This window comes from Macrotis lagotis, chromosome 2 (assembly GCF_037893015.1).
Source record: "Macrotis lagotis isolate mMagLag1 chromosome 2, bilby.v1.9.chrom.fasta, whole genome shotgun sequence".
NCBI lineage: Eukaryota > Metazoa > Chordata > Mammalia > Peramelemorphia > Peramelidae > Macrotis > Macrotis lagotis.
This window is the reverse complement of record NC_133659.1, coordinates 220,956,537-221,028,344: the sequence shown is the minus strand read 5'-3', so window position 1 is coordinate 221,028,344 and position 71,808 is coordinate 220,956,537. Positions and strand designations below refer to the sequence as shown.

At 38.5% G+C, this 71,808-nt stretch overlaps 3 protein-coding genes across 16 annotated transcripts in view; all 3 read right to left on the bottom strand.

Moving 5' to 3' along the window:
* The window catches only part of MCRIP1 (MAPK regulated corepressor interacting protein 1), a 19,152-nt gene extending 175 nt beyond the window's left edge, over positions 1-18,977 (bottom strand). The window contains exons 1-7 of one of the 14 annotated variants that reach the window (XM_074224886.1): positions 18,859-18,904; positions 6,940-7,044; positions 5,804-5,860; positions 2,690-2,790; positions 2,422-2,540; positions 1,143-1,244; positions 1-839 (exon numbers count right to left, since the gene is read on the bottom strand). The exon at positions 1-839 is cut by the window's left edge and continues 175 nt beyond it. In XM_074224886.1, coding sequence (XP_074080987.1) covers positions 775-839; positions 1,143-1,244; positions 2,422-2,540; positions 2,690-2,697 — 294 coding nt within the window. In that variant the 5' untranslated portion in view covers positions 2,698-2,790; positions 5,804-5,860; positions 6,940-7,044; positions 18,859-18,904 and the 3' untranslated portion in view covers positions 1-774. The other 13 variants (XM_074224888.1, XM_074224889.1, XM_074224883.1 and 10 more) reach the window with 13 other exon arrangements.
* Positions 18,978-19,396: 419 nt separating this feature from the next.
* Positions 19,397-20,894, bottom strand: PPP1R27 (protein phosphatase 1 regulatory subunit 27). The gene is made up of 3 exons (XM_074224882.1): positions 20,526-20,894; positions 19,870-20,020; positions 19,397-19,536 (listed from the first exon to the last, which is right to left on the bottom strand). The coding sequence occupies exons 1-3, from the start codon at positions 20,713-20,715 to the stop codon at positions 19,413-19,415; spliced, it is 465 nt and encodes a 154-aa protein (XP_074080983.1). The 5' UTR covers positions 20,716-20,894; the 3' UTR covers positions 19,397-19,412.
* A 22,509-nt stretch (positions 20,895-43,403) lies between these two features.
* P4HB (prolyl 4-hydroxylase subunit beta) lies at positions 43,404-71,439 on the bottom strand. Its single transcript, XM_074224881.1, has 11 exons — positions 71,106-71,439; positions 69,037-69,243; positions 68,337-68,470; positions 68,030-68,167; positions 56,260-56,364; positions 53,672-53,797; positions 52,353-52,553; positions 51,326-51,446; positions 51,039-51,220; positions 50,373-50,459; positions 43,404-44,524 (listed from the first exon to the last, which is right to left on the bottom strand). Exons 1-11 carry the CDS (start codon positions 71,254-71,256, stop codon positions 44,444-44,446), a joined length of 1,533 nt encoding a protein of 510 aa, XP_074080982.1. The 5' UTR covers positions 71,257-71,439; the 3' UTR covers positions 43,404-44,443.
* Between the last annotated feature and the right edge of the window lie 369 nt (positions 71,440-71,808).

The window sequence follows — 71,808 nt, the reverse complement described above, 5'->3', positions numbered from 1 at the left end:
CAGGAAATGGGACTCCTAAGGGAGAGAGACTGCTGGTCTAAGAGAGAGACTTGGCATGGCTGCTTGATAACCCTGTAGGGAATGGGTCTTAGAGAGCTACCCAGGCATGAGGAAGCTGGGACCAATAGGGTTTGAAAAATGAGGAAAGGGCCTTAGTCGGACATCTGGGAAAGGAAGAATGGAAACTTCCCAACTTGCCCAAGACAGAGACAGTAGCAGATGTCTACAGTGGAACCAGCTTGTGGGAGGATGGAGCTACCCCTTCTTCACATCACCTTAGAGAACCAATTTGATCCACCCCCCACTGGTCCCAGATCCTCCCAGATGTCCTCGCTCCTTCCAACTTAACTCAAAAGTATAGGAAGGGACGGGGAGGGCTGCCATGCTCAGCTACCTTGGCATCTAAAAGCCAAAGAGGGAAAGTGAGAGCTCTAGGCTATTTGGAAGGCAGACAGAGCTAGGCAACCCCAGAGACACATAGGTTTAGAGAACAGGAAGAGAGGACTGGGGGGGGGGGGGAATAGGAGCCAAGTCCCCTAAGTCACAGTAACTTAGAACCTCCCTAAAGAAAAAGGAAGGAGGAAAAGGGGAGGGAGGGCCTTGAGTGCCAATCAAGTCCATCCTTTCAGGTACTCAGCCCAACATGAGCATGATTCTTTACTTGCCCTGCCAGGGAGATGGGCCCAAAGGAGAGGGAGAAAAACCAACATAAAATCTGCAACTTTCAATCTTCCAGAGGCCATGGGGAGGAAGGGAGCAACCAGGCCACTGCCCTTAGGACTTCTTGGCATCTTGTGTGTTCCGGCGTTTCAGGTCACTCAAGTCAAAAGGTTTGAAAGCTGTTGGGTGCAGAGGGAGTTGAATGTCAGTTTCTGGAGAAGATCCCTAGTCTAATCCCACCTTCTCTAAGGAAACCTTAGGATCCACTCTATCCCAGTTTTGTATGAAATCAAAATCAGTCTCCAAGCTGCCCCTGTGGGAAGATTCAGTCTGTCTCCTTCAAACAGGTTTCTGAAAGAGGAAGCAAGCACTTCCTCAAGGTACTTCCTTCCTATCCCTGCATCTAAGTGGCCAATGCCTCATGAGTTCAGAAGGGAAGCTAGGAATCAGTAGCCTCCCCAGGTCCTTCCAAGGGCACTCACTCTTCAGGTTGGGATTAGGGACCTTTTCCACATACTCCTCCACCAGGCCACGCTCACTGCCAGACATCTGGTTCCGGAGGTCTCGTTCCACACACTGCCATGCTACATAGGAAGGGAAATAAAGAGTTAGGGACTAAGGTTCAAGATGACTGCTGTATGACTTTGGAGTCCGACTGTCTAAATTTGACACATACTCTCCCATTACAAGTCAGGAAAAGTTCTTTTTGTTGCCTCCTGCCCTTCTTTCTAAAAACCCACCTCCATCCAGGAAGCCCTTTCTGAATGATGAACTAAAATAACAGTGCCCTCTCAATTATTATGTACTTTGTTTTCAGGATATTAATCTGTACTTATTACCATGCTTTATAAGTTGTACTTGTATTTCCTATCTCCCTAACTAAATTTAAGTTATTTGAAGGTAATGGTTATATCACAGAATCACAGAATGTAAGAATAGTGGGGAACTCCAGAGATCACCTAATCCAATCTCTTCATTTTACAGATAAGGAAACTAATACTTAAGAGTGATGAAGTCAATATGACTAATAGGCAAATATGTACATGTATTAACCTATATCAGATTACTTGCTGTCGGGGCGGGGGGGAGAAGGAGCGAGGGAGAAAAATGTGGAACTCAAAATCTTACCAAAACTGAATGTTGAAAACTATCTCTACATTTAATTAGAAAAAAAAAAAAGAATGGTGAAGTGCCTTGTCCAAGGTCACAATAATTTAGTAATGAGAATAACATCCATATAGAGTTTTAAGATTTGCCAAGTGCTTTACAAATATAATTTCATTTTCTCCTCACAATGACCCTGGGGAAGGTAGATGCTATTATTAATTTTATATGAAACAGAGGCAGACAGAGATTAAGTGGTTTACCCAGAGTCACACAGTCATCAAGTATTTGAGGTTAGATGTGATCTTATATCTTCATGATTCCAAACCTGGTATTCTGTCCTCATGTTTCAGTATTAAAGATAGGACAGAGCCTGGTTCATTCTTTAGCATTCTATCACAGCAACTAATTTAAGACTGCTTATGATATAAGAATATATAAGAATTCCTTATTCCATCATAGAATCTAAGGGACTTCAATGTTGAAGGAATCTCTTTGGGGGGGGGCATCAGAAGGAGAGAGAATCTCCTTTGCAGGAGACTGTTCTTTAGAACTAGAAGAGAGCTTTACAAAGTTTAGAGGAGGGCTTACAAAGAAAAGCCAAAAAAGATACAATGACACAAGGGGGGACCCTGAGATAGGGGTCAAATTACTCACCTTCATAAATGAATCGAACATTCTCCTCATGGGCTGGAGTGAAGATCTCACTGCTGTTGCTTGGAGACCTGGGGCTACTATTTCTTTTGCCATTGTAGACAACTCTAGAGACAGGAGAACTGGGGACAAATACCCATATGTGAGTGTCTAGGAAAAGGGAAGGATTTAGGGCCACCTCCCACCAAGGATAAGGAAACTTGTATCCCAGAAAGCCCCTAGAGTCAGGAACTGTGGTCTGTCTCTATGGTGGAAATGACCCAAGTCTTACCTGGTCATAGCTGGGGGTGGCTGGTCCAATCACTCAACTCAAATGCCTGGGTCTCCTTCTTGGCTTCAATATGCTGCTGGGAAGCTCTAGAGGAGCAACTGCTAGGGAAGGAAAACCAAGGGTCAATCAGGCAGCTGCCTGTCTCTAGCAGTAGTCTATGGCAATAAGGTGAGTTGGTGGGATACTGTAGATCTTATTTCCCTTCTTGGCATTTATGACTACATTGTTAGATATGGACAATGTATCAGCAAGCATGGAGTCCTGACCAAGGAGGAGAAAAGCCTGAGTAAAAGATCAGTATTCAGATTCTTTCTGAAACAAGGGATGAATTGTAATTTAGTCTGTAAAGCAATTAAAACAACATGAGGAGAGAAAAAATACCTTAGGAACACATTGCTAAGCAAGGTGAGATATGCTCTCTTCTACCATCCCATCTCCTTTAAGCAAAGGAAACTCAGACACAAACATAGAATCTTGGAATTAGAATGAGAGCGAAAGTCAAACTAATCCAATCCCTAATTGAAACAGTACCCTCTAAAACATACACAGCATGTACCATCAAGTCTTTTGCTAGAAGACCTCTAGTGAAGGAGAATCCACTATCTCCTAAGGCAGATCATTCCATTTCAGACAGCTTTGGTTTATTTTCTTTGTCACTACAAAAAAGAGCTGCTATAAATATTTTTGTACATGTAGGCTTTTTTTACCCTTTTTGTGATCTATTTGGGATACAGACCTAGAAAAAGTATTCCTGGATCAAAGAGAAGCACAATTTTATTGCCCTTTGGGCATAATTCCAAATGCTCTCTAGAAAAGTTGAATCTGTTCACAACTCCAACAATTCATTAGTGTTCCAGTTATCCCATATCCCCTCCAACACTGATCATTTTCCTTTTTAGTCATATAATCTGATGGGTGTGAAGTGGTAGCTTTTATTTATTCATGAGAATTACCTTTTCATATCTTTTGACTATCAATTGGGGAATGAGTTGTATTCTTATAAATTTGCCTCAGTCCTCTATAGATTTTATTTTTTGCAAGGAAATGGGGTTAAGTGACTTGCCCAAGGTCACAACTTTTCCAAGGTAATTATTAGGTGTCTGAGAGATCAGGCCCTCCGGACTCCAGGGATGGTGCTCTATTCACTGCATCACTCCCTTCTAATGAGTCCTTTGTCAAATAACTAGCTGTAAAAATTGTTCCCCAACTTATTGCCTTCTTTTCCTCTTTCCATAGAATTGATAAATTATTCATTGTTCTCCTAATTGGCTTAGGATATCACTTTTTTTGGCTAAATTCTGTATCTATTTAGACTTTATCTGGGTACATGATGTGAGATGTTGGGTTATGTCTACTTTCTGCCATACTATCTTCCAGTTTTCCTAGCAGTTTTTATCAGAGTGAGTTCTTGTCCCAGAGGCTGGAATCTTTGAGTTTATCAAGTAACAGTTACTACAGTCATTTACTATTTTTTCTTTGCACCTAACCTATTCTACTGACCCACCACTCTATTTCTTAACCAGTACCAGTTTCGATGACTGATGCATTATAATATAATTTTAGAATTGATATAGCTTCCTTTGCAATTTTTTCATTAATTCCTTTGAAAGTTTTAGTTTTTTTTAGAAAGTTTTCCCTTACCTAGATCCCTAGAGCATTCCACTAGAGACTTCCTTCCAAGAAAAATAACACTTTTGAGTCTGGCCATTCAACCACCTGAATCTACTTAGTTCTATTTCTCATTTGGCCCAGAGGTGGCAAACACATGGCCTACAACAATCCTGAGCTTGGCACTAACTAGATTAAAATGTAATTAGGGAGGTAGTTATGTGATGCAGTGGATAGAGTACCAGTCCTGAAATCAAGAGGACCTGAGTTCAAATCCAGTCTCAAATGCTTAATTACCCAGCTTTGTGACCTTGTGCAAGTCACTTAACCCCAGTGCTTTGCAAAAACTAAAAAAAAAAAAATTGGAAAATATTTAACAATAAAAATACAATCAAATACAGATAATACTAAGATGTGATTTTCTACATCAGTATGCAGCCCACAGGAATTTTTATGTAGTTTAGTGGTCCCTGTTTCTGAGTTAGATACTAGCAATCTAACCTACTTCCATCTCTTCCATAAGAGCATGACTTTGTCAATACCTTTATCAAAATCTGAACACTCTAATAACGTAACTATGGTAAATGATGAAGCCATGCTGATCATTTTGATTAATGTTTCTTTTTTCTAAATATTCACTATCCCTTTAACATGATCTAAAATTTTGTTGGTAATTAAAGTCAAGCACACTAGTCTATGGGCCACAAACTATTACTTTTCTTTTTTTCTTTATATAGTTAGTTTTATGGTTTTTGCAAGGCAATGGGGTTAAGTGGCTTGCCCAAGGCCACACAGCAAGATAATCATTAAGTGTCTGAGGCCAGATTTGAACTCAGGTATTCCTGACTCCAGGGCTGGTGCTCTATCCACTGCACCACCTAGCTGCCCTATTTTCCTTTTTTTAAAAAATGGAGGGCTACAGCTGCTCTTTTCCAATAACTCTCATTCTCCACAATCTTTCAAAGATCACTGCAAGAGGTCCAGCAATCTTTCTGCTAATTTTTAAAGTAGTTTAAGATTTCATTCATTTGAACCCAAGTACTTGAATTCATCAAGCTGAGTTAGGTGCTTTGTGAATATATCATTTGCATCTCCAACACCCAGAATAACAAGAATATTATTATAACAGAGAATAACAAGGAAGGGAAGCAATAACAAAATTCACACACCCATCACACACATCTGGGATACACCCTCCCCCACCCCCACCCCCACCCCCACCTCTTCTTCAAGGTCAAGATTAGCTAGGCATTTCTTTTTTTGTTTTTTAATGGAATCCATGATCATCTCATATTGCATCTTAAGCATTTAAAAAGAAATAAGCATGAAGGTGATAGCTGCTTATTGTTCCCAATCTATTATACAGGATAAAGAAGCAAAGAAGTTCTTGTGAAAAACTCTATAAGATTCTTCAAATTAAATTGATACCTGCATTAATATTCAGTGACCTTAATAAATTTACAGAACTAAGGAAAGAGTCAAAGGATTCTTGGATAGATTTCTTACCATTACACACTGCTCCCAGCTATCATGAATGTGTTCTTCCAAAAGAGTCAAAATGTTCTAGAAATATTGATCAATAACATCACAAAAGTTTAAATAATGATATTTTAATGAACAAGAAATGATTGGTTAATGATGGGGAAATAATTTCTGAATTTATTGTTTGTATTCTAGGAGCCCATCAATTTGTTATAACAAAGATCAAAACCAATACCAAATTAGAATTAAAAAATAAGAAAATGAAGCATGCTGTTGAAACAACTAACATATAAAATGGGAAATGAATACAAGAGCAGAACTTCACACAGACTAATACCATTTCCTAAGAAAGTTTTACTGATGTCAAACATCAAAAAAGGTGACTGAAATAGTCTAGAAATAATCATATTCAACAAATACTTGCTGTCGTTTTGGCTAGATGTTTCTTTACAATCTACCTTCATGAACTCCCCATTCAGTCATGTTTGTCCTTTACTTTCCAATTCAGAAGAGTTCTCCATGGCAGAGAAAACAGAAGCTAAATAATAGGTGAGCCTCTCTGCCTCCTCCTTTTCATATGGATTAACCCATCCCAATCAAGTATCTTGTCCATTCTTTGATCCTCCAACTCTTTGCCCCTCTGCATTTTTTTTAGGTTGTTTTTTTTTTTTGCAAGGCAATGGGGTTAAGTGGCTTGCCCAAGGCCACACAGCTAGGTAATTATTAAGTGTTTGAGGCCGTATTTGAACTCAAGTACTCCTGATTCCAGGGCTGGTGCTCTATCCACTGCCCACCTAGGCGCCCCTTCCCCCTCAGCTTAACTAAAAAATAAACAAAACAAAAAAACCATCTTTTTATTGCTTTTAGCTTTGCTAACAAATTTCAGCTCACAATGAGCTTTAACATGCCTGACTAAGCTTAAAGGTCCAATAATGTTTCTGACCTCATCCTGTTACTGAGTTTGCTGGCTTGGTGGCTCATAGGAGTAACCCACACTTCTACAAGTGGTTTTATGGATTAAGTGAGCTCAACTCCTAGAAATACTGCCCTGGTGCCATGGGAATTTATTTGATCTGATATGTAGACATCTCCTCAATCCTGGGAGTATAGTTAGCCCCCCAGAATCATTCAAGCCTACTTCCAACCTTCCATTTAAGCACCTTTGGTTCATTATTCCAGAGTTTCTCCAAGAGTCTGTTTTGGGTCCTCGGAAGCAGGTTGACCTGAGTCTCTTTGTCCTTAGAGAAGCAGGCCCCACTGGGCTTCTGTGAGGGTAAAACAGAAGGGTAAAGGGGCAAGTAAGATCACAAAAACCTACTTAGAGCTTGACCTAGTGGGATCCTGTCACTGATCAGTATTTATAGCTATCTTTTGCTCTGGGGATTTCCATAGCCCAAAGGAATGGCTATTTTTAGTTGGAAGTTCTCAAATTAGCTAGACAGAGAAAAGCACTATACTGATCATAGAGGGAAGGCAGAGGAAGGGGTAAACTGAAGAACTGGAAACAAAGTCAGTGACCATCAGTCAGGGAATGACTGAACACATTCTAATAAATGTGACTGAAAATTTATTAACATTATTTTACGGGGCAGCTAGGATAGAACATTGGCCCTGGAGACAGGAGGATTTGAATTCAAATCCGATCTCAGACACTTAATAATTACCTAGCTGTGTGACCTTGAGCAAGTCACTTAACCCCATTGCTTTGCCAAAAAAAAAAAAACCCATTATTTTACAATGGCATACAAGAAGTAATGAAATTAGACTTGTTTTCATGAAAGGGGAAGGTTTATATGGAGTGAAGTAAGCAGAACCAAGAAAACAATATGTACACTGACTATAACAATGGAAATAGAAAGAACCACCAAAAAAATCAAAACTGAATACTGAGTAATAATAATGAATGAACTTGAGCCCTCCTTTGCTGAGAGAGAGAATACATTATAGAAGTGAAACATTACATATATTGTCTTTACGTGGAATATTTTTTCTAAACTGCTTTTTTTTTCATTTTTTTTTAAGAGAACAGTTCTTTGGGTAGGGAAGAGGGAAGGACATATTAGGAAATTCATGAAGGTGATGTAAAACCAAAGGTGTCAATAAAAACTTTAAAAAATACAACTGGGCGGAGCCAAGATGGCAACATGAAGGGATCTTAGGAGTCTTAGGAGCTCTCTGATAAAAACTCATAAACTAAGGACTCTAACTAAACTTTCGAGAGACAGAACCCACAGAGGGACTCAATGAGGCAGTTTTCTTACTCAAGGTAACCTGGAAAAGAGCAGAAAGGCTCTGCTCCCCAGGGTTGGAGGGGTGGCCGCCAGAGGGGTGGCCCTCCAGAGCCAAAGAACTTCAGCTTCCCAGAGGCAGCCCCAGGAGGCAGCCCCAGGGCGCTGGAAGCCGCGGCTCACAGCAGCGGGGGAGTCTCCTGAGCTGCACCCCAGGGAGCACCGGGCACAAAGTGGGGGAACAGCAAGGGACCTCTGCCAGAGAGAGCACGGGAGCCCAGCCCTCAGGGCACACAGCAAGCAATGTGGTCTTTCTGAAGCCCTGATCCAGGAAACATAAGCAGGCAGAGCCGGTAAGCAGGAGCCCCCAGGGCATGAGCCCATTGAGCTGAGGGAGAAGAGTGAAGAAAGAGAGACTGCCCAGCTCTGTCCTCTGCCCCTAGAACAGGACTCTGGGGCTCTGAACACAGATACTGATTGCAGTCTAGGCCCCCCATACAACAGCAGGGCCCCCTCTACCTCAGCCCCGTGGCAGAAGGGGGCGCTTATGGTCATTCACAGACCAGGAGGGAGGACAGAACCTCACACACTGAGACCCTTGTGGGAGTGCCCCAAAAGCTCAGAAACCACCCCAAAACCAGGACCAGGCTGGGAAAATGAGCAAGCAGAGAAATAAGAGGAAGACTATTGAGAAATATTTTGCAAATGAGCCCAAGAAGGATCAAAATACTCAGTCTGAAGATGAGGAAGCACAAGCTCCTGCATCTAAAGACTCCAAGAAAAACAGAAATTGGGCTCAGGCTATGACAGAGCTCAAAAAAGACTCTGAAAATCAAATGAGGGAGTTGGAAGAAAAACTGGGAAAAGAAAGGAGAGAGATGCAGGAAAAACATACAAATGAAGTCAGCAGCTTAGTCAAGGAAATCCAAAAAAATGCTGAAGAAAATAGCATGCTGAAAACCAGCTTAGGTCAAATGGATAAAACAGTTCAAAAAGTTATTGAGGAGAAGAATGCTTTAAAAAGCAAAATTGGCCAGATGGAAAGAGATAAGAAAACTCTCTGAGGAGAACAAATCCTTCAGACAAAGAATAGAATTCAGGGAGATTGATGAATTTACCAGAAATCAGGAATCAATACTTCAAAACCAAAAAAATGAAAAATTAGAAGAAAATGTGAAATATCTCATTGAAAAAACAACTGATATGGAAAACAGACTTAGGAAAAATAATTTGAAAATTATTGGAATACCTGAAAGTCATGATCAGGAAAAGAGCCTTGACATCATTTTCAAAGAATTACTACAGGAAAATTGCCCCGATATTCTAGAAGCAGAGGGCAAAATAGAAATGGAGAGAATCTACCAATCCCCCCCAAGAAAGAGATCCCAAAAAACCAACCCCCAGGAATATTATAGCCAAGTTCCAGAACTCCCAAGTCAAAGAGAAAATATTACAAGCAGCCAGAAGGACACAGTTCAAATATCGTGGAGCTGCAGTCAGGATCACACAGGACTTAGCAGCAACTACATTGGAAGCTCTTAGGGCTTGGAATACAATATACTGGAAGGCAAAAGAGCTTAGAATGCAGCCAAGAATGAATTACCCAGCAAGGCTGAATGTCCTCTTCCAGGGAAAAAGATGGACTTTCAATGAACCAGGGGAATTTCAAAGGTTCCTTTTGGAATGGCCAGAGCTGAACAGGTTTGATCTTCAGATACAGGACTCAGGTGAAGCATGGAGACTGGAGGAGAGGGGGGAAATATGAGGGACTTAATGAGGGTGAACTGCATGTATAGAAAAATGATACTGATAATATTCATATGAACCATCTCAGTTAATAGAGCAGGTAGAGGGAGCTTTTATAGTTGAAGCACAGGAGAAAGCTGAATTTGAAGATAAAATATGGTGTAAAAATGGAGTCAATAGGAAAAAAAGGGAAATGGAATGGGAGAAAGAAAAAGGAGAGGGGAATAGTACAAGATATTTCACATAATAAGATTTTTTTTATTACAATGAGCTATTGCAATGATATGGAAGGGGGAGGCAAGGGGGAATGAGGGAACCTTTGCTCTCATCAGAGATGGCTAGGAGAGGAAACAGCAAATATACTCAATGGGGTATAGACATCTGGAGTAAGAGGGGGGGGAGCAGTGGGAAGGGGTGGGGATGTGAATAAAGGAGGAGAGGATGGACCATGGGGGGGAGAGTGGTCAGGTATAACACATTTTCTTTTTTACTTCTTGCAAGGGGCTGGGATTGGAAGGCCTGCCCGGGACCATAGGGCCAGGTGGATTCTGGGCCTAAGGAGTGGTATGGGGGCTCAGGGCTTCTTGGCCCCAGGACCAGGGATCTGTCTGCTGCGCCACTCAGAGACCCTACAGCAGAGTCAGAGTAAAAGGAGAGAGAAAATATAGTACATGGTAGTGGAGAAATAAGAAAGGAGGGAGTTGTGATCAGCAATGGCAACGTTGGAAAAATATGAAGTAACTTTTGTGATGGACTTATCATAAAGAATGTGATCCACCCAAGACAGAGTTGATGGTGTTGGAACAAAGACTGAAGCACATTTTTTGTTATTATTATTTGGGGGAGGGTGCAGGGCAAGTGGGGCTGAGTGGCCTGCCTGGGGCCACATAGCAGGGTGATTTTTGGGTGTCTGGGGCTGGATTCGAACCAGGTGCTCCTGGCTCAAGGGTCAATGCTCTGCCACCCAGCCACCCCTACTATTATTACTATTTTATTTTGGGTCTTTTTTCTTCTTCTTCTTTTTGGTTTTTGCAGGGCAGTGGGGATCGGGTGGCTTGCATGTTACATGGCTGGGTGATTATTGGGTTTACGAGGCTGGAGATGGACTCAGGTGCTGGTGGCTCCAGGGCTGGTGCTTCATCCATTGCGCCACCTGGCCATACCTACAATTATTACTATTATTTTTTTAATTTTAATTTTTTTTCTCTCCCCTTTACTTTTTCACCCAAGCAAGTCTATCTATGTTCATGGGGGGAGGGGTAGTTTGTTTACTTGTAAACAAGTATATTTTATTAATGTAAAAAAACATTTGTACAAAATGAGAATAAAAAAAGAAATTAAAAAAAAGGGAAAAAAATACAACTGTCAGAATCTATAAGGACAGAATGCAGATGTGGGCTTTCTCTACCCAGGGACCAAAAACTATTGTACAAACATAAACCTAAGAATATGAGAGAAATTAGGAAAGGTCAGAAAGAAATAAAATTTTAATTGAGGCATTAAAAAGAGCAGGGACCAAAAACTCCTTTTACTGAATTTCCTGTATCATTTATAAGAATAAATCATACAATTTAGCATATTTACTTAGGGAACACCATAGATTTGGAAGGGACTGAAAGGTCATCTAGCCCAGTATATGCTGGTCATCTAGTCTAAGTACAAAATCAACAGGTTTTTTAATTGGACATAATCAATGGCAGAGAATTCATTACCTCACTAGCAAATCATTCCACATACAAAAAAATCTTGAATTGGTAGGAAGTTTTTCTTCCGAATACAAAGCTGAAATCTGCCTTTCTGTAACTTGCACCTTGTTAGTATTCTTGTTTTACTTTCTGGAGCCATACAGAATAAATCTAATTTTTCTTCCGCACGACAGCCCATGAATGTTTTGAAACAGTAATCACATTCCAAGTTTTCATTTCTCTAGGTTTAAAATCCTTAGTTCCTTCAAGATAATACAGTTTTGAGTCTTCTCGTTACTTTGCCTATCTCTGATGGAAGTATTCTAGTTTGTCAATGTCCTTCTAAAATACCCATATACTATCTCATGTGTATCCCATTCAAAAATCAAGCTTCTCAAAAGTTCAGAAGGAATAAAAAAAAAAACCAGACAAACAGGGTGGCTTGTATGTGGAGTTTTCTTATATATTTGGAGGGGAAGGCAAGTTGAAATGGAGATTTGTGTTTTCACAGATGATCCTTTTTCTGTTCTATTTAGGGTGTTTTGCTCTTTAATAAATTTTGAATTATTTTTTTTAGAATGACAAGCTGAAAGACCTAATGCTATGTTTTACTTTTCTTTAAGAAAGATTTTATTTATTTTGAGTTTTACAATTTTTCCCCCTATTCTTGCTTCCCTCCCCCCCCACACAAGGCAGTCTGTTAGTCTTTACACTGTTTCCATGCTATTATGTCTTACTTTTAATGTAAATACCCATTTCATCTCCTGGTGTCAAGTATTCAATGAATACTTGGTATTTGTTGACTTGAAGAAGGAGGCCTTTATTTACACTCCTTTCTGGTTTCCTTTAGTGAGTCTCTTAACAAGGCAGCTTTCTAAAGACAAGGATTTTAGACATCCCTTCTAGCATCTCTCCTTAATTCTATTTACTGAGTCCTATCCTTTTTAATACCTAGAGCTGTGATACAATTTCCACAGGTATCTCTTTATCTGAAGCCTCCACACTACAAGAGACCCCCTCTGCAGTCACCATTTTGTGATACTGCTCTATTAAGTCAGGAATTTTTAACCCTTACTTACTGTGCTGGTCTGGTGAAGCATAAAATAAAATACATAAGATTACAAAGGAATTGAAAGGTTAGTGAAAATAAAAATGTAATTTTTTTTTTATCTATTTTACCATTCTGGAAAGTAATCTGGAACCATGCCCAAAGGGCAATCAAACTGTGTATACCCTTTGATCCTACTAGGTCTGTATCCCAAAGAGATCATAAAAAAGGGAAAAGACCCACATGGATAAAAAAAATTTTTAGTAGTACTTTTTGTAATAGCAAAGAAATAGAAATTAAGGGGACTCCCATCAACTAGGGAATGGCTGAACAAGCTCTGGTATATGGGTATTAGAGTACTATTGTTCTGAAGGAAATCCTGAATGGCCTAACTTTCAGAAAGCATAGAAAGACTGATGCTGAGTGAAGTGAGAAGAACCAGAAGAACACTGTACACATTAATAGCAACGATGTGATGATCAATAACTGCTGTGAGCAAGAGGGTTGGAAGGGAAGATGTAGAATTCAAAAGCTTACAAAAGGATAAATATGGACAACTATCTCTGCATCTAACTGGGGGAAAGAAAGTATAAAATAAAATACATAGGATTACAAAGGAATCTAAAGGTTAATGAAAATAAAACTGTAATTTACCTATCCAAATTTATGACCCCTTGAAATCTATCCAGGAATTGCTAGCTAAGAAATTTTGAATTAAACCTTTTCCCTTAACCATTGGTTCCTTTAAAGAGTTCATCCTAGGGCAGCTAGGTGACACAGTGGATAGCACTGGCCCTGGAGTCAGGAGGATATGAGTTCACATCCGACCTCAGACACTTAATTACCTAGCTGTGTGGCCTTGGGCAAGCCACTTAAACCTATTGCCTGGCAAAAAAAAAAAAAACCCCAAACAAAAAAAAACAAAAAAGAGTTCATCCTACCACAGCTGAAGAAACATTTCTATTAAAAAAAAAAATAAGCTAAAGGGGCTGCTAGATGGCACAGTAGATAGAGCACTGGCCCTGGAGTCAAGAGGACCTGAGTTCAAGTCATTTACCTCATGTCCTTGCAAACAACTACAAAAAAAACAAGTTAAAGACTTAAAGGATGAAAGACCTTTCCCAGTCCCAGTGCTTTTCACTATAATTTGACTCTGATTCCAGCTATGGAAGTTTAATCACAACAAGGAATGAATAAGAAGCACTGAAACAATGGTTCTCAACTTTTTAAGTGGATGATGGGTCTAGCCAAGATGGCAGACAAAAGGCAGCAACTTGCCTGAGTACTCTCCTTTAAATAATGTCCCTAAAAAAGCAAAGAAGAAAAAGAGCCCTATAGATAACAAAAATAATTATAACAGTTCTTTTTGTGATAGTAAAGAACCAGAAGCTAAAGGCTGCCCATCAAATAGGGAATGTCTGAACAAATAAATCAATACTATCTGCCAAAGGACAGTTTTGGTGAAACTGGGAAGGTTTGTATGAAGTGATGTGGAAAGCTGAACAAGAAAAATAATTTACATAATACCAACACTACTATAGAAACAAAAAATTTTGCCTTTAGAATCTAATCATTGGGATTATAAACAATGACAGAGGTTGGACACAAGTTGCAGAATGAAACTTAAATTTTTTTTTAACATGGGCAATGCAAGTATTTCACTTCACCTAAGGATTTTATTTTCCTTTTTTTCTGGGGGTGGGTGGAAAAGTAGATTTTTGCTAATTAAAAACAAAAATATAAAAAATAACATTTCTAAAATTTTTTTCTCTTTCCCAAACCAGATCCATTATGGCACCACCTAGTTGCCTAAAGTCAAAGCCATGGAGCCATTCCCCCCCCCCCCTTCTTTGCCCCCTATATCCAGTCTATGAGTTTTCCTTCCACACTGAAGCTCTGACTGAGACTTTTGTAATAGATTCCCAAGTGCCTCTGACTATTGTGTGTCTCAGCCACTCCCTCTATTCAATCTGTACACTACTATCAGAATAATCTTCCTAAAACAAAGCTTTCAATCATGTCCTCTCAGACTATAAAAACTCCTTGAGAGCAGTTTTTCTTATAACATTTTTAAAGACAGAACTAATACTTATGTTTTTAAAGTGAGAACTAATAAAAAAAATTTTTAAATAAAAAATATAGAAGAGGAAACAAGCAGAACAATTTTATTACTGTTATTTAATTTCATAAATATTTTAAAAATAAACTGTAAGGGGCAGCTAGGTGACATAGTGGATAAAGCACCGACCTTGGAGTTAGGAGTACCTGGGTTCAAATCCTGTCTCACACACTTAATAATTACCTAGCTGTGTGGCCTTAGGCAAGCCACTTAACCCCATTTGCCTTGCAAAAACCTAAATAACTAAATAACTAAATAAATAAATAAAAATAAACTGTATACAAGTTTTTTCTTATACCATCCTTATTATCCTTATTCTTCTTAATTCTTTGTATACTGAAATGTTTGATAATTATATTTACAAAAAAAAAGAAAATTTTTAAAAATGAAAGCTAAGGGTGGCTTAGGTGGTCCAGTGGATAGAGCACCAGCCCTGGAGTCAGGAGAACTTGAATTCAAATCTGGCCTCAGACACTTAATAATTACGTGTGTGGCATATATACATATATATTTAAAAGAAGCCTCTGGTTCTAGAAAGATAATTTCCACAGCTTGATCCTTCACTGTACCATTTTATAGCATTCTACAGTCTTCAGACACTGAGACCCACTTACATCAGGGATGACTATGTAGAAACTGAGTAATTTGACTTTCTGTGTCAAAGATGTTACAGCAGTTCAGATATAAAATGAATATATCTAATACTTATCCCCAGGGTTTCAATCCTGAAATCCAGCTGCCTACACATTTCAAACTCAAGATGTTCAAAAATAAACTCACTAACTTCTCTCCTAACCACCATCCTCTTGGTTCAGTTCAAGAACCACTTTAAAATCATTAACAAGTTTATATTCTACAGTCATCCAAGTTCTATGCTGCAGAATCCTCTTTGACTTTTCTCTTTGGTTCACTTCATCATCAAAATGGTCTTATCAGTTCCACCTTTGAAATATATGAATATTGAAATAGTTCTCAAATCTATTTTCATTCCTAGTGCTACCACCCAAGTTTAAGACCACTTAGGCTCTCTGAACCTCAGTTTCCTCATGTGTAAAATAAGAGGGTTGGATTAGATAAGACAGCCTTGAGGTTTTTTCCCCCAACTTTAAATTTATGAATTTGTATGAGAGCTTTCCACCTGGTCTTCTTATTATCCCCTTTCCCAAGAATCCATGACCCTCTGGTCTACTTAACTTTCCCAAAGCACTTGTAATTCTGATTATCACCCCTTGTTCCATAATTTTCAATAGTTGGCCCTGGAGTCAGGAGTACCTGGGTTCAAATCCGGCCTCAGACACTTAATAATTACCTAGCCCTGTGGCCTTGGGCAAGCCACTTAACCCCATTTGCCTTGCAAAAAAACTAAAAAAAAAGTTTTCCACTATGAATACAATCTCCTCTTGGTCTTGTCATCACTTCTCTCCTTCAGTTCCTGTCAAAACCAAATACTCAGAAGTCTCTATTCTCTTTCTGCTCTTGCCTATCTTGGCTCATACTACCCATATCCTAATCCTGGTACCTGAAATGGACTCTTTCCCACCAATCCCTTTCTAATAAAATGCTTCAAGTCCCATTCCCTACAAAAAGCTTGAATGATCTTTCCCTCCTCAAACTTTTCTCAGAACAAAATAAGTATCTCTCTTATACACTAACCCACATTAATATGCATTATACCTATTTGTATATACATTTCATCTCCCTTACTAAACTATAATCATCTTGGGTTCAGGAGCTATGTTTTAGACATTTAGCAAAGTGTCTATACATAATGGAAACTTGGCAATGTTTGTTGAACTGAAGCATTCAAAGAACTTCATATATATATATATATATATATATTTACATATATATATATATGTATTCTCACAAGCTCAAGATCTCCTAAGAAAGAAGTAAATAGGGTATGTTTCAACTTTTTTAGGCAAACAAGTAAAAGTAACTAAGCAATATTTTCAAGATCCCAGAGAGTGAATAAGATCACAACAGGGAGATAAACTTAGATAACTTGAATCATATTCAAAAATGCTTCCTAAGGTTAAAATAAGGATCTTATGCTTTGCAGAAGGAGGAAGAGGGGTACTCCTGAAAGTAGAAGCAATGTTTACTGATTTCCAACAGAATTATTCATACTTTGATTCTCATATTCAGTAAGCAGAATGGAGCAGCAGAATAGTGGAAAGAAGGTCCTAAGAATTGGAGAGACATATATTTGAATCCTTTACCTCTGATACCTTCTAACTATGTGTGACCCAGCAAGTCACTCAATCTCTCCAGGTTTCAGGTTCCTTAATGTAAAATGGTTAATATCTTTGGTACTTACACCTCACAAAGTTGTTATGAGAAACAAATAGTGGATATATCAAGGGACTCAGTAGTATACAAATAGTTCTGAATTCAAATCCTGCCTCAGATAATTACCAACTCTGTGACCCTAGGCAAGTCATTTAACCTCTTACATGCCTCAATTTCTTCATCTGTAAAATGGGAATAACAACAGCACCAACTTCCCAGGGAGGTTATGAGAATCAAATGAGTAAATATCACTTTGCAAGTGATAAAATGCTAACTATTATCATCAAAAGAAGTAATGTATATAAAGTACAATTCTTAAATCATTTACAAATAGACATTCAACTATACAATATAGTTATCATATCATTTGTTTATATGATTAACTATGCTATAGTTATCATATACACATTTATATGATTTAAAGTTTGTAAAATGATATAAACATATGAATACATTCTGTGTCTGAGCCTCTGAACATTCCTGTTTTAAACTAGTCAGACTGAATCCAGGTGATCTTCAGACTTCAAGCAACAATAGGGTTTCTTAACTTTATCAGAAGCTGATACTGATCAGGGGGTCACTTGGATCTCCACAAACTTGTCAATTTCTCAACCTCTGGTTGCTGCTTCCTGCCATCCAGAGAGGGAAGGGGTGACAGTCCAATAGGGTATCTAAAGTACTAAATATTAAAAGTTCCAGTTCCAGCTCTATCACCAACATGGCACTGATAAAAACTCTCACCGGTATGAGGAAGTTTAAAGGGCATACTTGTCAAACTACCTGGGGACCATGGCAACAGAAACCATATAAATCCAAGAACAGATAATGCAGGGTTTGCCCATAGTGTAACCAAAAAAAAAAAAAAGCATCGGACTAGGACTTATTTCTGGGTCCAATTCCATCCCCTATCTATAAGAACTTTCAGTAAAGTCATTTAAATCTTATTTTCATTTGTAAAAAGGATTTGGTTGGGGCGGCTAGAGCCCCGGATTCAGCAGTACCTGAGTTCAAATGCGGCCTCAGACACTTAATAATCACCTAGCTGTGTGGCCATTGCCTTGCAAAAAAACTAAAAAGAAGAGGGATTTGGTGTACATGATTTCTAAGGTCCCTTCTGAGATCAGACTGGTCCCCAAATCATATTTAATTGGTTCCTCCTAGTCCCTCAGTGGATAATACCTGCAGAAGACGAAGTAGAAGCGGGTCTTTTCTGTCTCAAAGGAGTTGAGAAGCCCCTGCTTTCAACAGAAACTCACTCCCAGGTTCAGGGACTATCTGCTATTGCTTTCAAGTTTCAACAACTTTCTACCCCTAAAAGTCCGGCCGGCCTCCCCCATACCCCCAGGTTCTTTGACACTATTCTGAGAAGCCCAGAAGTGGGTTAAGGGCGGAAGGGGGGTACCTCACCCGCAGGGAGGGGCCCGGTCCGCCAGCTCCCTCTTCTACATCACCAAGGGAACGAGGGGACCAGAGATAACCCCGTGAACAGTGCAGGGTCTCTGTACCTGGCGGGGGGGGGGGGGGGGGGGGGGGCGGGGGCGCAAAGGCGGATCCGCTCCTTTCCACACACCTGGCTGCGGTGGGGCGGTCCCGCTCCCACTCCTGCTCCTCCACCTAAATCTCTGGTGTCGCAACATGGCTATCTCGTCCCGGGGTGGGGGTCCCCTCTCCTCCACGGGGGGGGGGGCATACAACATGACCGGCATACGCGCCTAGGTCACGGGGTTGGGAATCCTCCAGTGGGAGAGGGCGGAGCTCACCTCACGCCGGGAGTTCCGGTCGCATCGCGACAGCACAGGGTGGGGGGTGGGGTCGTATCGTGACATAAAGTGGGGGTGGGAAAGACCGGGCGGAGGCGTGGCCCAGGCCGCGTCGGGGGCGGGGCGGTCCCCACAGGTTTCCGGCGCGAGCCCAGTCCCGCCCCCCGGCCCCGGGTCCCCAGCCGCCCCCTGGCGCCTCACCTCGCCCAGTTTCAGACACCGCCACCGCCGCAGCCGCTTCCAGCTGGGAGGCCCGGGCCGGAAGTGACGCGACAGAGGGGCCGCGCAGGCGCAGGGCGCAAGGAGAGCCCCCATGTGATTGCGCGGCCCGGGCGGGCCTCTCTCCAGTAGCCCCCCCCCCCCCCCCCCGTCACCTCGGCCCCCGGGGCCGCCGGCGCGGGGCGTGGCCGCCCGCTGGCCCCGCCCCCTCCGGAGCGCGGCCCGGTCCCGGGGGACCGCGGGAGGGAGGGAGGGAGCCGGGCTGCTCGTCGAGGGGCGCGCGGACGGGGCAAACAGGCAACAGTGCTCCGTGGGAATCACATTTATTGAAAAAGTAAAAATTGTTGAACGGTTTAAAAAAACAAAACACGAAAACATCCAGTAGAAAAGCCAAGCTTCCGGTGGGGCAGGGGCGCGGGCCCCGGGGGGAGCTTCCCAGGCGGCACGCTGCGCGGCGCGCCGCCCCCGGGCCGGGGTCCCCGGGAGGAGGCGGCGGGGAGGCCGGGCAGGGCCGTGCGCGGGGACGCTGGCGCCGCTCAGTTCACCGTGGCCCCCTTGAACAGCTCCACCAGGTCCGTGTAGTCCGGGTCGATGAGATCCGAGGGCAAGTCCCCGTCGTCATTGGCGACGTCCACGTCAGCCCCCAGGGAGATGAGGTATCTGAGGCGGGAGGAGAGCGGTGAGGAGCGGGGCGGCCTGGGCCCGCCGGAGGGAAGGGGCAGGCCCTGGGCCCTCCGACCTCCCTGGCCTCGCCTCCCTTCCAGCCCAAGATCAAGTGTCAGCGACGAGATAAGACGCGTCTCGAGGACTTGCTCCCGCTTATCGGTCCCCCGAAGAGGGCTGGCATCCCGCTCTTTCCCGGGGGCGGGCTGCAGAGCCCGGACTGCGGGGCTTTCATGCGAGAGCCCGCGCCTCCCTCCACCTGGGCTGGGGCGGCACGGGCAGCCGGAGCCGGGCCCCGCACCCCGCACCCCGCACCCCGCGCCCCCGCACCTGGCGATGTCGGGGTAGCCGTCGCTGCAGGCCATGTGCAGCGCGGTCCAGCCGGTCTCGTCGCGCTGGTGGATGTCGGCCCCGTGCTTGACCAGCAGCTTCACACAGTCCAGGTTCCCCGAAAGCACGGCCTCGTGCAGGGCGGCCAGACCTGCGGGGGGACCAGGACGCTCAGGAAGCCGCGGCCCGGCCGGCGGGAGCCAGGGCTGCTTATCCTAGGGGAAACTCGGCCTCCAGAATTAGGAGTGTGACCCTGGCTAAGTCACCTCTCAGGCCGGTCGGATTACCGGACTTCTACAGTCTTTTTGTCTAAATTGGCGCTCCTATGAGCCAGGCTAAGCCTCTAAATCTAATCAGTTCCTCCCTAATCCAAGCCTCAATTTGTTACCTCCTCCTCCTCCTCCTCCTCGGCCCCTTCAGAATCCTCTGAGCACCTGTTATCTGTCACACAGGCACCACTTTGTTTATAACAAATCTAAGGTCTTCCTGTGAAGAGGTAGCTTCAGGTTCCTCACTTCCTTTAGGGTTCTAAAATTCTCTTCTAGGCCATCTTGGGGGTAGGGCAGAAAAAGTCCAAAGCAGCAAAGGGAATCAATCTTGAAACCGTAACTAACTTTTTAAAAGGAGTATTTAGGAGAAGAACCTCTTTTGCTCACCTGAGGGATAGATGGTATCTAGAGAGACTTTTCGAGTCCGGATGAAGCGTCCTACCTGCCGCAGGTCACCCTGTCTGATGTGATCCAAAAACAGGACATCATTGGGAAATCTGACACATCGCTCTGCATGTAGACGCCTCTGATTATAGCGACTGCGATGGGCAGCAGTAGTTGGCACTGAGTAACGCATCCTACCAGGTGTTGGGAGAGAGCAAACTCTCCCCAAGTGTCTCCTTAGAGGATCTGAGGAAATTGGAAGTACAAACTCAGGGGGTTGCAAAGCACAGACAGAGCTTTGGTCTTTAAGAAAAACTCGGACAATACAAGGATAGCAGCGATGATAGCGGCAGCAGTCTCAATAATGTCTTGCTAGCCCTGGACATTTCCGCCTTTTATAGAGCTTTCCAGGCTATATAAAGTGAGCAAGTCATGCTGTTTGCTGTGAGGGACTGTAATTGAGCCACCTCCCTCCCCGTGCTCAAGATCATGTTATAGAGTCTCAGCTTTCAGCCCACCTGTCCCTGCATGCGGCCAAAAGGGTCAACTTCTTTCTGACTACCCACTCCCAGCCCTACAGCTGGACCTAGGCACTTAAAACTAGGCCCAACTGAAATGCAATGAGAATCATGCTAGAGGAATGAGTCTACTGGGAAGACTTGTGATTGCTGACTCAGTCAAGTTAGTCAACTAACAGCTACTCAAGAGCAAACAGGATCCAAAAATAACCATGAAGGATTATTAATACCTTAAAGCCCCAACAATTCAGATTTGATGAGCTGGTTCCTAGGCAGGAGATGATGAAATGAGAGGTACTAGCACCCCATCCACTATTGTCTGACTTCTCTGGCTCCCTTCGAGTCCCAGATAAAATCTCATCTAGAAGAGGAATTCCTGATCCTTTTCATTCTAGTGCCCTCTGTCTTATTGACTGATTTATCTTGTTTATATCTTGTTTATAACTTTATGTTGTCTCCCTCATTAGACTGTGAACTTCTTGAGAGCAGGGACTGATTTTTATGTTTTATTCCTGTCTTTGTATCCCTGCCCTTACTTAGTACAGTGTCTGACCCATAGTAAACTTTTAATATTTAACGACTGTGTCTAGTCCTGGCACTTCCTGCTGCCAGATCCCTCAATTCACTTAAGGAAGAAAAAAAGAGACCTTAAAAAGGACTTGGGTATTCCAGGAGATCTCAGTTCCATCCTGCCCTCTAATGCCAGACCAATCCTCCTAAAACACCTCTGTCTCACCATTTTCCTGTTCAAAAGACTTGAGGGACACTAGGTACAAACTCATCAGAGTAATTTTTAAGGCTCACTCATTCAAGAGCTCAAATCTAACTTTGTTCCCTCATTTCTCACTGCTCTTTGGTGTGAACTTTCTTCTTCAGCCCAGCTGGTATCATCACATGATCACTTGAATAGTCCTAATCTATTACTATCACTACTATTTTCCCTTGCCTAGAATGCCTTCTACTTCTATCTGAAGTAAACCACTTTTTTAAAGTCCAGCTTGAATTCCACCTCAGGCAGCAAAACTTTCCTAGAAAGGCATTCTGAAACTCTGTTGGTGAGGCTGTGAATTGATCCAACCATTCTTGAAAGCATAGTTGTAGTATTTGATTGTGATGGAATACAACTAAGCTATAAAGAAAAACACTGAAAGATTTGATGAAACAATGAAAGGGAAAAAAAAGAAAGGAAAAATGAGCAGAATCAGAACATTCCATATAGTAACAGCAATATTGTTTCAAGAACAACTTTAAACAAAATAAGTCATTTTGACTATTAAAAATACCAAATTAATAATAAAGGACCTATAAAGAAAAATGCTAACTGCATCCAGAGAAAGAATTGATAGAAATATGTATAAAATAATTTTACATATGTGTGTGCATGTTTCTAATGGTGTCCATCTTAGAAGAAAAAATTTACACAATAAATTTATTATATATTTAAAGAGAATAGCAAGTAATGCATAATAGATTTGCTGTTCCATATGCAATCATCTTTTTTTTACTATACTTTGTTATGGAAATGTTTGTATTCCATAAATTAAAAATAGAATAAAATGGATGTGCTTTTGGCTCTCCTGTAACTTGAATAAAGATGTGAATAAAATTAAGAAAAATATTTTCAAAAACAAAAAGCTTAATCAATGTTGGAGGGGTTTTAGGAAGACAGAAGCATTATTGGGAGAGTCATGAATTGATACAGTCATTTTGTAAAGAAATTTGGAATATTGCAATAATAATCACAAAATCGGGGCGGCTAGGTGGCGTAGTAGATAAAGCACCGGCCCTGGAGTCAGGAGTACCTGGGTTCAAATCTGATCTCAGACACTTAATAATTACCTAGCTAGCTGTGTGGCCTTGGGCAAGCCACTTAACCTCATTTGCCTTGCAAGAACCTAAAAAAAAAATAATAATAATCACAAAATGGCTAAAATGTCTAATCATACCCTTTGACCCAGCAATACCAATACTAGGCCTATATCCAGAAGAAATCATAAAAAATGGGAAAAGTCCCACATGTTCCAAAATATTTTTAGCAGCTCTTTTGGAAATTGAAGGGATGCTCATCAATTGGGGAATGCTGAACAAGTTTTGGTATTTGAATGTAATGGAGTACTATTGTTCTATAAGAAGCCATGTCTAGAGAAGCATGCTGAGTGAAGGGAGCAGAACCAAGAGAACATTGTACATATTAATATTGTGAGTTGATCGGTCTCCATGGATGCACTCCTCTCAATTTAGAGAGCTAGGACAACTCTAGCAGACCTGCTATGAGCAATGCTATCCACATACAGAGGAAGAAAACCAAAACAAAATAAAAAAAAAGACCCTACAGAATCTGAATGAACACTCCATTTACTTTTTAAAAATTTATCTTATTTTTTCCTTTCCTAACTCATGTTTTTCTTTCTTTTCCCTTAATCCTAATTCCTCATACAGAAAATGCCTAATCTGTAAACATATTAAATACAAATGTGTATATAAAATATTCACCAAATTGCTATTGAGGGGAAGGGGGGGGTGGTAAGGGCTAGTGGAAGGAGATTATGTAACAAAAATATATGCATATGCATATGGGTGAATGTTGAAAACTTTCATAACATGGAATTTGAGAAATAAAATAATCAATTAAAAAAATAAAATGTCCATATACTCTTTGGCATATACTCCTAAAGAATCCTATAATGCAAACTTTTCTAGCAACTCTTTTTGGGTTAGAAAAGAATTGGAAGCAAGGTAAAACATCAGTTGGGGAATAGTTAAACAAATTGTGAGGTATGAATATAATTATTGCCATATCATAAGAAACTATGAACATGAGAAATTCAAAAAAAGCATGGAAAGACTAATACTGTGTAAATTAGAAGAACCAAGAAATCAATATTTACAGTCACTACAATAATGTAAATGGAAAGAACCAAAAAAAGAAACAACTCTAATTATTAATGACCAAGCTTGGCCCAGAGAAAATTCATCACCCTCTCTTCTGTGCCAAATTGGCAAAGGGTGGACCATGGGTGTGGGGTGTTATATACAGTCAGACACAGTTGAAGATACTTTTACTTTACTGTTTTCTCTCTTTGTTTCAGGGGAGCTCACTGGTTTTGGAAAATAGAGAAAAGGATATAGTAAGAAATGAAGGTAAAGCAATAAAAAATAAGATTTTAAAAAACTTTCCCAGTCACTCAAACCCCCCTCTTCATCTCTCAGTTTTCATATAAGCACCAACTGTCTACAATACTTAATTTGAAATTCATCAAGGACCTTGAATACAAAAAATGTTTGTATGCATGTTGTCTCTCCTAAGGGGGGAAAAAAACTTTAAAAAAATATTTCATATTGTAAAGGATACCTTTTATGGACTCAATAAATACATGAAGAGCCTGGGGTTTTGAAAAAATATGAAATCCCAGAATTACACAAAATGTTCTGAAATGGACCAAAGATCACATCATTTGACCAATTAATTTTTACAGGAAATTTTTACAGAAATTTTTTAGGAAATGAAATATCTTATCCAAAATCAAAGAAATGGGATTCTGACCCAGGTCCCCTAATACTAAATCTAGAGTTCTTCTGTCCTATGTTGCCTCATGCAACCTCTAGCTCCATCAAACTGTAAGAAATAACAGATGAGCAAGTGTGGTGATTAGAACAAATGATTAAACTGTCTCCTTAAGAGAGATGAGATGGAGGAAACACAGTAAAGCAATTTAGCCCTGGTCTTAGTTAAATAAGTTTTTGTTTGTTTGTTTTGCTTTTTTGAGAAACAAAGCTGTAAAAGAAGGTGCCTACAGCAAGGAGAGAGGGTAGTGACAGACTGATTGTCAGTGTATTTGGAGCTGCAGGCAATTTAAGCTTGGCTAATTCCTCAACACTTTCAGGTCTGGCTCAGAGTCAGCTTGGGTTTATTAAGTAACTAATGTGAAAAGTGACAAGCTCTGTTTGCTGTTCTTGATCCCAGTGCCTACTGAGACTGATTTAGTAGAAAGAAAGAGAAGACTAAGAGATAGTCTCTCCTATCTAGGAATAAGGAACTTGCTAGACTGACCTAAAGTAGAAACCCTCTGAAGAGAAAGGAAGACTTTTACTTGTATAACAGATTACACTTTTTCATGAAAAATCAAATCAACAAATACTTGTCTTGTTGAGCTATATAGTAAGGGGATATATATATATATATATACATATACATATGTATATATGTGGTTGAGGTCTTTCAGTCATGACTGACTTTCTGGAGTTTTCCTGGCAAAAATACTGGAGTGGTTTTCCATTTCCTTCTCTAGCTCATTTTATAGATGAGGAACTAAGACAAACAAGGTTAAATAACTTGCCCCCAGGGTCACTCAGCTAGGAAGTATTTGATTTGAACTCACACCCCTCCTGGCATTGGCACCCTATCCATTGAGCGGTTAACAACCTCAAGTCTGTGTGTGTGTGTGTGTGTGTGTGTGTGTGTGTGTTGGGGAGACCATGCATATAGGTATATACATACATATAAGTGTACATGTATGTATATAATCTCTATATACCTATATATCCCCTCCGTGCTCTAGAATTTAGTTTAGATAAATCTAAGAGTTCTTAACTTGGGGGGGGGAATAGGGGGGGGTCTGTGAACTTGTTTTATAAAAATATTTAATAACTGTTTATCATTTTAATTGGTTTCATTTATAATATAATGCTTTTTACTTATTCACTTAAAGACATTTTTTATGCTTTCCTGAATCTTTTGGGTGTTGTTCCCCCCCTTAAAATGTAAGTTTCCTGAGGACAAGTACAGTTTGTCTTATTAATTGTATCCCCAGAGCTCAGCCCAGTACCCATATAAGTAGGTGCTTAATAAATGTTTGTTGGATTGAATTGGATTGAATTATTCTAAGAAAAAATTCATAGGCTTTCCTGGATTGCCAGTGGAGTCCATAACAAAGATTAATAAGATCCCCTCCTCTAAAGTCTTTAAGTCACAGAGACAGTGCCTAGCCACTTGCACTCAGAGAGTTTTTTCACCTGGAAGTTCTCTACACTGATTAAATAACAGCTCCAGTTCTTCTGCCTACTTTATGCTTTGCATTTGGACATGCTGGCTCTTCAGATAGTATGAATACATCTTAAGAGCAGATTTTTTTTTTCTTTTTGCCTTAGAATCCCCAACTCCTAGTACCTAGTAATCTATCAATAAATAATTGTTAAACCTGAAAGCCAGGTATGTTACATTTCACTCTTGACCCAAAGTTCTCTGATATCTTTTCAGGAGTTGAGAAGTTTCTAGACTTTGTGCCACTGGCTCATTTCCCATCAATTATATTCCTACAATTTTTTGGGGGGGGGGTCCCTTCCACCCCAGTTCCACTTAACAGTCAGATTAGCTTTTTCCAGAAGGAATATTTACTCCAATGTTTAGCAAGAACAATTACACAGACTTCCCAACACCTGAGGAGCACCAGTTCCTTACACTCCCTCTGATTATGGAGAGAAGGTTCACAGTTTAACAAAGTTCCTATTTAACAGAATCTTACGAAGTTCCAAAGCCCCCTAAGCTTGAGTTCTAGTTAATGACTTCTAGGGCTTCCCTGCTGGTCTGGTAGGAAAAAAAGAAACAAGCATGGTGGTGCCAGACATCATGCTAAACTTTCCAAATATCTTATCTGACCCGCACCATAACTGTGGGAGGTAGGTTTTACAGTTGAGAAAACAGGCAATGAGGGCAAAGTGACTTGCCAAGGATCACACAGCTAATAAGTATCTGGGGCTGAATTTGATCTCAGCTCTTCCTGATTCCAGGTCCAGCATTTTATCCTCTACACTCTGATGCTTGAACAGCTTCTGCCCTGGAACCCTGTCTCCCAAGATTAGCAGAGCTAGAACTAAGCCTAGAACTGAAAAGGACAATTGAAATAAACTAAATCCTCAAACCCATTTCTTGGGGTCCTGGGACCTAAAAGAGATTGAGGGAATGTCATCCTTCAACCCAAACCCACCTCAATAGAAGGTGTCAGAGCAGAAGGTGAAGAAGACTTTCACCTCCTAAAATTGGGCCAGAAAGAGAAAGTGAGACTGTAGCCTGGGAGTTTTAAAAACACAGCCTGTTCTGGCTACCAGCCAACAGAAAGAGGCAACTCCCACCTATACGGTGGGAGAACAGGTTGTCTCTTCCCAGAAGCAGATCCCTATCATATCTGAGACTCCTCTGTTTTACATGATCTGGGCATGTGCAGCAAAGCTCTGCTATACTTATTTAAATAAGTATACTTATATATTTTTATATTTACATTTACATTTTTAAATTTAATAAAATAAATATAAATTTATAAATATATAAATATTTTATATTTAAATATACTTAAATATATAAATATTCTTCTAAATAAAGCTTCTGGGACCCAAATAATTTATAATCCAGCTAGGCTGACACTGCTGTAGAGATAGGAAAATATAATCCTCAGTTCCAACTTTCTCTCTTCCTGTAGCCCTAACCCACCCCAAATGGCCCAGGGAATGTGAGATTCCTCAGGAACTAGGAGCCTGGTCAACTCTAAATGGTTGGTGAAGCAAAGCATTGACCACTCTATCTACTGGTTGCCTGGAAGTCGTCTTATTTGGGGACTGCTTGTACCAGCATTACATTGAGCATGGGGACTAAAGTTGCACATAGTATACTTGAAACAAAACCCTTTGATGTGAAGATAGTATTTTTATTCTTTTTTTCCTATGGTTGTGGAAACTTTACACTCTGCCCTATCTACTTCACAGAAGGAGTTGGAAGGATCAAATGAGATAAAATAAAAGGGTGAAGTACAAAAGATAGTTAATATCTGCAAATTGAAAGAATTTCTTTTCTCTGGACATATCTCCTTTGAACCAGTTTGTTGGCCAGACTTAAGGACACCTGGGGTGAGAAGTAAATCACTCTGGAACATGCTGGGAATTGTAATGCAAATACTTTTTGGCTTTGGAAACTATCTTTGGCCCTAAGAAGAAGTGAATCTCTCAACCCCCATGCCATCAAACTTCATCCTAGTTCAGGCTCTTTGAACAGATGTTTTCCAAAACATGAAAATGATCAGAAGAAAAGTACAGTATCATATTGGAATTTCTTTATTGTTCATAAAAGGATATATGTTAGCAGCTTTTAAGTAAAGGTAAGATGTAGCTAAAACCAGCATTTTTGAAGCTTTGATTTTTTTTCAATTAATAAATATTTATTTTTTTCTCCTTTCCACTATCATGGAAAAAAAAAACCTGAGAAAAGAAAACTTTAATAACGAATAGGCACCGACAAGTTTGTTGGTTTTTTTTTTCCTCTTTCTGTTGTCAGAAGAATGAAAAAAAGTGAAAACTTGATGCAAAGACTAGTTGTCCTTAGGTTTAAATGCACTAATCCTCCAGCTAGGCCAGATAGATTTTGGCTAGTAATCTACCAGCTCCCAGAAAAATCCAACACAAGGAGGTACAGCAAATTGACTGTCTCTGCAAAGGGAAGAGGAACCAATGATAATTTTTTTTTTCTCTATCATGAATACTCTTGAGTTGCTTGGACAGCTAGTTGGCACAGCCTATAGATCCCCAGACCTGGAGTCAGAAAGCATAAATTCAAATCTGGCCTCTGACCCAGTCTAGCCATGTCTGGGCAAGTCATTTAACCTCTCTTTGCCCCAGTTTGCTCATCTGTAAAATGAGAATAAGATCTCCTACCTTTCATGTAACGATTAAATGAGATAGCATAGTGTACATAGTAAGCTCTATATAAATGTAAACTGTTATTATACACACACACACACACAAACACAATACTACTGCTATTACTACCACCAATACTACTACTGCCACTGTTGCTGCAGCTGCTGCTCCTACTTCTCCTTCCTTCTGTCATCACCACCACTACTATTATTGCTACTAATTCTGCTACTACTACTCCACTGCAGATTCATCTGCACCAAAGAAATCATACATCCAGTCTCAATCCTAATGGGTTGTGCCTTATAACCTACTGTCTTTAGCTATGAATAATTTAAATGTTTATGCCCATTTAAATTTTTCTCCCAAAGAGTAAATACCCTTAGGCAGAGGTGCCTAACAACTAGGTGACTTTAGTGAACAGAGAAAGTGGAGTGAGGAATACTTGAGCTCAGATTTGACCTCAGACACTTCCTGGCTCAGTGTAATCTTTGGGAAATCATTTAACCTCTTTCTCAGCCTCAGGTTTCCTCAAATGGAAAATCAGGTTAATAATAGCAGCCAGAAATATTGTGAGGATAAAATGAGAGGACATTTGTAAAATACTTTGCAAATCTTTATTAAGGTTAGTTAGTAGTAGAAGCAGTAATACAGTATATTATAGTATACAGTATAGTATTATAGTGTGTAGTATAGCTATAATGTTAACTAATATTTATTGATACCTTAAGCTTCAAAAATCAATCAAGCAAATCAACAAATTTGTTAAGGACCTATTTTGTGACAAGGACTGAGCCATTAGGGAAACAAATATAAAGAATGAAACAATCCCTCTTTTCAACAAGCTCACATTCTCAAGGCAACGAGATATAAATATAAAAATATGTACAGCATAAATATGAAGCTGGTGCATGCTACAGTTGAGTAAGTATTAAATACAAGATAGCTCAGAGGGAAGGCACTAGAAGTTGTAGAGGAGGAAGGAATCAAGAAAAGCTACATGTAGAAGGTGGTGTCTTAACAGTATTTTAGAGGAGGAAAGGAGCTTTATGAGATGGAGGCCAGGAAGAAGTACTGAATTTCCCCATGTATAAGACTCTCCCATGTATAATGAACCTTAATTTTGGGGCCCAAAATTTGAAAAAAAATGTATTACATAAAGCTATTGAACTCAAGTTTTATTCATCATCAAATTCATACAACTCATCACTGTCAAAACCCCCATCCATGAGCTGGTCATGAAGTACGATATCAATATTTGTGAAATTCCTGTATAGAAAGGGGTCCCGGACATCCTTCTGAGTCCCAAGAAACTCCTTAGAAATATAAATTTGTCTAGGCACACCTTTGAGTCTGAAAATAACTGGACAGAACCCAAATACTTGACCCTGGGGGGTCACAGATATTCCATAAATTTGTCTAAGATTCACAAAGCACCCTTGTTAGCCTAATTATCTTGCTGTATCTGTGAAATTCCTGCTTCCTTCCAAAACTGCCTCCCCTTCCCCCAGATACAGCTGGAACGATAAGATAGTAAATTTTCACTCCTTCAAACCTGTGGGAAGTTCCATCTCAGGAAACATGTTTAAATATAACACAAAGACCCCGACCCTTTCTCACTCTGTCCAGCCCCCTATCTATACTGAGCCATATGATTACATATATTTGTAGTAGTATGACAAGACAATATATCTAACTGCTGTCTTTGCTTCTGTATCTTGCTTGCTCTCAGTAGCACCCCCCCCAAAAAAAACACTATAAAAATCCTATCCTCTGAAATCTTAGGTACTGTCTGATTTGGGTACTCTTCATCCCCAGGCAGTTTCTGGGAAATTGAAGATCTCCAAACTTTTCAAATTTTGATCTCGCTCTTTGGGTTCAGCAGTCCTCATCTGTGTTTGATGAGGAATCACTGTCTTAGGAGAGGCTCTGCCTGCTCTCCTGCCTGTGCTCTGGTCTGTGATTGACCACAAGCTCTCCATGGGCATGGTCTGGGGTGTGGTCTGGTGTATGGATGCATGCTCAGTCCATTCCGTTTCATGAACCTGAAGCACAAATTGTGTCCTTTGAAACCATTCACTGCTTTTTCATCAACAATTCTTCTTGTCTTGTGCTGAACCATCTTTGTGAACACAGGAATTCCAACTGCCCTTTACTCTTCAATTCATCTCTCCAATTCCCTCTCTAACTCAGGCCATTTTACTGACTTGCCTCTCATTGCCTTCTTCTGCCATGGTGCTTTCAGTAGGGTTTCTTCTTTCCGTAGCCAGTCTCAGATTGTTTTCTCAGTTGGAGGAGGACCAAACTGATGTTCTCCAGCACTATTTCCATTCACTTTTGCAAACTGGGCCACTTTGAACTTGAATTCAGCACTGGATGAAAATCTTTTCTGAGTCATTTCCAGACAGAACATGACAAAACATAAACTAATATACCAGTAACCAAAGTGAAACAAGGGGCACAAAGACAACAAGCATGAAAAAGCAGGAAATGCAAGTAAAAAAATCTACAACTGGGGCAGCCAGGTGGAGTAGTGGATAGAGCACTGGCCCTGGAGTCAGGAGTACCTGAGTTCAAATCTGGCCTCAGACACTTAATAATTACCTAGCTGTGTGGCCTTGGGCAAGCCACTTAACCCTGTTTGCCTTGCAAAAACTAATAATAATAATAATAATAATAATAATAATAATAATAATAATAATAAATAAAATTCTACAACCACTGTATAAGATGCTCCTAGTTTTTAAATCCCAAATTTTTTGAAAAAGGGTGTGTCATAAACATGGGGAAATATAGTTCATTTCCCATGAGGAGATAACTTAGTACAAAGAAATGGGAGATAGAATCTCGTTTGTGAGGAATAAAGGAAATGCCAATTTGGCTGGATCATAGTGTTGGGAGGGGGGCAGGGAGAGGAGGGATCAGGATTGGGAAGAAGGGAGAATAATATCCAATAAGGCAGAAGAGATAGATTGGGGCAATAATGTTTGCAGAGCCGATCTTGAAGCTAGGAAGACCATATTTACAAGTGTGCCTTGAACCAAGTCACTTAAGCTTTCAGTAGAGAGCTAGGCAATCTCTAAGATGATAAATTGCAAATACATTTGTACCATGACATCCTAAGTCTAGACCTATCCTATGTAAAGGATAGCCTTTTATACCTACAATCTTTTAACTATGAGTAATTTAAATGTTTATGTGCATTTAAATTTCTCCCCAAAAGAACAAATACCTTGTAGGTTGAGGTGCCTAATAGCTAGGTGCCTTAATGAAGAGAGGAAGTGGAGTGAGTAATACTTGAATTCAGGTTTGACCCCAGTCACTTACTGACTCAATGTAATTCTGGGAAAGTCATTAACCTCTTTCTTGGCCTCAAGTTTTCTCAGATGGAAAAATCAGGATAATAATAGCACCCAGAATGTTGCAAAGATAAAATAAGAGGATATTTGTAAAGTGCTTTGCAAACCTTAAAGTGCTTTATAAATGTTAGGTAGGTCTCTATAACAAAGACATAAAAAATGGGGAAATGACTTATTTGTACAAAAATATTTATAGCACATTTTTTTCGTGGTGGCTAAGAACTGGAAATCAAGGAGATGCCCATCAAGTGGGGAATGACTAAATAAGATGTGATATATAAATGGGACAGAATATTATTGTGCCAGAAGAAATGACAAGCAGGATAATTTCAGAAAAACCTGGAAAGATTTACATGAACTGATGCAAAATGAAGTGAGAAGAATCAGGAAAAGGTTGTAAACAGTAAGAGCAAGATGAAGAGTTGTGAATGACATAGCTCTTCTCAGCAATACAATGATCCAAGACAGTCCAAAGGACTCTTGGTAAAGTATCCACCTCCAGAAAAAGAATTAATGCTATCTGAATGCAGACTGAAGCAAGATGCTTTTCACTTTCTTTCCTTCTTTCTGTTCACATCTTCTTGTACAAAATGACTAATATGGAAATGTTTTATATGATTACATGTATAAACTATTTCAGATTACTTACCATCTCAGAAAGAGGGGAAGAGGAAGAAAGGAGGGAAGGATAGAATTTGGAACTCAAAACTTTAAAAATAATTAAAAATTGTACATGTATTTGGGAAAATAAAATATTTAAAAATGTTAGCTAGTAATAAAGGTAAGAATGGTAGTAGTGGTGGTAGTAGTAGTAGTAGTAGTAGTAGTAGTAGTAGTAGTAGTAGTAGTAGCAGCAGCAGCAGTAGCAGCAGCAGCAACAGTAGTTGTAGTAGTAATGGTGGTAGAAAAGCACATGCTTTTGAACATCTTAAATTCTTCCTGGAGCTTAGGTTAAGTACAATCTTCACTGAAACAAGAGTGAAATAAATGAGCCTTTCTTATGTTGGGCTAACCAAAATACAGTCCTAACACAGATTAACTGGGAAAACAGTAGCAAAATAGACATATTTTGACATAAATAGACATATAGGTTATACATGTATAATTATGTTACACATATTTCTATATTAGTCTCACAATGAAGGAAGTATCAGAACAAAAAGGGAAAAACCACAAAAAGCAAAAAAGCAAATATCAAATTTAAAAATAGTGAAAATACTATGTTTTGATCTGTATTCAAGATCTCATAGTTCTTTTTCTGGATGTGAATGGCATTTTCCATTGAAGGTCTTCTAGAATTGTCTTTCTGTATTGCTGAAAAAGACTAAGTCTATCATAGTTGATCATCTCACAATGTTGCTATTAAGGTGTACAATGTTCTTCTAGTTCTGTAGTTCATGCAAGGTTTTTGTGAAATCTGCCTCATTATTTCTTATAGAGCAATAATATTTCATTTTATTCATATGCCACAACTTGTTCAGTCATTCCCCAATTGACGGGTATGCTCTCAATTTTCAATGATTTGCTATGAAAAGAGCTGCTATGCATATTCTTGTACATGTGGGTCTTTCCCCCTTTTTTTGTGATCTCTGAGATACAGACATAGTAATGACATTGCTGGATCAAAGAGTATACACAGTTTTATTGTCCTTTGGACATAGTTCCAAATTGCCCTCCAGAAAGGTTGAATCAGTTTACAATTCCATCAACAGTGCATTAACGTCCCATTTTCCCATATCCTCTCCAACAATGATCATTTCCCTTTTTTTGCCATATTAGCCATAATATCTATCTGATATGAAATCGGAACCTCAGAGTTGTTTTATTTTTCATTTCTTTAATTAATAATGACAAGGCATTTTTTCATATGAATATAGATAGCATTAATTTCTTCAACTGAAAACTGCCTATTCATTATCCTTTGACTATATATCAATTGAGGAATGACTTGCATTATTATAAATTTGATTCAGTTCTCTATATATTTTAGAAATGTTAATCATTAAAAGAAGGCAAGAACCAACTCACCTTGAAATTTCATCAGACTTATTGGGGCGGCTAGGTGGCATAGTGGATAAAGCAGCAGCACTGGAGTCAGGAGTACTTGGGTTCAAATCCGGCCTCAGACACTTAATAATAGCTGTGTGGCCTTGGGCAAGCCACTTAACCCCACTTGCCTTGCAAAAAAACCTAAAAAGAAAAAAAAAAGAAATTTCATCAGACTTCAGACTAAAATAAATGTAAAGATAATATATGTAAAGATACTAAAAGGAAGCTAGACTCAGATTAAATTCAACAATCAATCCTGACACTTTCCCCTTTTGAGAGAGGTGAGGGGACAGCAGATGTGGAATGTTGCATTTGCTATAATATATCAGCACTGTATAAGTGAGGTTTACCTTATTGCTTGCTTTCATGAGCCAATGGATGGTTTCAAAAAAAATACGGAAAGACTTATATGAACTAATGAACTAAAGTAAGCAGAAGAACAATTTATATTCACACTCATATTATAAAAATGAATAATTTTAAAGACCTTTTTATAACATGATAAAGTACAAATTAAGTAGAATCAAGGGAATAATTTATGTAAGAACAATACTGTAAAGACAAACAATTTGAAGGCTTTAAGAACTGTGATCAATCTATTTTCTCATCCTTCTACCCCTTTATCCCATTACAAAGAAAAAGAAAAAGAAAAGCGATTCTTCTAACAAATGTGTATAGTCAAGCAAAACAAATATCCTCACTGGTCCTGTTATAATATACATATATACATGCCTACATACATACATGTGTGTCATTCTGCATTATATATCCTTCACCTCTTTGTTGGCAGGGGAGTAACATGATTTATCATCACTCATTTGGATGAGTGTATTTTTCTTTTTTCTTTTTTCTTGTTAATGGGATAAAGGGGTAGAAAAATGAGAAAATAGATTTCTATGAATTAAAAAAAAACTTTAATTTTAAAATTATTTTTCTTTGTTTCAAAGAGGGTAATATTGAGAGGAGAGAAAAACTGAGAAATGACTATTACAAAAATCCAAACTGCTTATAAAAATAAAAATAAATACAAAGTAACAGCTAATATTGATTGAGCACTCTTTTGTATTACATTGGGATTTGTATGCCAAGCATAAATGACAGCTTAGAGCTTTAAGTAAGCATTAGGATGCACTATTAGAATTCAAAGAGAACAAAATCACAGCTGGAATTATATCACAATGCATAGCACTATTGAGCAACAGTTATTTAACATTTCCTACCACAGGAAGAGACCACCTTTCAACTACCTCAAAGTTTACCTTCTAGACTCTTGAACTTTAAAAGAGTTGTTAGGTATATTGAATCAAGTTAAGTTAACAAGCACCTACTATATGCCAAGAATTATGTTAATTGCTGGGAAGACAAAAAAGGAATAAAAAGACAAAAGAACAAGGAAGCAGGGAGAAAATTCCAGGCATAGGGAATACCCAGGGAAAATGCTCAGAGTTGGGAGATGGAATGTGGGGAAGTGAAATGTCTTGAACAAGGAACAGCAAGGAGGACAATGTCACTAGATCACAGATTTCATAGTAAAATGTAAAAAGACTGTGAAGGACTTTAAAAGCCAAAGAGAGGTAATGAGGAGTCACTGAAGTTTATTCAATGGGGGAGAAACAGGGTCAGATTTATACTTTAGGAGATCAATTTGACATCTGAGTGAAGAATTATTTGGAGTGAAGAGAGATTTGAGAGAGACAAACTAGCTGTTGATAAGAAAGAGTTAGAAATTAACAAATAACACTAATTAGGAAGAGGAAGAGTTTGGGTGAAAGATGAGTTATTTGGGACATGTTTAATTTTACATATCTATGAGACATCTAGTTCAAGATGTCAAATAGGCAATGAGAGATTTAAGAATAGAACTGAAGTGAGAAGAAAGGTTAATTAAATAAATATGTTAAATCATATTCTTAGAGATGATGATTGAATCCATGGGATTAGTTAGATAAGCTCACCAAACAAAATTGGAGAGAGAGAAAAGAAAAGAGGACCTAAGACAGAGAGACTTGTCAATTAGCCAATAGTCAATGTGACCTGGATAAAGATCCAGCAAGAGAGACTAAGGAGTAGGCAGAAAGGAAGAAAACCAGAAGTGTCACCCAAAAATCCAGAGAGAAGGAAAGAAAGTGCTTGACCTTGTCAAAGATTATAAATATATAGAAAGTCCTAGAAGGATACATAAAAGGTATGGACTTACTTAACCAGAACAAGAATACAAGAAATAGAGAACATCCCTTGAAACATTTAAGTAACAATTTAGGACAAATTAAAATATTAATGTTTTATATACATATATTTTTATGCATATATATATATGGTGAATATATCTCTGTATATTTGTGCAGGTCTATATGTTTGGTTTTAAAAGCCTAAAGTGAAAAACCTTATTTTAAAAGTTAAACTTTTTAAGTATTAGATTTTTTTAAACCAGTAATTGGGGGGTGGGGTGAGGCAAGATTTAAGAAAAACTTCCCATAAAGTACTTGAGTGGCATTGTGAAGGAAAAGATTCTATAAAGTGGAAATAAGAAGGTAGTGCATCTGAATAATAGGAGAGAGATTTTTAAAGTTAATTACTGTACAGCAGAAGCTCTAATTGTTTCTAACATTCCTTAATTATTATTATTAATTTGACAAGTATGAATATTAATTTATTTAAAGAACATAAAAGGAGGATTATATAAAACAATGGAGGACATATATGCCTTGATTTTATTTTAAAATATATAATTATTTAAATTACTATTTAAGATATAGGTATAACACTGTCATTTTTTATATTCTCCTCCTGATCTTGTTTGAGCTCCAATCTGTGTATTTAATAAATAAAAAAATTTTAATGATTCCATCACACTCTTTTCTTTATTTTTGTATCATTACTACTATACCCCTATTTCTCTCTCACACAGACACACAAACTGCCTCTCTCTAGCAAAATAAAAATCCTTCCCCTAACAAAAGTATACTCAAGTTAAAAATAAAATCCACCCATTGGCCACATTCTTTATCTGTACATCTAATTTATCATTTTTCTGCCAAGAGGAGGGAAGCATGATTCATCAGCAGTCTTCTGGAATTGTAATTGGCTATTGCATTGATTATAGTTTTTTGTAGTTCTTTTACAAAAGGGGAAGCAATATTTAAAACTGCTTTCCTGTTTTTTCTCACTTCATTCTTCATTAATTCATATCATAGAAATTCTCATAAATTTTTCTTACTCTCCTTTTCATCATTCTTACAGTGCATTAATATTCTATAACATCCATATACCATACTTTGATCTGTCATCTTCCAAGTGATGAGATCTCCTTTAGTGTTCAACTCTTTACCATAAACAAAAAGTATTGCTATAAACTCGTTTTTGTGCATATGGATCCTGTCTTCTCTTTTATCTCTTTGTAGGGTATATGCCTTGTAATTGTATTGCTAGATCAAAAAGCAGGCATAGTTTAATGATTTTTCGTGTTCCCCTCCTAGTCAATAAACTCCAGTGGCTTTCTATTGCCTCCAAGAACAAATTACTACATAAATTGTTTGCTATTCAAAGCCCTTCATAACCTAGCTCCCTCCTACTTTTCCTACTATATATTCTGCTCCCTTACATGTGCTCTTGGATCCAGTGACACTGATTTCCTAGTTGTTCCATGGACAAGAATCTATCTCTCAGTTCTAGGCACTGAATCTGGTTGTTCCCTTGCCTAGAATGCTCTACATTCTTATCTCTACCTTGTCTTTCATGACTTTGAAGTTTTCCCCTGACCTATCTTAAATCTAGTGCCTTCTTTCTGTGATTTCCTATTTATATTCATAGTTTACTTATTATATATGTCTTGTTGTCTTCCCCATTAGATTATAAATGACTCATCTTTTGCTTTTTTGTATCCCCAGTACCTAACAACAGTCCATTGCACCATAATGAACACTTAATAGATTTCACCTTTTTCATTTTGATTTTGGAAATTTGGCTATCCTTATTTTGTTGATAAACTTTATTAGCTTTTCTTTAAATAACAGGTCCCATTTTTACAAATTCAGTTAATAATGACTAGTATTTATGTAACAATTTTTTGTTTTGATTTTTTTTTTGGCAAGACAATGGGGTTAAGTGACTTACCCAAGATCACACAGCTAGGTAATTATTATGTGTCTGGGGTCAAATTTGAACTCAGGTCCTTCTGACTCCAGGGCCAATGCTCTATCCCCTGCACCACCTAGCTGCCCCTTATATAACAATTTAAGGTTTTCAAAGTGTCTAATTTTGTTCTCACAATGACCCTGTTATTCTTATCCCCATTTCACTGGAGGAACTGAGATTGAGAGTTTATGTGATTTATATAAGGCCATGCAGCTAATAAGTTCATGAGTCTGCATAGTAATTCAAATCTACCTGACTTTAGCTACAGTGCTCTAGTTACTAAGACAATTGTTTTGATTATCTCTTTTTGATTTTCAGAATTTCTATTTTTGCTTTTAATTGGAGATATCTGATATCAATTTCTAGCATTTTTTAGTTGCATGATGTAGTGGGCAAAAGTATATCAACAAGGTAATTCCATTTTGTTTGAAGCCTCCATTTTATGACTAAGATGTCATATACTTTCTATAATAAGATTAGCATGTTTACAGTTTAGTAATGAAATAGTCCCCCAAATTTAGTAAATAACTACTTATGATGTGTCCCCCACAATCTGGTAAACAATAACTGATAAACACTTATTAATGATATTAGGACACTAAAACTTTGGTTGATACAGTTTTCTTTCCTCATAAGCTAAGGAATCAATTGCCAATAAGAACTTAGACTCACTTTTTAAACATCCTTAGGCAAAACCATAAAACCAGATCAGGGTCCCCACCAATAGTCTGCTTCTAGGTAGATATACAAATTAATTCCTCTGTTCCCTGAACTTTGAGATGGAAGCGTTCCATTGCTCAAGAGCAGTGCTGATTGATGGAAATTTGCCAGAACACACCTCAGACTGAGACACAAGGTTTGGCTAGGGCAGAGAAGGAACCTGAGTGTTCAAATCAAGTTGACAATTTGTTCCTAGAGAAGTGATGTTTACTTGTATTGATTAATAAAGTTTGATTGCATGCATTAAGAAAGGTAAGTCTAATTGAAGTTTCTGTGGCACTAGTAGTCAATTGATTTGTTACACATGTGCAATTTATTGATCTGCTCTCTTTTTAATGAAAATGCTTAGATACAAATTTCCCCCCAAGAACTGCTTTGGCTATCTACATACCAAAAGTATGCTCTTTCGTTAATGCCATATTTTGATGAAATTATCCATTATTTATTTTTGACCCACCAATTCATAAGATGAAAGCATTTAGTTAATGTTTTAATTTTTTCAAAGGTCCTTTTATGACTATAATTTTATTATGATCAATGAAGGCTGTTTAATGCTTCTGCATGATTGATTTTGGTAAAAGTTGCACACACAACTGAGAAATATATTCCTTTCCATTTCCATTCTATAATCACCAGAAGCTTATCACATAACTTTTCTAAAATTCTATTTAGTTCCTTAACATTTCTTATTTTTGCAAGATTTGGGTTGGGTCCCCAACTATAACAGTCTTGTTGTCTGCTTCTTCATGTAATTTGATGAACTCTTCTTTGACTATTTAGATGCTCTGATATTTGGTGCATTATGTTAAGAAATAATAACATTGGGGTGGTTAGGTGGCACAGTGGATAAAGCACTGGCCCTGGAGTCAGGAGCACCTGGGTTCAAATCTGGTCTCAGACACTTAATAATTACCTAGCTGTAACTGGGTTCAAATCTGGTCTCAGACATTTATTACCTAGCTGTGTGGCCTTGGGCAAGCCACTTAACCCCATTTGCCTTGCAAAAACCTAAGAAGAAAAAAGAAAAAAGAAAAAAAGGAAATAATAACATTTCAGGAGCAGCTGGGTGGTGCAGTGGAGTACCAGCTCTGGAGTCAGGAGGACCTGAATTCAAATTTGACTTCAGACACTTAATAATTACCTAGCTGGGTGACCTTGGGCAAGTCAGTTAGCCCCATTGCCTTAAAAAAAATAAAAAATAAAATATCATTTCATTATCTAGGGTTCGGTTCCTAGTTTAAATTTAATGTAGTTTCTCTTCATCTATTTTAATATTTATTTTTTATAGTTGCCTTGTCTGAAAACATGATTGCTACCCCTTTTTGTAATTCACCTGAAGCCCTTTTAACACTAGAAAGTGTTTAATACTGTTTCTTGGAAATAATGTTTGTAAACTGTAAACAATCCATTCTACCATCTTTCATTTTATGGGGGAGTTTATCCCCTTCATATTCATGGTTAATTATTGTGTTTACTTTCATCACTCTTCCATTTTTTTCTTCACTCCACTCTTCTCTGCAAAGGTGGAAAAAGGAATATTATCAATAATAATCATAATAATTTAAGATTAAATGGCTTTTCTCTACTTCTCTGCCTCTTTTCTCTAGAAGTCCAAAGGGTGACCTCTGGTTTTTATGCTTTTTTCCTAATCCAATGATTCTATTAAACTCCCATCACCCTTTCCCCATTTGTTTCCTTGAGGTTTGTGTATTCCCCAGCTTTTTGTACATTTGTTCAATTCTTCTGTATGGTAGTTCAGAGAATGAGATGCCAATTTCCCCTACCCTTTCCTCATATTTGTATATTCATCTTGTACTCCAGTTATGAAAATGGTAAATTCCTCTCCCTTCCTTAGCATATTCCTTCTATACTCTTTTTAAAACCAAAAAGTCTGTCCCTGTGTTCATAATTCTTAATTTTTTCAGTGTCCCTTTTAAGACAGATTGAGAAAGAACATTTTTGTCTCTTAACCCTGATTAGAATTGAGCATTTTTTCAATGCCTTGTCCCCTCCCTTGCTCAAATGTAGCTTCCTAGCTTTCTCTTGCTTCCAGTGTTTACTTTTCAGTTTCTACACAGCTGTGTTCTCAATAGTAAAACTTCAAAATTGTTTAAAGGTTCTCCCCACTCTCCATAGAAATACATGCACCTTACATTTTTTGTTTATAGAATATCTGTATTCCAAGATTTCTCCTCTTTTGTAGTTCTTGCAACATAGTCTTGTGTAATCCTGACTGTAAATTTGATGTTACTTCCTGGCTGCTTGTCGTATTTTTTCCTTTGACTTTGAAGCTCTGGAATTTGGCTATGACATTCCCAAGTGTCTTCTAAGTTTATTTCAGATTACTAACAGATTCTATTTTTACTTTGCCCTTTGGTGCTAACAGAACTGAGCTGGTTTCTTTTATGATTTTCTTGAACTATGGTACCTAAGTTTTTTTTTTAATTTGGTTTTCAGGGAGCCTGATGATTCAATTATTTTGATATTTTCCAAATCATTTTCTATTTCTAAAGTTTCCTGACTTAATTGAAATATTTCTTATTGTCTAAGTAATTGAATACCATTATTCCATTCTATTTTTCAGGAGTCTAATAGTTAAGATTTTCCACCTTCCACTCAAAGACATATTGCCTTTTTTTCCTCCAGAGCTTAATCATCTCTAATTTCATTATTTATATTTTCATTTTTTCCAGCCATTCTTGCAATTCCTATGGTCATTTTTTTAAACTCCACAATGCTATACATGAAAAGGGTTATTACTCTTTTCATGAGTAATTTCCTGATTTTGAGATCATGATTCATGATCACTTATTTTCCCTGGCATATTTTTTTAAGCACTGACTTCAATTTCATTTACTACTAGGTTCTCATAAGGAACTCTCAGCCTCTAGCTGGGCTCCAGAAGTCAGCCTCAAAGGCATGACCTTGGGCATCTCTCTCCTATTATTTACAAACATTATGAGAAACCATTGCCACTTAACTATTCAATATTGTTATTGATTCAAATTTGAAATTAGTATTTATTAAACTCCTATTATGTGCCAGGTACTGTGAATACAAAGACTGGAAAAAAAAACAACCCCTACTCACAAGGAGCTTCCATTCTATCAAAGGAAACTTGGACATTAAAGTTTACACTGAACAAATACAGAATGCAAAGTAGATAATGAGAGCATAAGCAATTGGTGGGGGGAGCAAGATTTAGGAAAAACTTCACATAATTGGTATTTGAGTGGCATTCCTGAAGGAAGAGACTCTATAAAGTGGAAATAAGGAGGCAGTGCATTCAGTTTGAGAAAAAGGCACACACACAAGTGAAAGTTTGGTTGAACCATAGTATGGTAAGGCAAGAAATATGTAATGAGGCTGGAAAGGCAGTAAAAGTGACATGATCAAATCTGTCTTTAAGAAAATTCATTTAGGCAGCAATGTAGATAAGAACACATACCCTGCCAAGACTTGCATGAATTGATGCTGAGCAAAATGGGCAGAACCAGAACAACATTATATACACCAGCAACATGAGGTGATCAACAATGATGGACACGATCATTTCAGCAGTACCATAATCAAAGACAATTCTAAAAGACTTGTTATAGAAAATACCATCCAAATCCAGATAAGGAACAGTGGAATTTAAATGAAGACCAAAGCTTACTATATTCAATTTTTAAAAGTTGTTTTATGTATTATATCATTTTTCCTGTTTTTTTCCAGTTTGAATTTGATTTTTTTTTCACATGATCAATACAGATCTATGTTTAAACATGGTTATAAACTGCATTGTTTCTATTAGATTGGTTTCTATAAAGGGGAGGGAGAAAAAATGTAAAACTCAAACTTGTAAGAAAAAAAATGGTAAAAAGTACCCTTACATGTAGTTGGAAAAATAAATAAAAAAATTTAAATTAAAAGTATCTGTAACTTTCTTTAGTAAGAGCAATTTCAGTAGCTTTCAGATAAGGAAATAAATTAAACTGAAAACAGCTGAGGAATAAGTGAGACTAGTTTTAAGGGAAATGACAACATTAATTGCTAAGGTCTCAGTCCCCCTTTGGAACCATTAAATCCATTATCAACACAATAGTTACAATAATTCTCACATTGGTAATGCATCTTAGTTTTTTTTTTTTAGGATTTTTTTGCAAGGCAAACAGGGTTAAGTGGCTTGCCCAAGACCACACAGCTAGGTAATTATTAAGTGTCTGAGACCGGATTTGAACCCAGGTACTCCTGACTCCAGGGCTGGTGCTTTATCCACTAAGCCACCCAGCCACCCCTTGCATATTAGTTTTTAAGGACACACACACACACACACACACACACACACACTCTCTCTCTCTCTCTCTCTCTCTCTTTGATTCTGGGTTCAATTACATTAGCTTTAAAAAAAATAAAGTTAGCAAGATAAAGACTACGCCAAGTATTAAAATTTCAACTTTATTTGGCCAATGTGTTCAGTTCCAACATTATGGTGGAAACGTTTAAAGTGTTATCAAGTCTGATTGAGCTCAAACATCCTTGGCCCATCCCCACACAACTGCCCTCCCCAATCCCCAATAATCTTAAGTGTCCTGGTTTTCTGCATCAAGTAGGCCTTGGAACCCACTTTATATACTTGGAAAATAATCCAACATTCACAGAGCAATGCACCAGAAAATTGTGGAACAAGACCCTGTATCATAACAGGGAAGGTGATATTACTTCTGGATCTAGTCTAGTAGGGGAACCAGAAACTATCTTCCCCCCTCACCAATGATTGTTGTCACAAAAAACAAACTATGGCATAGTCCTATCCACCTCCAGAGCATTAAAAGTGTCTTTAAAGCAAAAATCAAGGACATTCAGCCATGGTAACACTGGTGTGAAGGGGAGAGTCCTTGCATTTTGCTTAGTGGTTGCCCCATCCAAAACTGAGGAAGTCAGTTCCAGGGAGGACTAGCTAAAAGATTGAGTGACACTGCTGTTTGACACCGTGACATGTTGTTGAATTATCAAATGTGTTTAAAAGCCCTATAAGGCAGGATTTTTTAAAAGGGATGACATGAACTTTCAAAGGAGATATAATGAGTGTGGCATTCACTAAAATGATTTAGTTATGACAACAGCACTCATACTTTTAACTTTACAACCCGCTTCAAACCAAAAAACACGTGTGACAAAAAAAAATGTACAAAAAAAATACATCTCATCCCCCACCCCTTCCCCTAAAAGAATAGGTGGCTCACCAAATGATCTGGGTGGGCTTTTAAAGATAACTCACTTTTCAAAAATTGAAAAGCAAAAAGGACATTTGAATTTACATACATGTTAGAATGAAATTACTTTAAAAAAAAATCCCTGGATTTTCAATCAACACTCTTCTTCAGTTGTGAATCTTACAGATGCATTTGCTGCTTGGTTGGAGCAGCCCCATAATGTAGTGTCTTGTTTTTGGGATATGTCAACTTTGCTCTCCTCTTTACAATTCATCTTTTGGAGCTACTTGATCATCATCTTCTTCCATATCTGGCTCTTCAGCTTCTTCCAAGTCTTCTAAGTCCTACAGTTAAATAAAAGGTTTGCATTATTTATTAGTCCAACAGAGACCCCTTCCTCAGTACCCAGTCTAATTAGATATTCAATACTCCAATTCTATACATCTGCTCCTTTATTCAAAAGCCAACAGACTGGTTATTCTTGCTACCTGAAGGGCTCACTCACACTACTACTTATTAAGCCATAAAAACAATTATTCAGATCTTTGAATAATTCATGAACATACTTCACAGGTTCATAAAAATCAGGCAGTTTCCTCCTTACCAAGCCCCATCCATCCACCTCTGTTCAAAGGGATGGGGAAAAGAGGATATTCATATACAAAATGGAGAAAAACCAAATTCCCCAATCTACACAAAACTCCAATGACACCAGTACACAGGACACAGAATGTTCAAAGGCAATCATTCAACACACCATGCCAAATACTGAATCCAAAAAGACAAAAATGAAGCAGTTCCTATCTATGAAATAGGGATGTATATGCTACAACTAAGTACCTACTGAATAAATTCAAAACAGTGAATGCATTAGCATTGGGGAGACATTAGGAATAGCTTAAAGAAGAAAGTGGTGTTTGAATTGAGTCTTCAATGAAATGAGATTAATTTTCCTGAGCCCTCCCTAAAACCTTTCCCAACATCTTTAAAAAATTTCATAAGAAAATTCCTGTAGCAGAGAACCCACAAAAGGATATATGTTGAAATAATTTTCCAGCCAAAGACAACTTAGGTCAGCAGGAAAACTATATTGAGCCTGAGAGTAGAGCATAGTCCTGGTTCCATCAAGTCAAGAGCAGACCTCAGAAGCCACTGAATTTCAAAGGCAGCAAGCTGCTTCTAGAGCTCTCAATCCAGACAGTAAAACTGATGAGAAGCACTAGCATACCAGAGCTTGTGCCCATAGTGGAGGAGACCTTCCTTTACAATTTCAGGGCAGAAAAGAGTGCTTCTAGGCCAGGAGAGTGGTAAACACACCTCTCCTTAGATCATACCACTTTGGAAGAAATGAAACCTTACAAGTCCCTAAAGGGATCTCTGAAACAGCTGCACAAAATCCCCGAAGTTTCCATCTACACTGGAAGCAGAACCCCATTATAACAAAAAGTTAAAAGTCAAGATATAAGATTGGAAAAATGAGCAAACAGGAAAAATTCTCACCCTAGCAAGCTACTATGGTGACAAAGAAGAGCAAAACATACTCAAAAGATGAAATGGTCAAAGCTCCTGCATCCAAGAAAAATAGGAATTGGTCTTCAGGCCATGGAAGAATTCAAAAAGAATTTAAAAAATCAAATTAGAGAGATAGAGGGAAAAATAGGAAAGAGAAATGAGAGTGATGCAAGAGAAGCATGAAAAATACATCAATATATTTGGTAAAGGAGGTAAAAGAAAATATCACCTTAAAAAAAGATGAGGTCACAAAAAGCCCAAGAAGAGAAGAATGCCTTAAAACAAGTAGAATTGACCAAATTGAAGTACAAAAACTCACAGAAGAAAATCCTTAAAAATTAGAACCAAGGGAGCAGCTAGGTGGTGCAGTAGATAAGCACTGGTCCTGTAATCAGGAGGACCTGAGTTCAAATCCAGCCTCAGACCCTAAATAATTACCTAGCTGTGTGACCTTGGGCTAGTCATTTAATCCCACTGCCATACAACCCCCCCCCAAATTAAAACCAATAAATGGAAGCTAATGACTTTATGAGAAACCAAAAAAACAATAAAACAAAAGCAAAAGAATAAAAAAAAGGAAAACAATGTAAAATACCTCATTAGAAATTACTTACCTGCAAAACAGATCCAGGAGAATTTTAAAATTACTGGACTATATGAAAGCCATGATCAAAAAAAAGGAGTCTATAAACCAACTTTCACCCTTTTTTTTGCACAGCAATAGGGTTAAGTGGCTTGCCCAAGGCCACACACTAGGTAATTATTTAGGGTCTGAGACCACATTTGAACTCAAGTCCTCTTGACTCCAGGGCTGGTGCTCTATTCACTGTGCTACCCAGTGGTCCCTATAAATCAACTTTCAAAAAATTGTCAAGGAAACCAGCCTTGATATTCGAAAGCAGCAGAGGGTAAAATAGAAACTGAAAGAATCCAACCATCATCTCCTGAAAGAGAACCGAAAATGAAAACATCTAGCAATTTATAGCTAAATTCCAGAGCTTCCAGGTCAAGGAGAAAATATTGCAGGTAGCCAGAAAGAAACAATTCAAGTATTATGGAGCCAGTTAGGATAACACAGGATGTGGTAGCCTCTTCATTAAAGATAAGGGCTTGGAATGTGAGATTTGGGAGGACAAAGTGCTAGGATTAGAACCAAAACTGAGCATAATCCTTGGGGTGGGGGGGGGGGAATAGGCATTTAATGAAATAGAGGACTTTCAAGACTTTTTTTTTTAGGTGTTTTGCAAGGCAAATGGGGTTAAGTGGCTTGCCCAAGGCCACATGGCTAGGTCATTATTAAGTGTCTGAGATGGGATTTGAACCCAGGTACTCCTGACTCCAGGGCTGGTGCTTTATCCACTGCGCCACCTAGCCGCCCCCAAGGCTTTTTTCTTAATTTTTTATTTATTTATTTAGGGCATTTGGGTTAAGTGACTAGTCCAAGGTCCCATAACTAGGCAATTATTAAGCGTTTGAAGTCACATTTGAACTTAGGTCCTCCTGACTCCAAGGTCAGTGCTCTATCCATTGTGCCACCTAGCTGCCCCCATTTAAAAAAATTTTTTTTTCAAGTATTCTTGATGAAAAGACCAGAGCTGAATAGAAAAAAAAAGTCTGACTTTCAAATATAAGACTCAAGAGAAGCATATAAAAGTGAACAGGAAAGGGAAATCATAGGGGACTTAATAAGGTTGTATTGTTTACATTTCCAAATGGGAAAATGATACTTCTAACTCATAAGAACTTTCTCATTATAAGAGTAGTTAAAGAAAGGTGTGTGTGTACATATGTGCATTTGTGTATTTATATAAAGCTGGGGCGGGGCACAGGTCTGAATTGAATATGAAGAGATGATATCTAAAAAACTTTTAAGGGATGAAAAAGGAATATATTGTGGGAAAGGGAGAATGGGGTAAATGTTTCATATAAAAGAGGCAAGATGGGGAGGCTAGGTGGCGCAGTGAATATAGCAGCAGCCCTGGAGTCAGGAGTACCTGGGTTCAAATCCAACCTCAGACACTGAATAAATACCTAGCCGTGTGGCCTTGGGCAAGCCACTTAACCCCATTGCCTTGAAAAAAAAACTTAAAAAAAAAAAGAGGCAAGAAAAATCTTTAAGGGGGGGGAAGAATTAGGAGGTTGAAGGGTAGGTGAATGAACCTTACCCTCAACAGAACTGGCTCAAAGAGGGAGTAATTTACACACTCAATTAAGTATAGAAATCTTATCTAACCTCAAGGAAAAGTAGGAGGGGTAGGGAATAGGAGGAGGATGGAGTGGGGACAGACAAAAGGGAGGGCAGATTGGGCTGGGGTTGGGCAGAGTGGAGGGAACAGGATGGAGGAAAATACAGGGAAATACAGGGGGAAAAACAATAGTAACTGAAAAAAATTTGAAGCAAATTGCTGTGATAAAGTCATTTCTCCAATAGAAAATTGAGTCAAATTTATAAAAATAAGAGCTATTCCCCAATTGATAAAAGATCAAAAGTTCAGCTGAATCGAAGCCATCCATAGCCATATGAAAAAATGCTTTCACTAATGATTGGAAAGATGCAAATTACAACAATTCTGAGGCACTATTTCATGCCTATTAGATAGGCTATTAAGATAGAAAAGGAAAATGACAAATGTTGGAGGGAACATGATAAAAATGAAATTAATACACTGTTGCTGGAGTTGTGAACTGATTCAATCATTCTGTGAAACAGTTTGAAATTACATATACAGAGTTATAAAACTATGCATACAACCTGACCTAGCAATACCACCATACTAGGTCTGTATTCCAAGAGATAAAAAAACAAAAAGGAAAAAAAACCTCACAGGGACAAAAATAATTTATAGCAACTTTTTATTTCTGGCGGTAAAAAATTGGAAACTGAGGGGATGTCCATCAATTGGGGAATGGTTAATCAAATTATGGTATATGATTATGCTGCAATATTATTGTGCTGTAAAGAATAATGAGCAGGATGCTCTCTATAAAACCTGGAAAGACTTATATGAGCTGATGCAAAATGAAAAGTAATGTATACAAAGAAACAGCAATATTTTAAGTTCATCAGCTATGAATGACTTAGCTTTTCTCAGCAATACAACGAAACAAGATAACTCTGAAGGACTTAACGATGAAAAGTGCTATCAATCCCCTGAAAAAGAACTGATAATATCTGAATATAAAATTTAAGTTTACTTTTTAAACTTTTTATTGAGTTTGTTTTTGTTTTTTTTGGGGTCTATATTTTCTTTCAAAACATGACTAATATCAAAATGTTTTGCAAAAAAAAAAAAAATATATATATATATATATATAAAAGGAGAGAATCTGTAATTCAAAGTTTTAAAAACATGTTAAAAATTATTTTACATGTATTTGGGAAAAAAAATAAGTATTTTAAAAAAGATAGGGTGGGGCAGCTAGGTGGCGCAGTGGATAAAGCACAGGCCCTGGAGTCAGGAGTACCTGGGTTCAAATCCAGTCTCAGACACTTAATAATTACCTAGCTGCGTGGCCCTGGGCAAGCCACTTAACCCCACTGCCTTGCAAAAAAAAAAAAACCCTAAAAAAAAAATAAAATAGATGGAATGGTTTTAGAAAAATGATTCTCTGGAGTGACTATTGTGTTTGATGAATCAAAACTGTTGCCTGAAAGTTGTCTTCTTATGGAATTTTTTAATTTATGCGTGGAAAAGGGCATGGGCAGAGATATTTTCAAAGACAAAATGAATTTCTGCCCTCTTGGGTTCTCTCTCACCCAAAGGTCCCTTTAGTAGTAATTCAGTGAATTCCAAGTACAGCTTCTCAAAGCATTTTAAAATAATTGATGGAAATGCTAAGTTTCCAGTTAGGCAAGTGAAAGTAAAGAAAGGACTTTATCCCATCCATGTTCATAGTTTAAGAATCCTTGCTATTGAAGAGAGGTGCCTAGAATTATTTCAGTAATCCATCTACCTCTAGAAGATTTGTCATAAAACAAGAAATAGAAGATTCTCCTTCCATTTGAGTCTTTAAGAAGGTTGCAATCTGAGATAGGACAAGCACAAGTCTGGTATTAAAAGACATTATACAAGGGACAGAAGAAAGTAGTAAATATTTGGGACCATGAGTTAACTGAAATGGGTGAAATACATATATGTATATATATATGAACTAAAGTAATCAAGCCTTCACCAAATGTTTTTCTCTAAAAAGATAAGAGTAGAATAAACAAGGAAGAAGCTCCTTAGCAAGGTGATGGTGTCATCTCTTTCCATGTATTAGAATTTCACCAAACTTAGAATCCAGCTCATTAAGAGTAACATAGCATTTAATCATCTAGACCTATGTATATATTAAGCATTAACTACAAAAGTTTAAAAAAAATGTGTTTAACATTCAGGGGCATTCACCCAAACCTGTCTAAAACCATTTGTGTCCTACCCCCATTATCTCTGATCTATTATAATATAGCCAAGGGAGCAAGGGATAAAATGGCTTCCTTTTAGTAGGATGAATTCTGTAAGCAGTCATGAAAGTCTCAAGGTCAAAATTATTCATGAAGGGAATGGAGTGGAACATGAAAGGATAGCATCTATTCCCCCAGTATGGATTCCACCTAGCCCTTTAAAAGAAAAAGATTTTTCTCTCACTAAGGTATAGATATATGGATCTATGCTGGTTCCCAAAAAAAATACTTACATCATCATCCCCTGCTCCATCTAATCCACCACTCTCCAGGAACTTTTTGAAACCTTCTAGGGTTCTCTCTCCATTGTAATCAATTACCTGTAAGGGGAGGGAAGGACAAAGGGAGGTGAAATCCACTAAACCCTACAGCCCATCTCTGACGATTTTTACTTCCAAAACCTTTCCCTTTCTACAAAGTCAAGGAGCTCAGGAAATATGTGTTTCCATTAATTCAAAAGGGAAAGAACTTCTTTGTGGGGTAAAAAAAAAAGCCACAGCCACTTATAGTTCTTCCACTCCTTAACCTACCAAACAGTCCCTTCCCAGCTCCCTTACCTCTGTGCTAAATAAAGCAGCCCCAACCCAATCTTTCCTAGCTCCTAGCTCCCTCAAAAACAGATCCCATAGAAAGGCTCTCAAGTGTACTTGAGGGAAAGCAGTGGCATTGGGAAGGCAGGTTATGAGAAGAGTATATGCTAGCATCATTTGAATGGAAGAAAATCTTAACCACCCCATGATCATTTCCCAACTTCCCCCTGAAAATCTCAAAAACATACCTTAGCTTCAAAGATAATAAGTAGCTCTTCCCTTTCCTATCCCACCCAACATTAAAGTCAAGGTTATGGACAAAGTCATCCCACTGCAGTTGGTCCTTCCCATTTTTCTCTTCTTCCTTACCGTTCTGTCAGCACTTGCAGGGAAGAACTTTAATGTGGGGAAACTGTGGACCTTAACTGCTTCTACTTCATTAGCTGTTGAATCCATTTTGGCAATGACTATACTTTCATGATCCTTGTAAGTCTCTCCCAATTTGTCCCAAATAGGAGCCAACTGTTTGCAGTGACCACACCAGGGAGCATCTGAAAAAACATAAGTCAATAATCAGAACACGGAGGTCAGTGCTCTTAATCCTTATCCTATGAACAGAGTGCTTTACTATTTCAAAAAAAATTAAATCTACTTACAGAATTCCACAAAAACATTCTTTTTTTCATCAAAAGCAACTTCTTCAAAGTTCTTCCCAACCAGTACTTTAACAGGCTGCTTGTCCCAGTCATCGGGTAGGTCCTGGCTCATTAAATGGGGCTAAAAAAAAATCAAACAAATAGGGAATCAATAATAAACAAGTGCTCCACAGATCACTGAGCCCTATGCTAATAACATTTATGGCTCAGTGGGTCAAATGAGACTTGGTTTATTCCTTTTCTTGGGTTTTTGTTTTGTTTTGCAAGGCAATGGGGTTAAGTGAATTGCCCAAGGCCACAGTTAAAGTATTTGATTCCAGATTTTAACTCAGGTCCTCCTGACTCCAGGACCAGTGTTCTATCCACTGTACTGCCCAATTACCCCAGTTTATTCCTCTTTTACAAAGAAACAGCTTGAGCAGAAGAAATGAAGTTTAACTGGGAGATTATACCATGATGCTACTGTTAAGCTGATTTTACTTCATAACTCCTAGGCCTAAACTCTGAGAAGATAGCCCAAGTAATTATTGCAATTTACAAGGGAACAATTAGGACAAAGGTTTTCCAGAAAAACCAGGAAAGATATAAACCCTTTTTTCCACCGAGGATATGGAGACACTGGTTAAAATACAACTAACTAGTTTTATAAATGCCTGAGTGGTCCCATAGCACAAAAAATTTATTATGGCTACTATATATGTATGTATATATATGTATATATACACACACATACACACACACACACAAAGAAGAGTTTATTTTAGTGCTAGCATTGCTGCATCCAGTCTCATGAGCTATGCTCTTTGCTCTATATAATATTTGCTAGATACTCTACAAAAAAGCTACAGGGGGTCTGGATAAAGATAGCTCAAAAGGTAACGGTGACTTTGCTGAGAGATTGTACAGAGGGTTCAAATTTATGCTATTTAAGCCAAATCATCATCAACAACAACAACAACAAAAAACCCTTATGTTTCAGTTTCTTCATCAGTAAAAATTATGGTAAAATTCCTTTCAGCTCTAATACCTTAACTTTGCCCTCCAAAAATCGGTCACAGAATTCTTTTATCTTTTCTGCTGTTAATTCATCCGACTCAGGCTTGTATTTGGTCATCTCCTCTTCCAAAGTGATGAGTCGGACAGCTGGACACTCCTCTTTCTTTAGACCAAAGAACTCAAGGATCCTTTGGTTGTCAGTGTGATCACTATCAATGAAGATAAATAGGATCTTGGGAACAAAAGAAAGGTTTTTGACATTAGAAAGATTTTAGCTATTCAAGGTAATTTTTGCTTTCCTCTTTCAAGTTCATATTAAGTTATTATGTTCCTTAGTTTAAACTTTGGATCCAATAGTCCCAGACTACACCAAATGACAAGTATCAAAAGTTACTGAAGAAGCACACATTTCCTTTTATCCCTCCATTCATAAGAGGTATACAACAGGCAAAAAAATGCCTGCACAACCCTTTTAAGGAACATTTTTAATTATTTCCTATTAAGATGAGCAAGGTAGTCTAGCAAAGAAAGGCATTGAGCTACTCACAATTAGTGCTCCTTAGCAACTATTCAGCATTTTTGCAGGGAAAGGGAAGGAGAGACAGGGGTTGGGGAAGATATATAATACAAGAGAGCAATTTTATTTAGGAAACAATTCCTTTGAACAAGATGGACACAAAAAAGAACCCTTAAAAATATTAAGATCTTTAAAATTCACAGTCACTTCTCCAAATTATGATCAGTCTGTTACATTTTCTTTAATATAATATAAAAACTGCCTTTGGAATGTTCAGCCTATGCAAAAATGCTACTAATGCCTTAATCAAAATTTTTTAAAAATTTATGACTGTATAGAAAAATAAACAGGTTTAAAACGATTTTTACCTCAGGTGAGGTAGAATTCCTTCTTCCTAAAAATATATCTAAGGCTACTAAAAACATAAGTCTAAAAATATCCCTCTGAATTGTACAATGGAGGTATTAGGGATAAGCATTAAAAGATTTGATATAAGATGCTATTCAGGGGTTTCATTTTCTTCAGCTGAATCAGAGGTAAGTAGTCATATTAAGTCTCTGCTTACTCATTTCTGCTTAGTCTTCTTTTGTGCAAACTCCCCAGATTATCCTTCCCTGCTGTCTTGGGATTTAGAGTCACTTTTAAAGGAAACCAGTTTAACTGAAAATCTCATAGACCTCTTGGGCTCCCTCCCTTCAGACATTAGCAGGCAGGCCCAAGCATTTACTACTGGGCAAGAAAGGAAGGATCATTGCGAAGAGCCATTTTTCTAAACCCAAACTTCTCTAAAAATTTACTTTCATTTTATAATATCATTTTTCAAAATCATGTACCTTCCCCTTGAAGCTTTCTGCTGCTTTTTTGAAGTTATTCAATTTGTCATCATAGTCAGAAACACTCTTTGGCAGGAACAGCAGGATGTGAGTCTTGATTTCACCTCCAAAAATTTTAGGGGCCGTCTGATTAACACAGAAACGCATATTAAAGAAAATGAGAAAATGGAATGACTCTTGAATGTACTTTCTATTCAGGGTTTCCATTGAAAGATGGAATAACCAATATAAAAAAACAGAAGGTTGGTTGGGCTGACTGAAAAGTACAGGAAGGGAAGATGTACAATGAAACTGGGCAAGTAGGTTAGAATCAAGTTGTGAAGGACTTTAAATGTCAAATAGAAGAGTTTGCATTTGATCCTAGAGATAACAGGATGCCAATAGAGTTTACAGAGTAGAGGAATGATATGGTCAGATTTGAGCTTTAGGAAAATCATAGCAGCAACAGGGAGGACTGATTGAAGAACAGGCTTAAGAGACAAGGATTCCAATTGGGCAACTCCATAATCCAGAGAAGGGTAATAAGGGTCTGAAACAAAGTGATGGCAAGATGAAGAGAAAGAAGGGGAGATTTGAAGACTGGATATGTGACTTGTCTCCATCTACAGTGCCTGGGCACATAATAGGTGTTTATTTAATATTTATTATCTGGGGTGAGGGAAAGTAAGGACAATGCAGAGATTAAGAATATCTAAGAATATCAAAAGGCTGGTGGTACATAAGACATAAAGGGAAGAGGGGATGGTGCTCAATTAAAGCTCATGAGAGATACTAGAATTGGAAAGAGATCTAAAAGTCAGCTGGCTAGAGATCACTGAACCCATGCAAGTGAGAAAGAATGTAGAGAGAGGAGACCAAAGATAGACTACTGATGGTACATCAAATATTACGGGACATGATACAGATGATGGTTCAGCAAAGACTGAAAAGGAGAACCAAGTGAGCAATTATCAGGAAAAACCCAAGAGAAAGTCAACAGCGTAAAATACTGTTGAGAGATCAAGAAGAGACTACAGAAAAAGTCAAATTTGGCATTTAAGAGATTGCTAGAAACTTTGGAGAGAACAATTTCAATTTAGTAATTTCAATTTGAGACATTAGTCATTAAATGTTCAGAGGCTGAAAAGTGACTGAGGAGGGAAATGAAAGTACCCAATGTTAACAGCTTTTCCTAGAAGCATGGCATGGGAATGGGAGCTGAGACATAAAAAGAAGGCAGAATATCAAGTTAGATTTAAGAATGGAGGGGTAGACGGGTGGTGCAATAGGTTCAAATCTAGCCTCAGACATTTAATAATTACCTAGCTGTGTAGTAACCTTAGAAGTCATTTAACCCCATTGCCTTGAAAAAAATATAAAAAAAGATTTAAGGATGAAAGGACATGGGTATGTTCATAAAGAGAAAAAAAATCAGAAGATTATAAAAAGGAGATTATTGTGAGGGGACAACTGTTAAGAGAAGGCAGGAAGGGATGTAACCAAGGGTAAAACAGAGGAGTTGACTTTGTCAAGGTCACATTTTCAGAGACTGGAGTAAAAGAGAATGGAATAAAAAAATAAAGGACAAAGGATTGTGAGACATAGAGAAATGAACAAGAATGAGCTCATAATTAATAGTTTCTATTTTTTCAACAGAATATACTGAGGGTAGAGAAAGGATAAAGGAGATAGGAGTACAACAAGTTGCCTTTTTGCTATAAAAGCTCCAATGGAATTATGGTACATAAGCCTTTCCTCAACCTGGCTTCATGATTTCATGAAGCTCCATTCATGAGCTCCTGAATAGGAGCTGAGGAAGCAGGTGATGAGTAACCCAAGATTAGAGTTTGGCAAAGTATCAGTATAGACAGGACTAGAGGACAAAAGCTTTGATAGTAGAGAACAATGTAGTGTTAAACTAGTTAAGACTGGGGAGGGGAAAAAAATGAAACTAGAATAGAAATGATGGCCTATGAAAATACAGAGGAATCAAGGGATTAAAGGTTCTAGGAGTACAAAAAATAAATAGTTTTAGAAAGGCTAAGTCATAGTGTGAGACGATTGACAAAAGTATCTCATTAAAGAAACTTTGGAGGTTTTGCTCATGGAAATGGAAGATCTGTGACCAATGGTAAAATCAAAAGGATGATCATCCATCCCTTTGTGAAGCTGAGATGGAAGAGAAAACTAGGTCAGGTCATGGAAATTGAAAAGACAGAACAATCTAGGGGGATACTCAACCAAATCCTTAGGTAGAGAAAGTAGAAAAAAAGAGGTCTAAAACACAGGAAACCTTGTTTAGGCAATGAAAATTCTAGGGGGATAATGGAAGGGGAAGGGGAGTAGAGAATGATATTGGAATAGGGTGGTTTGTTTTTAGGCAGCCAGGAATTCATTATCACAGGAATTAGAATGGAAGGAAGTAGACTGAGAAACATATAAGTCTAAGCAGAGGGTACAGGGTACTCCAGGTACCTGGAGGTCCTAGCAGGTGAATTCCAAAGCAATAAATAATCTCTGGAATAGAACCATGGATCATTCTTACTTCCCAATTCTTGAACTCTCCTTCACTGAGTTAGGAGTATGTTATATAGCAAAAAGTTTCTTACCTGTTCAGTGAACTCAATGACCAAGGGCAACCGGTGATAATTAACAAAAGTCAGTATGTTCTCCTTCGTAATCTCTCCTTCGAAATTGTTTCGACCTTCATCAAACTGAGAAAAAAGAAGGGTTACAAGTTAAGCCCTGAACATACACTTGAGTCATTCTGAACTCTCTCCAGTAGGACAGTTTGGCAGCATCTGTCTAGTGGCTTTGCATATCTTACAGATCCTAGCAACACAGAAAAGAAAATAGAACTGTACAATTAACAGCTAAATTTTCCCAATAATAACTCTCCCTGGATCTAAGATTCCTTACAAGTTAAAAAAGAATTTTATAAATTTAGCCAAACTCAAATCCAAGTGTAAACATATAAGGAACTCATCAAGCAGAGTTGTGACAGAAAACAATATAGACCTCAATCCTTGACACTGTCATACTAAATTGAAAAAATAGTTTTAAAGAAAGGCCATCAACCTAACAATGATGCTTCACAAATCTCAAGCCAGCCAATAAATAGTCTCCTCAAATCCAGATCAGTGGGAGGCTGGAGAAGAAGTGTCATTTTGAGCAATAGGTACCAATCAGCAGTGAAGAAGTACTTTCCATTTAGCAGGAAGGCATTCATAGAAGGAGGTGTACTGAAACACAGCTGATACTTCATTTCAAAACAGTAGTTTACTTATGAGAGCATTTTGTCCCCACAGGATATAAGGTGGCATCAGGGATAAAAGCACAGATGTTCACTGGAGAGAAGCTTCAATCTAATGCCAAACCCCATTTCAAAATACAACAACACCTATTTTTTGCCCTCAATTCTGGGAACCCTCATTTTCTATGGTGCCAGGAAGAAAGGACATTGGTATATTAGAGTTCAAATACACCATCCATTTATCCCAAAGGTTTTATTTAGGGCATGGACTAAAGTTTTATTTCTGAAACACAAGTAGTTCAGCAATATATTCCATATTTCTGGTCTATCAGTCTGGGAAATCTTTTTTGTAGTAAAACTGCATTTTTTTATTAAAATTCAATTACATAGTACTAACAAAAAAGGTCCTTTAAAAGGAAGTTTTGGGGCAACTTGGTGGCACAGTGGATAGAGCACCAGCCCTGGAGTCAGGAGTACCTGAGTTCAAGTCCAGCCTCAGACACTTAATAATTACCTAGCTGTGTGGCCCTGGGCAAACCACTTAACCCCATTGCCTTGCAAAAACTAAAAAAAGGAAGTTTCACATCTCAAAGACATTTAACCTTTTTTTATAGATAATAGAAAACTTCTAAAACCAACTTCCTATTTCTTTTAATTTTTGGAAAGGTATACATACACTCATGAGATAGTTACACAAATGTATCCTTGTTCTTGCTTACATACCTGCTAGAAACCACAATAACATTTTTTAAAAAACTCATTCCCATTAAGTGATTAGAATTTGAACAGTTCTCAGGAGTAGATTTGCAAGCTATAAAATGCCCAGATGAAAATATGCAAGAGAAAATTAAAAAAAAAAAAAAAGGAAATAACTCTGGCTTCTCCTCACTTAATAGAAATTGGGCAAAGGCCAATGCTGGAAGAACTGTGTAAGAAAAAGTGCCCTGAGGATGCAATCAGCTAAGAAGTATTTATTAAGATCTTACTTACACAGTGCCAGGCACTAGGATACAAGTAAAAGCATGAGATGATTCCTACTCACAAGAAGCTTACTCTCTAGTGGGGGAGAGAAATCCAAACACAACATAAAAAATTAAGAAGATTAAGGAATAGTCAGGAAAGGAGGATGGAGAGAAAAGAGTATCCAAAAAAACCCAGAGTAAGAAAGTGGACAACAGTGTCAAACAAAGCAAGAGAAAGACCAAGAGATGAGTTTTGAGCAAAGAACACCTTGGCCACTGAGAGATCACTGGTCATTTGGGGGAAAGCAGTATCAGTTGAGTGATGAGGTTAGAAGTCAAATTCCAAAGGGTTGAAGTAAAAAAAAAAAAAATGAAGGTAATTCAAACAGCTTTCCCCCCTCAGACTTGGATGAGAAAGGGGAAAAAGATACAGCAGGATAGTTTGAAGGAATGTTAGGATTTAGTGAAGGTTTTTTAAGGATAAAATCTGAATCTGCTTCAAGGCACAAGGGAAAAATCAGTTAAGTTGCTCGAGAATGCAATCTGTCGGTAGACAGTTGGGGGACCAGTAGCAAAGAATATTATATTTATTTGAGTTATTCTTTCATTTCTTAGTAAAATACAATTGCCTGATACTATCAAAAAAACTCAGAATTCAGAAAGTAGTCAAGAGGGTCAAATGAAGCAGAAAGGCCAATTGACAGAAAAACAAATCTTCCAAATTCAAAAATATTCTTTTCAAACCTTTTTATTTGTAAAAAGAATGAGAAAAGGCATTAAAAAGCAAAATATAACATCTTTAAAATGCTGCTCTGGTGACTAATTTTGGGGACTGGCATTTTTTTTTTAAAAAAGAGCTTAGTATTGGGGCAGCTAGGTGGCACAGTGGATAGGGCACCAGCCCTGGAGTCAGGAGTACTTGGGTTCAAATCCAGCCTCAAACACTTAATTACCTAGCTGTGTGGCCTTGGGCAAGCCACTTAACCCCTTTGCCTAGTAAAAAAAAAGTAAAAAAAAAAAAGAGCTTAGTATTTATAAGACTTCTATGGCTTGAGAGAAACACCTTTTTTACCTTTTTGCCTACACAGTGGCAAAAGTCTTTTGAATCCCACCTCTTTGCAGGTGTCAAAATATTCTGGAGACACTCTATAGTTCCCAGAGCTTCGGCCCAGTAAGTAGGCTGTACTCTGTGCTTGGCTTAACAACAATCCTTTTTATTTTGAAAGAGCTCATCCTCTGGCAAAATGTACTGCTTTGACGAACACCAGGTATTCACTGAGTGATTTATGATTTTAGCTGCCCCTATTTCCCAGGGAATTGAAAAACAATACTCGTTATACCTCTTGACAAGTTCATAACCTCTGTTTCTTGTAACTTCTAAGTGAACCGCATTGGTACTGCACTCCTGTTCCCACTGGTTCTGTAGAACCCTGTGAGAACTTGGAGATTGTTCCCACAGAACTCAGGAATAGCTACACTGTCCACAAACGAGCCTATCATGAGAATGGCAATTTTTTAAATTTTATTTTATTTTAGTTTTTGCAAGGCAATGTGGTTAAGTGGCTTGCCCAAGGCCACACAGCTAGGCAATTATTATGTGTCTGACGCCACATTTGAACTCAGGTACTCCTGACTCCAGGGCCGGTGCTCTATCCACTGCGCAACCTAGCCACCCCTAGAGAATGGCAATTTAAGACTTAAAAATTATTGTATCAAGGACCAGACCACTTGTGATATATATATAAACTTTGCCTTTTCCCCAAGAAGATAACCCCTCCCCACCAAAAGGGCTTTCCTTTCCAAGCATCCTTTTTCTTCACTCTGAAATTAAACTTCTGTTTGATCCCTGACTCTCTCATATCCAGCCTGCTCAGTACAGTTGTGGCTATACACAAGTGAGAGATCAATTCCAGTCCAGGTGACACAGATTTAACAGTAAGGAGCAATTGAAACATAGGCAATCTGTCCTCCTCTAATGCCTCAAAAATATACATCTGCTTCAAATCAAAGCAAACTGTACTGTTTTCTACAATTTCTCATGAAGAAGGCAAAATAATAAGTGTGGCCATTACCTTAATCAGGAATGAACTGTTATGTATGGACTGCATTTAGGCAAAGCATTTAAAAAAATACTATACCAATTGAGAGAAAATCTCAAGAAGTTGTAGAAATGAGGTAGAGTCACTCTATTCAGATCTTTGAGCAATTTATGAAACGCTGGAAACATTATTTATGAATTGGGATAAAGGATGATGTGAAATGTTGACAGATTTTAAAAGTTCCCGTGTCTCTGGCCTCAGAAATGGCCTTAAAAACTAAGCAAAAAGTTCAATTAAGTAAATCATATCAAAGAAACCAAAAAAAACCTGAAGATAAGCTGTTGACTAAAACAGACAGACCAAGGAAAACTAACTACTTTATCAAAACTGAGTGATAAAATATATTAAAAGCTGAACTACTTTAGTCACTAGAATCACTCTCACTCTCTTTTCTCCTCTCTCTCTCTCTCTCTCTCTCTCTCTCTCTCTCTCTCTCTCTCTCTCTCTCACACACACACACACACACACACACACACAAACTCTTACAAAGTAACTTTAGAAAGTCATTTGACAATAAGCCCATCATTCAAGTGTTTACAGAAGATGGCTGTTTCCATTATTAATACTGCCTGAAGACTGGAAATCATGGGATGACATCAGATCTGCACTACTAAGACAGTCCAACTCTGCCCCCTATTGCTCTCAATGACTCCCTCAAGGACCAAAGGGCAACTGGAGCTCATGCAAAGGATTATCAGAACTGGAAGCTGCAGCACAGAAGGGAAATTTGTTTGGTGAAGGGGAGGGTCTGGTAGTAATTCAATAAACATTTATCAAACACCTATTTAAGTTGGTGTTCACTTCTAGAAAACCAGGGCTAAGTACCCTAGAAATTATAGTACAAAACAAAGTTGACCCAAGAGAGGCAAAGTGTTAAGGATTCCCCTCTTTACCCATAAAAGCAACCACATTTAAGCAGATGGGGAAATAAGTGAAGAAGTGATTATTGAGGCAGGCCTCAAGGACTTCTCAATAAGCATTAAATGCCTAGTATGTGCTGAAGTGGATAGAATGGAAAAAATGTAATAGTTCTTGTTATCCAGGTACTTAATTCTAGCAGGGGAAACAACTACATAATATTTATAGCATAAATATGAAGTTTAAGAAAAGATACGAAACACTTAAATATAGTGTAGTTTGTGAAGGGATTAGCAACTGAAATTGGAAAATTGAGAAATTGGGAAAAAGATGGTTACATGAGCTGCATCTTAAAAGCAGAGAAAGACTATGAGGCAAACAGAAAGAGGGAATACATTCCAACCACAAGGGACAGTCAGTGGAAAGATTAAGAGATGGAGGAACAGAGAAAAGGTTAGCTTTACTGGATGATGAGGGCTGGAAAGACAGTTTGGGCTTTAAAAGTCAAAGAAACTTCTACTATATCTGAGAGGCAATGAGAACTACTGGAGTTGGAGTCGTATGGAAGTGATATGGTCCTATTTTATCACTTCTGGTAGCAGTATGTAGGAATGACTAGAGCAGGGAGACAAATAGGGAGATTGCTGCAATAATCTAGGCAAGAGGTGAGATGAAGGCCTGAACTAAGGTGGTAGCTTTGTGACTAGGAGTCACATGAGTGTGACTAGGAGTCAGATGAGAGATGTGAAGGTAGAAATAAGATTTGACAACCAATTAGATACATGGTCAGATAGTATTTCAACAGAAGAACACCCAGGGCAAAGAGAATATACACAAAAAGATACTGAGGCAGAAAACAAGGTGGTAAGACATCAATGATATTAACAAAAAAAAAAAAAGAAAAGAAGGAAATAGTCTTGAGGACCAGTGTATAGTAATGCTAAGGTCATCTTAATGAGTACATCCAGCAGGCAAGTTGGCAATGTGAGACAAGAGCTCAGGTGAGAGGTCATGTGTAGAAAAACAAACTTTGAAGTTATCTTTAGAAGGGTAATAATTTAAACTATATGACTATATAACATTGCCAAGATATTGAGTAAAAAGTAAAGAGAAAATGTAGAAAGCAGAATCTTGGAAAACTTACATTTAGATGACAGAAAAAAAGTTAACAAATAAAGGTAGAATTGTACTACCTCTACAAAACTTGGGAAAGTTTCATTCTTTTTAATTTTAATGAGAATGACAATACCTTTTCTTACTTGGGAAAAATCTACATAATGTCAGGTAATGAAAATTATGGGAATAAACACATACATAATGTTAAATATTGCAAAGAGGTCCAAGAAAGAGGACTATGATTATATTGAAGGCACTGAAAAATGAGTTAGATTACTCTTGGAAGAAATAAGTCAGGAAATATATCAATAAATTAGCAAGCATTGCTTTTAGATGCTTAGCACTAGAGATACAAAAACAAAAAGATCCTACCATCTATACCATACAAGTCAAAAAGATCCCTACTATACAGGGAAACAATATATGTGTATATATGTGCATAAACAGGTATTTGCATGTATAAACGTAGATAGATAAAAACAGATACAAGGAAATTGGGAAGGAGGCACTGGAAACTGGGAGGAAAAGACAACCTAGTTTGAAAGTGAAAGTGTAAAAGGATCAAAATAAAAGAGTCTTACAGAATAAAGTAGATTAAATGAGGGAGAAGCTAGAAGAGATAGAATGAAAAGAAAGGGAGTTGGATTGATGCAACAATATACCCAAATGCAAGAGAAGATATGATCAAAAGAAAGTAGTAAACTTAACCTCAGTAAGATTGGCCACTTCTTCCTCTGAAAAAAGTTAGAAAAGATTCTGAATTACAAAAGAAAAGAGCTAACAGGGAAGTTGATGGCATAGTAGATGTACAGTTGGGTCTGGAATCAAGAGACCTTAATTTCTTTTTTTTTAAGAGACTTTTTTTTTTGCAAGGCAAACGGGGTTAAGTGGCTTGCCCAAGGTCACAGAGCTAGGTAATTATTAAGTGTCTGAGGTCAGATTTGAACCCAGGTACTCCTGACTCCAGGGCCAGTGCTTTATCCACTACACCACCAAGCTGCCCCAGGAGACCTCAATTTCAGCTAATTTTACACTTCCTAGTTGTGTGACCCTAGGCAAGACCCTAGGCAGGTAGGTTGTGGGGATCAAATGTGATATTTGTAAAGTACTTGCACAGTGCCTGGTACATAGTAAGTGCTTCATAAATGCTTCTTCCTTCCCACTTCCCTTTCCTCCCTCTCAGTATAAAGGGGATAGTTATCTGCTGAAATTGGGAAGAATGAGAGTGAACCGAAAGAAACGTTATTATATTCATGAAATAGAGTAAGAGATTTTAAAAAAAGATTTTATTCCAAGCAACTTTGAAGGCTCACCCTAAATTTATTATAAATTGTTAGTGTAGTCTCAGCAACGTGGCAAATATAATAAAAGAGGAAAACCATTATATTTGTCTTCTCAGTGTCTCCAACATTGACAAATACAGTGTTGTTGGAGCCAGGAATTTGACTAACCATTCTGGAAAACTAATTTAGTACTATACTAGAAAAGTAACTTAACTTCATACCTTGGCCCAGTGATAGCACTACTGGGCGTTTACACTAAAGCAATCAAAGAAAGATTCTTCCTGTCCCTATAACCAAAACATTTCTCTAGCAGTACTTTTTCTGGTAGCAAGAAAATGGAAACAAGTGTTTACAACCAATTGGAGAATGGTTGAAATAATTATAGAATAAAAAATGCAATGAAATATTGAACTATAAGTGATGAATATGAAAATTCAGAAAACTTTGGAAAGCATATATCGATGCAGACTATATATATATATATAAATAATTACCATAGCATTAAGGAAAAACAAAAAAAAAGGGGTGGAAAAACCATCACCAAATGGCAAAAAAACTCCCACTGATGCAATGACCAATCCTGGCTCCAAAGGAATGATAATGAAACATTACTTCTTTCTCTCAAATGAAAAGTGGTCCATATTAGGCTGTGTTGGTGGTTTGCTGAACTCTAATTTTATTACAAGGAATGGCTCTAATAGGGGAAGAGTTGTATGGTACTGGAAAATGCTTATTCTATAAAATGCATCAATAAAGCTTTTTAAAACTGTAGTACAGGGGCGGCTAGGTGGTGTAGTGGATAAAGCACCGGCCTTGGAGTCAGGAGTACCTGGGTTCAAATCCGGTCTCAGATGCTTAATAATTACCTAGCTGTGTGGCCTTGGGCAAGCCACTTAACTCCATTTGCCTTGCCAAAAACAAACAAAAAAAAAAAAAACAAAACACCAAACAAACAAAAAACCGTAGTACAGTTTTATTTCATGATGGGAACTAGAAGGATGAAAATGTGTCAACTGAAATCCTTACTCACAAGATACCTGAATTAAATAAAAAGGTAAAGAAGCTATTGTTACGATTTATTTTAGTATTTTTAACATTCTCTACAAATCAGGATCTAAAATTTGGTTATACTTTTAGAAAATACTTGCTGTGGGAGGAAAATAGCAAACAGTAATTTAGATATATCCTACTAAATTTTAAACTTCTATGGAGATTAATGCACTGTTGGTGGAGTTGTGAATTAATCCAACCATTCTGGAGAGCAATATGAAATTATGCCCAAAAGAGCAATAAAACTGATCATACCCTTGGACCCAGCAACATCAATACTAAATCATTCAAAAGAAGTCATAAAAATTGAAAAAAGTCTCAGATATTCAAAAAAATATCTGTAGCAACTATTTTTGCAGTGGCAAAGAATTTGAAATTGAGGGAATGCCCATCAATTGGGCAACAGCTGAACAAGTTATGGTATATAATGTTACAGAGTACTACTGTTCTATAAGAAACCAGGAATGGTTGGACTTTAGAGAAGCCTGGAAAGAATTACAAAAATTAATGCTGAGGAAAGGGAGCAAAACCAAGAGAACATTGTACACATTAAAAACAACATTGTGAATTGACCAACTATGATGGATGCAGCTCTGCTCAGCAATCTAGAACAACCCTGGGATACCAGTTGTGGACAAAGCCATCTACATCCAGAGCAAACAAAACACACAATCTGAATGGAAACTATGTTCACTTTAAAAGTTTCTCATGTTTTTTTCTTCCTATCCCATGGTTTTCTCTCTTTTCCCTCAGTCCTAACTCCTCAAATACAAAATAACTAATATGTAAACATGTTAAACACAAACATTTGTGGACAATTTTTACCAGACTGTTCATCACTGAGGAGGGGGTTGGGAAGAGAGGGTGGTAGAAAATGTGTAATTTACAAATATACAACTGGACGAATGTTGAAAAAGTTTCATAACATGTAATTGAAAAAATAAAATAAAATATAAAAAATTTTTAAGCTTCTTCCCTACATGAAAAAAATTTGACCTTGGGTCTGTATTCCTATTGTCCCCAAGTTATCTTAGCTAATTAAGCAGACAAAGTTCACTGGAACTAATTTATGGCCCAGATCCTTTTGCAAAAACTGCCAGAAGGCAATGCTATTTGTTTCATGGTTCATGGACAAAGCCAGCTATCTGTAATTTAGGCATCTGCTGTTAATTTTTACTAATTAACCTCATGTCCAAACCTTAGTCTCAGAATTTATATTTATCAAGAGTCTATTTTATATTTTTAATTTGGTTTTTGCAAGGCAGTGGGTCAAGTGGCTTGCCCAAGTTCAACAGTTAAGCAAACATTAAGGACTGAGGTCAAATTTGAACTCGGGTCCTCCTGACTCCAGGGCCTGTGCTCTATCCACTGCACCACCTAGCTGCACTGAGCCAATTATATTCTTTTTTTTTTTAAGGCTTTTGCAAGGCAAACGGGGTTGTTAAGTGGCTTGCCCAAGGCCACACAGCTAGGTAATTATTAAGTGTCTGAGACCGGATTTGAACCCAGGTACTCCTGACTCCAGGGTCAGTGCTTTATCCACTGTGCCACCTAGCCGCCCTTAATTATATTCTTAATACTGTTAGATCCAAATGTGAGAGAGTATCAAGACATGGTCCTTGCCTTAAAAGAGTTTGCAATCTCCTTAGGGAGATTTAGAATATGAAACAATTTTTTCTCTTTATACCTGTAATGATAGGATATATTTCACAAGTTTGTTTGAAGAACAGAATCACTCTAGACTTTAGAAAAATCTCCAAAGCATTTTGTCCTGCTAAATTTGAAAATATGAAAATATCATTGAAGCATACTGGTCTCTCCTTGCTAAATAAATATTAAGAGACTTAATTCTATTGCAGTCCAAATTCCTTAAAAGGTTTTTTTAGTATACCTCTTAGATTTAAGAATTTAACTTTCATTTGTTTCCCACTTTTCTCCCATTAATCAGTAGCTCTATCCAACTAAGTCCCTTAGGAAGGCCATGAATCTTGATCATATGTCCCTGAAGTAATATCAGAATTTCTTAGGGAAAAAAATCTTAGCAGAAAAATTATAGTAGGATTACTGAAGCAAATTGTCCCCAAATTGCGAACTCACTATTATTGTAAATAACTCTTATGGTAATCTTTTAGAAGGACCACACCTTACCCTCTCCTGTGCCACAAAATTCTATTACTATATGCTCAAATTTTGAACCTGAAAAAAATCACTCCATTTCATTTAGCCTTCACTATGTTACTTAAAAAAAAAATCTTGGATCTCGATTCTAGCAGCCAACCAAAACTTTTCCTTCTCAGACCACACAGTCACCTTCCCTTTTCCTTAAAGAACAATAATTACATCTACCTTCAAACAGCTTATCCTTTTCAGCCAACATATGATCTAACTTCAGTAATTTTTTTTCTCTGACTTGCTCCATGGAGAAACCTCTCCAAACCAGGAACTTCAAAGTATTCAAAGAACTTAAAAGTTCTTGAAACTCATTGAAATAAATTTTTAAATTTCTAATTCAATACTACCCACAGTTCTTGCTTTACCAATCTGTAGATTTTTAAAATTTTTTTTTAATAAAATTCAAATCTGCTCAGGACAAGAAGAAAAGAGGGAAGAAGGCAAGAATCAGACCACCTGTTGAGAGGAGGCTTGGCACATGGTTCAAGGACATATGGGGCTTCAGGGACATATCGGGATAGAAAAGCAAAAACAGAAGGAACATTTGACTAGGGCCAGGTAGGGAGGGGGCCTGTCTGACCAAAGGGAAAAAAAGCATGTGGAGGGGGAAGACGCATGGGGGCTTGATATAGACAAACAGGAAAGGACAAGTTCTGTTATGGGGACAAACACTTGATGGAAGACATGATCTAATTGGCGCAAATGGTTTCTCCTCTCAGCCCCAGAGGTCTCAAGGCCAAGTCCTCAAGTTGCCATGTCTCTGGACATCCCTTCTACTTTCACTTATGAGTTTTTGTTGTTGTAGGTAGAAAGCACAGTACTATGAAATTAATATTTTTGGAGTATTCAGATTTCTTTCATAATGTGTTAGCAAGATCAAATTTGCATAATGCAAATTTACTTAAACTGATAACTACTTTTTTTCCTCCTTCAGCACCCCAATTAAAGAATTCCTAACATCAGCTGCTCATCCTACTATCAATTCTCTATCAGACTTTTAAAAAAGAGAGAAAAAAAATAACTCCCCAGAGTAGATTACAGCACACAACTAGAAGTTTGCAGGAACCTAACTTAAGAATATCCCAGTTTTCAACTGGAAAACAGTAAGAGGTTGAGAGAGTCAATAATTAGGGGCCAATAATTAAGCTACTGTGTACGACCACACTGTCCCTTTATTTTTTTTTTTTAGGTTTTTTTTGCAAGGCAAATGGGGTTAAGTGGCTTGCCCAAGGCCACACGGTTAGGTAATTATTAAGTGTCTGAGACCGGATTTGAACCCAGGTACTCCTGACTCCAGGACCAGTGCTTTATCCACTGCGCCACCTAGCCGCCCCTACCACTGTCCCTTTAAAGTGGTTTAAAAAAATAATTCTACTCCAATTAATTACCAAAATTACTTCATAACACAAAAACTTTACCTTGAAGGTTTCATTTAACACAAATCCCTTCCTGGTTAGAATCAATATGAAGACCTCAGGTTCACTCAGATTCAGAGTTTCACAGGGCAAGGTACCCTATGAATTATCTTCTGCAAACTAAAGCTGAACTGTATTTCATTTTAGCATTTAACAATCTAAAGGACTCACCTTCTTAAAGAGGATAATGCCATCTTTATCAAACTGGTATTTGGAGTACAAATCACTCTTGGAAGAGATTCCAAATGGGATATCATCGATGGACTCTGCAGCGGATGTGAACTGTTTGACAAGTTCTGACTCCATATCCTAGGAGAGTAAGATTAAAAAGAGAAGGGTTACTGACTCAGCCTAGCCAATATGTATCTTGTAAACAATGAAAACATCTACATGTGGTTAAGAAGCTTGCCTGCTCCAGTTGGGTGAGAGATGACACAGAAAAGCAAAAGAATCAGAAACTAAATTCTAAAAAATCTACCTTAAATAAGCCAATAACGGCAACTTCACTGGAATCCACCAAGGACTCAGCAGCAGCAACATCTGACAGGATAGTGACTGCTGGACTAGTGCGTTTCTTCAGCCAGTTCACAATGTCTTCGGCTTCTCTGCCAGCTGTATCCCCCACCCCCAAAAAAGTTCAGATTTACTTTGGCATCTGGGAAGGTTCATTCATCAAACAAGCATTTGAGGAGTGCCAACAATGAACCTCCCATGTAGGAGGGGAAGGGAAAGAATACAAAGATCAACAAAGCCTAGGCTTAGTGCAAAAGTAACTTGCAATTCCTATCACCAAATCACCTCAGAGACTTGGGCAAGTCAATCTCTTGACTTAAGACTTTTCTCAGCTGTAAAGTGGGGCTAATATCTACCTTGATCTTATCCTCACAGAGCTATAGTAAAGATCAGAGTTATGAAGTACTTTGAACTCTTCAGGAGTGGCTAATATATTTATATATATGGATATATGAATCTATGGATATGATATTATTCCTTCCCTATTTAACCTCATCAAGTTGTTGGAAGGGCAAAGTTAAATTTGTAAAATGCTTTGAAAATTACTTCAATACCAAACAAATCTAAAGTTATTATATCCTCAGTTATTTTTTCCTCTCCTTTATCTACCTTTCCCCCCCCACTCCCCCATATGAAAGAATTTATTTCCCAAGAGGAGGACCTACCAGTATACTCTTTTGGAGAAGTTGTATCTCCATTCTTAAAGAATTTGATAGTGGGATAACCCCGAACCCCAAACTGCTGTGCTAGATCAGACTCTTCAGTAGCATCTACTTTGGCCAATCTGATTTTAGAACCTTCAGTCTTCAGTTTTCCAGCTGCCTTAGCATACTCAGGTGCTAGAGCTTTACAGTGGCCACACCAAGGAGCATCTGAAAAAAAAAAATAAAGCATTAAACAGAAGCACTGGATCTAGTTCTAACTCTTTTAACAGCTCCCCAAACTTCTCAGATTTTCCTTCAAAGACACTTAATAGGGCAGCTAGGTGGTATAGCGGATAGAGCACTGGCCCTGGAGTCAGGAGTACCTGAGTTCAAATCCTGCCTCAGATACAATAATTACCTAACTGTGTGGCCTTGGGCAAGCCACTTAACCCCATTTGCCTTGCAAAAACCTTAAAAAAAAAAAAAGAAACTCAATAGAAATAAACATTTAACAAACAGGTAATTGACTTCTTGGAGCTCTTCAGCACTTAGGAAAATCTAAATTGTTCACATCAGATTTTCATAAACAAAATCACAGGCTTCATCTGCCTTGTTATTGAAGGCTCCAGGCACCTTTCAAAAACCTAACTAATAACCATTACCAGCTTTTAACCAGTAGGTTTGTAGTTTTGTGTTTTTCCAGACCTATGGTTTCATCAACATGAGAGGAGAGGAAGACCCACCTCCCCTTGACTCTGGGTGAGAAACTCCTATCAATGCAGTTCTGTATCTATTCAACAATTTATCTTTGAGACTTGAGAGGTTAAGTGATTTTCCCAGGTCTGAGTTGGTATGTGTCTGAGGCAAGACTTGAACTTTAATCAACAGGGGATTTGAGAAAAACTTCTACCTAGAATCACCGATATCCCCTTAAAAATTCAAAGCCATCAACATTTTGGTTATCTACCAAGTAGTGTTCAAAGGATCCATATTTGAGATTCCTCTGTGAACCCAAGTTACCCATGCCTGTTACATTCTTGCTTATGTCTTCCCAAAAATTCACCAAGGGGGCTCTACTTAAGATGCCAAATGACTTCCCCAGACATCTTGAAAGCACCAGTACAGCTTTTTGATTGTTCATAGTATTCCCTGGCCCTATCTATGACTAAAATCCATCTTCTTTTCCTATCATTTCTTTGATGACATCTTTTATTCCTAATCTTTTTTCAAAGTTCCTCATCGGTTCTATGTTGCACCCAAAGGAAACAATTATCTTGACACTGTAAATGTGGGCATACAATTCAAGGTTATTACTCACACGTTTGATTTCACTGTTTCGTATCACAGGTTAGCAACTATTACCACTAAAAAGATTGCTAAATGTTAGAACTGACAACACGAACTAAATTTCAGGTTCTGGTTTTCACTCCTATTAAGACTGGCAATGTAAATTAACCGGTGCAGAAGCATCTGGGTGGCCCAGGAGCATTACACTATGAAACAGTTCTTTATTTGCTTTTGCCTCAACAAGGTGATCCTCCTCCTCCTTTTGGGCATACAGAGGAAGTTTGCCATGTGGATCTCATGCAAAAAGACACTTAACTTGGCCCATCAGTCAACCTTAAAGAGTTACCGGCTGTAACAACTCAGACCTCAAGTGCGACTTCTTGTAAAACAGACCTTTTTTGTGACTTTTCCTGCCCCCTCGGAGGTGGCGTGAACACTGAAGTCCTCTCCAACTCCGAGTGAAGGCCCCGTAACCCCCAAGGTCTCGTCTGAACTTGAGAGTTGGGGAGTTCTTAAGGGATGCCCCCCCACGCCGCCCCCCGCCCCGAAACAAAGAACTCGGGCCGGACGGGGTCAAGGCCAAGTCCTTCGAGAGCCAGTGCCGGCTCCTTCCAGCTCCAGGGGAGGGGACGCCGGGCACGACGCCCACTGAACCCGCTGACCTCAACGGACGTGAATGCGGCCGCCACCTCCCCGCCCACCCGGAGGAGGGGACCCCGCTCGTCCCAAGCGCGCCCTCGGCCTGCCGGGTGCCCGCCGGCTCGGGGAGGGGAGAAGCCGCGGGGCTCGGAGGGGGCACTCACAGAACTCCACCAGCAGGTACTCGTGGGTCTTCAGCGCCTCCTCGAAGTTGCTCTTCTTCAGGACCAGGACGTCGTCCTCTTCCTCGGGGGCATCGGCGCGGACCCCGGCCGTGACGGCCAGGGCTAGGCAGAGGAGGGCACGGCTCAGCATGTCTCTCTTCGGGCCCGGCGGCGGGCGGTAGGCCGGAGGCACGCGGAAGGGGCGGGCGCGAAGCGCGGCGTGGGGCCGAAGGGGCTACGGTTGCCCGCCTGGCACGGAGACGAGGGCTGAAGCGCGCGTTCCGTCCAGGGGCCTGGCCTTTATAGCTCCCGTCCTCCGGAGTGCGCGCCCCACTGCCTCCCACTTCTCACTGGCTTCCGCGCGCGCGCTTGCTCCGCCCCTCACCGTGCACCGATTGGCAAGCTGACTCAAGCACCTGCCATCTTCCCCCTCAGATTGGTTCCTAAACGAGGCCTCTGGTGGGCCTCTGAATGGCTGCAAAGTAGAACTCGCCCTCTTTCGCTTTTGATTGGTTAAGAACAATCACGTTCACGCCCTGCCCACATTTCTTATTGGTTTAAAGAAAGAACTTTCTCTTTCCCTACTTCTGACTGGTAGTTCTCGCCGGCAGCTTCCCTTTTTTGATTGGCTGACACGTTGGGGGGGGGAACCCGGATATTGAAGGATTTGATTGGCTAGCCGGCGCACGCGCCCTTTACCGTT

Bases quoted from the DNA above. Each gene is read 5' to 3' on its own strand.
- PPP1R27 (XM_074224882.1), bottom strand. From the start codon at position 20,715: ATGCGTTACTCAGTGCCAACTACTGCTGCCCATCGCAGTCGCTATAAT. The intron at 20,021-20,525 runs GTGAGCAAAAGA...GTCCCCCCGCAG, and splicing joins AGATACCATCTATCCCTCAG to GTCTGGCCGCCCTGCACGAG. The intron at 19,537-19,869 runs GTGCGGGGGCGC...CTCCCGCCTCAG, and splicing joins GGCTACCCCGACATCGCCAG to ATACCTCATCTCCCTGGGGG.
- P4HB (XM_074224881.1), bottom strand. From the start codon at position 71,256: ATGCTGAGCCGTGCCCTCCTCTGCCTAGCCCTGGCCGTCACGGCCGGG. The intron at 52,554-53,671 runs GTACATGATTTT...TTTGTTCCCAAG, and splicing joins CAGAAAGCTTCAAGGGGAAG to ATCCTATTTATCTTCATTGA. The intron at 51,221-51,325 runs GTAAGTAGATTT...ATGTTTTTTCAG, and splicing joins GAATGTTTTTGTGGAATTCT to ATGCTCCCTGGTGTGGTCAC.